Source organism: Salvelinus alpinus, chromosome 17, assembly GCF_045679555.1.
Source record: "Salvelinus alpinus chromosome 17, SLU_Salpinus.1, whole genome shotgun sequence".
Classification (NCBI taxonomy): Eukaryota; Metazoa; Chordata; class Actinopteri; order Salmoniformes; family Salmonidae; genus Salvelinus; species Salvelinus alpinus.
The window spans coordinates 33,547,190-33,609,759 of NC_092102.1; the positions used below are offsets into that span (position 1 = coordinate 33,547,190).

The following is a 62,570-nucleotide window of genomic DNA, read 5'->3' on the forward strand; positions in this document are numbered from 1 at the left end:
TACAACCACATAGAGATGAGGACACAGAGGATGCTGATTCACCAGGAGGGAGCCCGGAGGGAGCAGGAGCAGCGGAAACGATTGAGACGCCAGGGAGGAGCCAAGAAAACAGCAAATGAAGTGAAAGTCAAAATACGACAAGTGCACTGACTAATGCACCCATAAGAGGAGGAGAGGCCTCACAAGGAACAGAATGAGAAGATCTTTTCTCTAAAAATTGAAACCTTCCAGATGGAAGTTAAGTCCGGCCTGAGGAGGGAGCCTCAGGTGAAGAAAGAGGAGGAAAAGTCCTGCAAGCTGAAGAAAATGGGGATTTCCTCACAATTGACTTTTAAACTTTTGAATGGTCTCCTTTACAGACAATTGATGTTAGAACAACAAAAGAATAATGACATTGACATAACAGAAGTAACAGTGAATGCTAGTATAGAAACAACAGACTAATGCACAATCAAGATGTATGGTGGAAGCAGGAAGAGAAGAAAGGAATCGGCCGAACAATCCAAAAAGACTGACAAGGTTAGAATCTCTGTTCCACCTCAACTTATAACAGAAGCAGGAGAACTGAAGTCTATCTCAATCATAAGGATCAAACCCTTACTAGAGATGGCCCTCTGTGAATGGACACATCACCAAACAAAGGGACAAGTCGTTTGGGACCCGAAAGGATGTGACCTGACATTAATCAAAGAGAAAGACGAGAGGGTGCTCATCATGAATCAGATTGAACCAGTTGAAGGTGAAGAATTAATAGTTGAAATAACAAGAACAACAGTGACCGAAGGGAGTAGCACCACGGTCCTTAAGATTGATCCTACCCCTGCACCTGAACAGGAAGAACCTGTGACAACAACAAGGGTGGCGGCTGCTGTGACGACCACAGTAGCTACCGCTAAGATGACATCGACCTCCCTTACCAAGCAGATCACTGTACCCACAAAGCATCCTGAGACATCAGAGTCAGGAGAGTTTTTTACTGACATTTGGAACTTTCTGATAAAAGTTAATGATCTACCTCAAGATAAGAACATTGTAAAAGCGACAGAATTAGATATATCAGAATCAGAACCACTCAAGGACACCACACGAGAAGAAGTAGTGAAGAACGAGTGGTACAAATGGGCTAAGTATATGGCAAACAAACACAGAATGGACAATTGTATTTTGTGTAGAAAATCACATTTGTCTGATCTTTTAATAGTCTCTGAACTGTCATCATTTAAAAACTGTGTAAGTTGGAAAAATGACCATTATACCAATAGAAAGTATTCTATTCCCTTGTGTGACATAGAATATAGGTTTGCTCTGGGTAAGCACTAGGGGTAAAACTATGTTGAATAAGACCATGTTGGGAGACAATGATTGTGATGCCTATAACATTAGAACTGAATTAACTGTACCTCAATTAGACAGAGGTACCGTGGTTAAAGGAAAATATGAATGTTTTTACAGCCATGACACCGAAGGAATTGATGTAGGAAACTACTGTAGAATGTGATACTATTTGGGTGCTAGAGACTACAGGAGTACGTAGAAATAATGATAAAGGGTTGATAATGAATAGATAAGGGTTGTGTGGTAAAATAACTCAGGTTGCATCATCTCTTACTATGTTGAAAAATCAAGACAGAGGTATTGCTGATTGTTCTTTCCACACATCCAGAAACTAACTGTTGAATGTATTGCATAATGAATGGATTGGTCTTTGTGCCTTAGTTAGAACAATTCAACAGGTTACCATTATTAAATCACCCCATGATGACTATGTTAATCCTAGGGTTAAAAGGGCGTATGAGAAAGACCCTGAGGTATACCTTGATACAATTGGACAGCCTAGAGGTGTACCTCGAGAGATCAAGGCAAGAGATGAAGTTAAATCAGGATTTGAATCTATATTTTTGTGGTTAACACCAAATAAAAACTTAGAGTGGATTAATTATATATATTATAACCAACAGAGATTCATTAACTATACTGACTCGGCTCTAACAGCGTTGGGGAAACAGGTACAGGCTACCAGTAAAATGACTTGGCAAAATAGACAGGCTACGAGCAGAGGTTAAGGAAAGTGGGGAGCTATGTTTGCTAGGATGGCTATTATGCTGGGAGGAGGGTTATTGGCTCTGGGTATTGTATTTTGTTGTGTTTTACCCTTGGTAAAATCACTTGTGGTCCAGACAACAGTTAAACAGATGTCTGTAAGGAGAGTTGACCCTCCTGTGATAATTAGTCCTGTACCTGGGAGACCAGGTCAGTATACTGACAAAAATGGATAGCCCTGCAATGTGGTTGGTGGACTCTAGACTGCCCGTTTGGTAATCCAAATTGTCTACATGGAGTGGTGCAGGGAGGTGGTTATGCTTGCCATGATTTTCGTAAGGATGGTCTACCTGTATATGTCAATTTTCTTTTGTAACTGCATGTAGGTCTTTGATTATTTTATTTTTTCCTTATTCATTTCTTATTATACTCATTGTGTTATTTTTATTTTTCATTTTCACATAACTGAGATAACCTCAGGCAAGGCTAAGTACCTACACGCTCCTGCTTCATCAAATATGTAATATTTTATCTTTCTAATTTTTATGCCTAATTAGATCTTTTACTCTTATGAAAATTGGAGATGTTTGGTCTAGTTAGGTTTTCTTTAATGTTTCTGATTGGATCTTTTACTCCTATTCCACATTGGAGATGTTTGGTCTAGTTGGTTTATATGCTTCACCTTGTTTTTATTTTTTGTATTTTCTTGTTTATCATAGGTATTCTCATTTACTATCCCAAGGTCTTGTTTGTATCTTTATGTGGCTTTTTAGCCCCAGAGGAGGGATTTGTAGAAGTAAATGAAATATATAGGACAGCACATAGATGTATAAAATGGCTGAACATTAAAAATAGATCACAGTAATGAAAGGGAGACACATGGTCTGATGACCTGACACATGGTCTGCTGACCTGACACTAATGAAAGGGAGAGAACACATGGTCTGCTGACCTGACACTAATGATAAAGAGATTCATAGTCAGCTGCTTCTACACAGAGGTTTATAGGACAGAGTCTGCTGATTCCAATAAAGGCAAACAAAACAAAGAGTACATTGACACATTATGCTGACACACTAAAGATAGAGGGATCCATAGTCAGCTGCTTCTAAAAAGAAGGCCTATAAGGCAGAATCTGCTGATTCCAATGGGGGCAAAGTGCATTGACACATTGATGAAAGGAAGAGACACAGAATCTGCTGACACACTAGGATGGAGGGTCCGGCCACCATTGTAGTCTAGCTGAGAGCAGATGTGGGCGTTATTGGGCGTGAACAAGCGGGAAGCTTGAACTAGAGGATAGTGGTGGCGAATGACTTGAGAAGGGAGACTTCATTTGCATAAGGGATGGACATAGTGCTATGTGTGTATAAATATAGGAGCTAAGGCTCTGGGAAATGGAGGAGTGTTCCGCGGTGTGTGTTCCGCGGGGTGTGTTCCGCGGGGACATGCCAGTGGGCTGTACAGTTGTAATAAAGAGCATGATTGAATTTACAAGTTCTGATAAGCGTTGTATTTGAAATGATTTTCCACGACATCACCCAAGTTATAGACTGTTTTCTCTGGTACCGCAAGATGGCTCCTAAGATTTCTGGGGGGTTCACCAGATTTCTGATGTGGGCTCTTTTTTTGTTGTTGTGATGGTTCCTATTCTTCTTCTAGGCTTGTGTTGTGTTTGCCCCTGACTTCCGTATGACTGAGCAAAAATACATTAATGAATAACTAATCTTTACAGATGCATGAATCTACATGTCAATGTAATCAGAAGATGTTGTGCTCTTGGCTTTTTCCAGCAGAGGGGCTGAGATGATTTCAAGCATGCTAAGCCTCTGCATAAATCGACCTTTGCTTCCAATCTCAATAAGAACCAAGCTGAAATAAACTTGTTTATAAAAAAATGTATTAAAACCCTAGAATCTTAGCTGATTTCAGCACCTTCACTGAATCTGTGCTAATGCTGTATCGATATGCATTTACTCAGCACAGTGGTGTCTGGCTTTGGAAATCAGGCTTAGGGGAACGTCTGATACCTGTTTGTTTAGATATTTTCATGATGCAGCAGATACAGCATGCTGTGGTTACTTTAGGCTCAGAGGCAGCCAATGTATTCTTCAGCACAGAGGTATCAGAGGCTTATAGCAGCCATGCCAAGTAGGTAACCCAGTCATCCACTACAACTCATGGGAAGATAACACACGTGCCTTAAGAACATGCAAAGGTCCTTTTTAACAAATCCTCCACTTCTGAAGATTATGCATCCTCCAGAAATGAGGGAGGAATGTAATCTACCCATCCCCCACCCCCACTGGAAATGAGTTGCCTCAGACCAGCTCTTACACAGGGAAAGGTATACTCAAATATTGTCCCTGTTTGAAGCACTTGATTAATGTTTGGAGCATAAGTAGGGGCCACATAAAATCAATTCCTAGGCCAAAAATAGCCCCCGGCCGCATGTTTGACACCCCTGCCCTAGACTAGCTTCTTCTATATGTGTAAAAATATTGGTATTGTTTGGATAACTCTCTGGTGAATATGTTACCATCTGTCTCCCAGTTGATAAAACCTAAAACATGTTTTCTCAATAAATAACCTGACTGTTAGCTGAGCCCAGGAAGATACTTGGTAGGTATCGAACCCTCTGCAGATGGTTTAGAATTAGTCTATATCAGAGAAGGGGAATTTAAATACACAAAAGAAATGAACATTTTTATTAATCAGAAGGTTGTCCCCAGTGACCTTCAGTTTGTTCTAGCTCGTCTTGTCTTTTGTCACAGTTTATGACATCTCCCCAATGTGCCAGGGGCTTATTGAAGAGTCACTGTAGATTACGACTTGGGTCAAATGCCGCATGCAAATGAGGCACAACAACAACCAGGCGAACTGAACAGAAATGTAGAGAAAAGCAGGGCGGTGGGCGCAGGTTATTTCCTGGGATGAAAGGACAGCTAAATGACTTTACGGATTGGTATTGTGTTCTCCTGCCTTATCTGGAATGGCAAAGCAATAGTTTAACTTTTGTGGCTATGTATATGTATTGTGTTTTTTATTTCCTATTATGTATAAAATCACAGTGTGTAGTAGCAGAGGTATTTGTATGTTTGGGAAATATGTAGTCATACGGTAAGATGACAAAATCTACAAGTGCCATCTTTCTGTAACAAGGAGGGCCTTCAGGACAGGCTTGGACTGGGGGCTGCAGTGAATCAGAGCTCTGATGTGGCCGATGCTTTCTATACCTATCTGTCAGAGAGGCTCAGGGCCCTGCCCATTCACAATCCCCAAGTCAATGGATGGTTGAGTAGGACCAGGCAGGGCAGGCAGGGCCACAGCAGGCAGTCTCCCCAGACCAAGCCCCCTCTCCAGGGGCAGATCAGCGCCAGCCCAAGCCTCTCAAAGAGCTACGCAGGAGCCAAGACTCTAATTCAGGAGCACACTGGAAACTGCAGGATAACTGGACCCACTCCAAAGTGGGGAATGGGAAGCCAGGCCAATGTTTATATTTGTATTTATTAAGGATCCCTATTATCTGTTGTCAGAGCAGCAGCTACTCTTCCTGGGGTCCAAACTACTTAAGGCAAAAAATACAATAAAATAAAACAGTACATATAACATTATTACACCACTACATATTTAAAATGCAACACTTTTAATACCACGATAGATACGTGTGTGTAGAGTGTGTGTGCTGGTGTGTGTGTGTGTATGTATGGGTGTGTTCCTGTGTCTATGTGTTTCCTCACAGTCCGCATTGTTCCATCAGGAGTAGTATCAGTATTTTTCATCTTTACTGCTTGCATCAGTTACTTGATGTGGAATAGAGTTCCATGTAGTCATGGCTCTGTGTAGCACTGTGAGTTCATTCTGGACTTGGGGACTGTGAAGAGACTACTGGTGGCATGTCTTGTAGGGTATGCATAGGTGTCTGAGCTGTGTGTTAGTCGTTTAAACAGACAGCTCGTTGCTTTCAACATGTCGTCAATACCTCTCAAAAAGAGGTTGTGATGCAGTCAATCTCTCCTCTACTTTGAGCCAGGAGACATTGACATGCATGTCATTGATGTTAGCTCTTTTGTCTTTTGTTTTATTTAGGACTAGCTTATTACTTGCCACCCATTCTGAACTGACTGCAGCTCTTTGTTAAGTGTTGCAGTGATTTCACTTGCTGTGGTAGCTGATGTGTATAACGTTGAGTCATCAGCATACAGAGACATATAGACTTAACTCAGTGCCAGTGGCAGGTCATTAGTAAAGATTGAAAAAAGTAACAGGCATAGACAGCTGCCTTGGGGAATACCCGACTCTACCTGGATTATGTTGGAGAGGCTTTATGTGTGCTGGCACTAAAATACCCCCTCTGGTCACTCTCGATCCACGCTATAGCAGGGAATGTAAAGCCCTAACACATTAGTTTTTCCAGCAGCAGATTATCATTGATAATGTCATCAGCTGCACTGAAGTCTAACAAAACAGCTCCAACTATCTTCTTATTATCAATTTATTGAAGACAATCATCAGTCATTTGTGTAACTGCCGTACATGTTGAGTGCCCTTCCCTATAAGCGTGCTGAAAGTCTGTTGATCATTTGTTTACTGTGAAGTAGCATTACATCTGGTCAAACACAATTTTTCCCGAAAGTTTACTCAGGGTTGGTAGCAGGCTGATTGGTTGGCTGTTTGAGCCAGTAAAGAGTGCTTTGCTATTCTTGGGTAGCGGAATTATTTTTGCTTCCCTCGAGGCCTGAGGGCACACACTTTCCTGTAGGCTTGATTGAAGAGATGTCAAATAGGAGTGGCAATATCATCCGCTATCATCCTCAGTAAATGTCCTTCCAAGTTGTTAAACCAAAGTGGCATGTCATTATTGGTAATTTGGTCAGTTATGCATGGATGAGTAGGTTCAGCATTTGTTGTTGGCATGTCATGCCCAAGTTTGCTAATCTTGCCAATGAAAAAATAATTTAAGTTGTTGGCAATATCAGAGGGTTGTGTAATGAATGTGATAACCCCCCCAAAAAGTGTTAAACAAATCAAAATATATTTTATATTTGAGATTCTTCAAAGTAGCCACTCTTTGCCTTGATGACAGCTTTGCACACTCTTGGCATTCTCTCAACCAGCTTAGCCTGGAATGCTTTTCAGTCTTGAAGGAGTTTCCATATATGCTGAGCACTTGTTGACTGCTTTTCTTTTATTCTGCGGTCCAACCATCTCAATTGGGTTGAGGTCAGGTGATTGTGGAGGCCAGGTCATCTGATGCAGCACTCCATCACTCTCTTTCTTGGTCAAATAGCCCTTACACAGAGGTGTGTTGAGGTGATAGTGCAGGGTGAACTGCACACAGTGAGCTTCCTACTAGGGCAAACCGCCTCAGTGCTAACAGTATAACATGATTACTGTTGACAATAGCTGTTGGATTGAAAGAGGCATTTAGGGAAGTTATAGGAACTTAAATGAGGTTACTTACATTATGACTGCCTACACCCCTGGGACAATATACATTTGCAGCAGCACTATTACAACTCAGCAACACAATGGTAGGGATTATCTGAGCAGGGTTTGGGTCACTGATAAGTCATTTGTCTCAACGCGGCCTTGAAATGCGTGGACAAGGTCCAGGCACCAAGATGATTTGGATGGACTCGGTCATTCCTGTAGAGAATCTTCTGTTTACAAGAGGTGTCAAAGTTATCTATAAAAGTTATGCCAACAAAACTACAGTAGTCTTTCAGCCAGATGTGTAATGCCAGTAGCCTGCTGAATCTTTCGCAGCCATGAAGGTTTTTTATTTTTATTTAACTAGGCAAGTCAGTTAACAACAAATTCTTATTTACAATGATGGCCTACCCCGGCCAAACCCTAACCCGGATGACGCTGGGCCAATTGCGCGATGCCTTATGGGACTCCCAATCACGTCCGGTTTTGATACAGCCTGGAATCTAACCAGGGTCTGTAGTGACGCCTCTAGCACTGAGATCCAGTGACTTAGACCGCTGCGCCACTCAGGAGCGCAAAATGGTACAGGGCCTGAAATAATCATCTGCTTTTTGGAGTATTTCAGAGCTAGAATCAGTTTTTCAAATTCAGTTTCAGAAGTTACGAGCTAGCGCCGTTTGACCTCACATGGACTATGACAGCGTCAGCCCCTGCCCGCTGTCGTAGAATAGTAGGAAGTAGCTTTGTAATATCCTGTTCTCGTGCTCCAGGATAGCACAGGGTTTTTACCCCAGGACTGAGATGTTTCTCACTATAGAGCTGCCAATGATGACAGCTAGTGAAATGGCCAAGGTGGTACGGCCATTTTTTTGCCTCAAGTGGTTTAGGAGACCCCTCAAGGCCCGATGGTAGGTGGGGCCAGATGGACGCAAGCCAGACAAAGAATCCATTGAAGCTGACAAAGGGGCTGGAGTCAAATAAAATAAAATAAAATGTTATTGGTCACATACACATGGTTAGCAGATGTTAATGCGAGTGTAGCGAATGCTTGTGCTTCTAGTTCCAACAATGGAGTAATATCTAACAAGTAATCTAACAAATTCACAACAACTACCTTATACACACAAATGTAATGGGATGAATAAGAATATGTACATATAAATATATGGATGAGCGATGACCGTGCGGCATCGGCAAGATGCAGTAGATGGTATAGAATGCAGTATATACATATAAGATGAGTAATGTAGGATTATTTAAAGTGACTAGTGATACCTTTATTAAGTCCATTTATTTAAGTGGCCAGAGATTTTAGTCTGTATGTTGGCAGCAGCCTCTCTATGTTAGTGATGGCTGTTTAACAGTCTGATGGCCTTGAGATAGAAGCTGTTTTTCAGTCACTCGGTCCCAGCTTTGATGCACCTGTACTGACCTCGCCTTCTGGATGATAGCGGGGTGAACAGGCAGTGGCTCGGGTGGTTGTTGTCCTTGATGATCTTTTTGGCCTTCCTGTGACATGCTGTAGGTGTCCTGGAGGGCAGGTAATTTGCCCACGGTGATGCATTGTGCAGACCGCACTACCCTCTAGAGAACCTTGCGGTTGAGGCCGGTGCAGTTGCCGTACCAGGCAGTGATACAGCCCGACAGGATGTTCTTGATTTTGCATCTGTAAAAGTTTGTGAGTGTTTTAGGTGACATGCCAAATTTCTTCTTAGTGTCGTCTGCAAACATGATGATTGAGTTGGAAGCGTGCATGGCCACGCAGTCATGGCTGAACAAGGAGTACAGGAGAGGGCTGAGAACGCACCCTTGTGGGGCCCCAGTGTTGAGGAACAGCGGGGTGAAGATGTTGTTTCTTACCTTCACCACCTGGGGGCGGCCCGTCAGAAAGTCCAGGACCCAGTTGCACAGAGCGGGGTCGAGACACAGGGTCTCGAGCTTAATGACGAGTTTGGAGAGTACTATGGTGTTAAAATGCTGAGCTGTAGTCAATGAACAGAATTGTTACATAGGTATTCCTCTTGTCCAGATGGGATAGAGCAGTGTGCAGTGTGATGGCGATTGCATCGTCAGTGGACCTATTGGGGTGGTAAGCAAATTGAAGTGGGTCTAGGGTATCAGGTAGGGTGGAGGTGATATGATCCTTGACTAGTCTCTCAAAGCACTTCATGATGACAGAAGTGAGTGCAATGGGGCGATAGTCATTTAGTTCAGTTACCTTAGCTTTCTTGGGAACAGGAACAATGGTGGCTATCTTGAAGCATGTGGGGACAACAGACTGGGATAGGGATTGATTTAATATTGATTGAATAACATTTTTTGGTGTTCCAAGATGGCGTAGCAGTGCAGACGTGTTTGTCATTGTCCCGTGTACATTTTTTTCCCCCTGTCTTTTTTCGTCTTATTTCAATATATTCAATCTCTTTTTCCATTTTTAAATTAAATATACCTTCTGGCAACCCGCCTCACCCAATGTGATACGGATCTGCTATTTTTAGACCTTATAGCTGGAACCTCCATCAGAAGCTAGCCATCAGATGCTAACCAGCTAATTAGCTACTAGATATTTAGTCATTGTTAGCCACTGCTAGCAGCCTTTACCTTTAGCTCAGACACCAGCCGCTTTTAGCCTGGATAATACCCGCCAGTCTGCACAGCGCGATATCAACCCTGAGCATACCGGACTGCTCTTCTCCACTACATCACCAGATTCCTGCCGTAACTTCTGGACCATTACTCCATATCATCGCAGCTAGCTAGCTGCTACCGAGTGGCCCAGCCCCAAAGCTAGCCTTGAGCCAGGTCCATCTCCCGGCCTGCTCAGTGGACCCTATGATCCCTCGGCTACACAGCTGATGCCTCCCGGACTCTTCACTAACATGACTAGAAGCCACTACATCACCGGATTCCTGCCGTAAGCTCTGGACCTTTGCATCGGATCATCGCAGCTAGCTAGCTGCTACTGAGTGGCTATAGTGACTAACGCCCTTGTCCTGAAGCTAGCACCAGTTAGCCTCGAGCCAGGCGCATCTCGCCTACAAACTAAATTACTCCAGCTACAATACCTCTTTTGTCAATTGGCCTGGACCCTTTGTCGACACAGAGCCCCGCCGATCCATCACGACTGGTCTGCCGATGTAATTCCGTTCGTTGTGCCCTCAACCAGCCTTTGCCAGACGTCGGTGAAGACGCTTCTGCTACCCCCGGCCTGCTATCTGTATGTACGCCGTGTCTGCCGCTTGCTAGCGTAGTAACGACTACCTAACGGCTTCCCTGTTTCATCTATTGCTGTTCACCTATGATCACCTGGCTACATAGCTGATGCCTGCTGGACTGTTCATTAATCACGGTACTCCATTTTGTTTATTTTGTTTATCTGTCAGCCCCAGCCTCAAACTCAGGCACTGTGTGTAGTTAACTGACCCTCTCTGCCCATTCATTGCCATTTTACCTGTTGATGTTGTCTTAGCTGATTAGCTGTTGTTGTCTTACCCCGTTGTTGTCTTAGCTAGCTCTCCAAATCAACACCTGTGATTGCATTATGCCTCGCTTTATGTCTCTCTCTAATGTCAATATGCCTTGTATACTTGTTGTTTAGGGTAGTTATCATTGTTTTATTTTACTGCGGATGAGTTTTTATAGCCTTTAGCAGTACCCTCATCCTACTCCTCCTCTGTTCCTCTGGTGATGTGGAGGTTAACCCAGGCCCTGTGTGTCCCCAGACGCTCTCATTTGTTGACTTCTGTAACCGTAAAAGCCTTTGTTTCATGCATGTTAACATCAGAAGCCTCCTCCCTAAGTTTGTTTTACTCACTGCTTTAGCACACTCCGCCAACCCTGATGTCCTTGCCGTGTCTGAATCCTGGCTTAGGAAGGCCACCAAAAATTCGGAGATTTCCATCCCCAACTGCAACATTTTCCGTCAAGATAGAACTGCCAAAGGAGGAGGAGTTGCAATCTACTGCAGAGATAGCCTGCAAAGTTCTGTCATACTTTCCAGCTCTATACCCAAACAGTTCGAGCTTCTAATTAAAAAAATGTATCTCTCCAGAAATAAGTCTGGAGTCACTGTTGCCGCCTGTTATAGACCCCTCTCAGCGCCCAGCTGTGCCCTGGACACCACATGTGAATTGATTGCCCCCCCATCTATCTTCAGAGTTTGTTATGCTAGGTGACCTAAACTGGGATATGCTTAACACCCCAGCTGTCCTACAATCTAAGCTAGATGCCCTCAATCTCACACAAATTATCAAGGAACCCACCAGGTACAACCCTAAATCCGTAAAAATGGGCACCCTCATAGATATTATCCTGACCAACTTGCCCTCCAAATACACCTCTGCTGTTTTCAATCAGGATCTCAGCGATCACTGCCTCATTGCCTGCATCCGTTATGGGTCCGCAGTCAAACAACCACCCCTCATCACTGTCAAACCTTCCCTAAAACACTTCTGGGAACAGGCCTTTCTAATCAACCTGGCCCGGGTATCCTGGAATGATATTGACCTCATCCTGTCAGTAGAGGATGCCTGGTTGTTCTTTAAAAGTAATTTCCTCGCCATCTTAAATAAGCATGCCCCTTTCAAAAAAAGAACAGATATAGCCCTTGGTTCACTCCAGACCTGACTGCCCTCCCCACCAGCACAAAAAACATCCTGTGGCGTACTGCACTAGCATACATTGCTACTATGGCCTATTTATTGCCTTACCTCCTTACTCCATTTGCACACACTGTATATAGATTTTTCTATTGTAATTGACTGTACGTTTGTTTAGCCCATGTGTAACTCTGTGTTGTTGTTTTTTGTCGCACTGGTTTGCTTTATCTTGGCCAGGTCGCAGTTGTAAATGTGAACTTGTTCTCAACTGGCCTACCTGGTTATATAAAGGTAAAATAAAAAAATATGTCCCGTAAACAGTCCAGTCAGCTGGTCTGCGCATGCTCTGAGGAGGTTTAAATGTTTTACTCACGTTGGCCACGGAGATAGAGAGCCCACAGGCTTTGGTAGCGGGCCGTTTCAGTGGCACTGTATTGTCCTCAAAGCGTGCAAAGAAGTTTTTTAATTTATCTGGGAGCAAGACATTGATGTCCGCGACGGGGCTGGTTTTCTTTTGTTATCCGTAATTGACTGTAGACCCTGCCACATACGTCTCATGTTTGAGCCGTTGAATTGCAACTCTACTTTGTCTCTATACTGATGCTTTGCTTGTTTGATTGCCTTGCGAAGGGAATAGCTGCACTGTTTGTATTCGGTCATGTTTCCAGACGCCTTGCAAAGATTAAAATCGGTGGTTCGCACTTTCAGTTTTGTGCGAATGTTGCCATCAATCCACGGTTTCTGGTCAGGAAAGGTTTTAATAGTCACAGTGGGTACGACATCTCCGATGCGCTTGCTAATAAACTCACCGAATCAGCGTATACATCAACGTTATTGTCTGAGGCTATCCAGAACATAGCCCAGTCCACGTGATCGAAGCAATCTTGATGCGTGGAATCCGATTGGTCAGACCAGCGTTGTACAGACCTGAGCACAGGCGTTTCCTGTTTTAGTTTCTGTCTATAGGCTGGGAGCAAGAAAATGGAGTCATGGTCAGATTTGCCGAAGGCAGGGCTTTGTATGAAGTTAGAGTAGCAATGGTCCAGAATGCTACCAGTTCATGTCGCACATTTGATTTGCTGATAGAATTTAGGAAGTCTTGTTCTCAGGTTAGCTTTGTTAAAATCCCCAGCTACAATAAATGTAGCCTCAGGATGTATGGTTTCCAGTTTACATAGAGTCCAGTGAAGTTCTTTCAGGGCCGACGAGGTATCTGCTTGGGGGGGATATACACGGCTGTGACTATAATCAAGGAGAATTCTCTTCTCTAATATGGTCGGCATTTGATTGTAAGGAATTCTAGGTCAGGTCTTGAGTTCCTGTATGTTGTTGTGATTACACCAAGACTCGTTAATCATAAGGCGTACACCCCCGCCCTTCTTCTTACCAAAGAGATGTTTGTTTCTGTCGGCGCGATGCATGGAGAAACCGGGTGGCTGTACCGACACTGACAACATATCCCAAGTGAGCCATGTTTCCGTGAAACAGAATGTTACAATCTCTGATGTCTCTCTGGAAGTCAACTCGTGCCCTAATTTCATCCACCTTGTTGTCTAGAGATTGGACATTGGCGAGTAATATGGTCGGAAGCGGTGGATGGTGTGCTCGCCTTCTGAGTCTGACCAGTAGGCCGCTCCGTCTGCCTCTCCTGTGGCGACCGTGTTGTTTTGGGTCGGCCTCTGGGATAAGATCCCATGTCCAGGGTTGCGGTCCGAACAAAGGATCTGCTTCGGGAAAGACGTATTCCTGGTCATAATGTTGGTTAGTTGAGATCGCTTTTATATCCAATAGTTCTTCCCAGCTGCATTTAATAACACTTGAGATTTTCTGGGCTAACAATGTAAGAAACGAATAACTGCATAGTTTTCTAAGGACCTAAAGCGAGGCGACCATCTCTGTCGGTGCCATGTTTAAAATATATATATATAATAATTAAATAAAATCTTATTTTTTTTAAAGTCTCAGGCCTCCTGTGTGTCTCTCCACTCCAGTGATAATCCATGGCACAAAACCTCCAGTGATGATCCATGGCACGAAGCCTCCAGTGATAATCCATGGCACGAAGCCTCCAGTGATGATCCATGGTACGAAGCCTCCAGTGATTATCCATGGCACGAAGCGATGATCCATGGCACGAAGCCTCCAGTGATGATCCATGGCACAAAGCCTCCAGTGATGATCCATGGCACGAAGCCTCCAGTGATGATCCATGGCACGAAGCCTCCAGTGATAATCCATGGCACGAAGCCTCCAGTGATGATCCATGGCACGAAGCCTCCAGTGATGATCCATGGCATGAAGCCTCCAGTGATGATCCATGGCACGAAGCCTCCAGTGATGATCCATTGCACGAAGCCTCCAGTGAGGAGTTATGGCACGAGGCCTCCAATGAAGGCCGTCAGTTCGGAGCCTCCAGCGACGCCCTCTAGTCCCGGAGCCTCCAGCGACGCCCTCTAGTCCGGAGCCTCCAGCGACGGGCTTCAGTCCGGAGCTGCCAGAGTCTCCCTCCTGTCCGGAGCAGCCAGAGTCTCCCTCCTGTCCGGAGCAGCCAGAGTCGCCCTCCTCTCCGGAGCAGCCAGAGTCTCCCTCCTGTCCGGAGCAGCCAGAGTCGCCCTCCTGTCCGGAGCAGCCAGAGTCGCCCTCCTGTCCGGAGCAGCCAGAGTCGCCCTCCTGTCCGGAGCAGCCAGAGTCGCCCTCCTGTCCGGAGCAGCCAGTGTCGTCCTCCTGTCCGGAGCAGCCAGAGTCGCCCTCCTGTCCGGAGCAGCCAGAGTCGCCCTCCTGTCCGGAGCTGCCAGAGTCGCCCTCCTGTCCGGAGCTGCCAGAGTCGCCTTCCTGTCCGGAGCTGCCAGAGTCGCCCTCCTGTCCGGAGCAGCCAGTGTTGTCCTCCTGTCCGGAGCAGCCAGAGTCGCCCTCCTGTCCGGAGCAGCCAGAGTCGCCCTCCTGTCCGGAGCTGCCAGAGTCGCCCTCCTGTCCGGAGCTGCCAGAGTCGCCTTCCTGTCCGGAGCTGCCAGAGTCGCCCTCCTGTCCGGGGCCCGCTGCGAGGGTCCCCAGTCCGGGGTCGGCGGCAAGGGGGGGGGGGGGGGGGGGGGGGTACTGTCACGCCCTGACCTTAGAGATCCTTTTTATGTCTCTATTTTGGTTGGTCAGGGCGTGAGTTGGGGTGGGCATTCTATGTTTTGTTCTATGTTGTCCTTTTCTATGTGTTTGGCCTGGTATGGTTCCCAATCAGAGGCAGCTGCCAATCGTTGTCTCTGATTGAGAACCATACTTAGGTAGCCTGTTCCCACCTGTGTTTGTGGGTTGTTGTTTCCTGTTTTGTGTTTTTTTCACCTTACAGGACTGTTTCGTGTCGTTCACTCTCTTTGTTGTTTTTTGTCATTCAGTGTTCAGTTTATTTAATTAAATTAAGATGAACACTTACCACGCTGCGTGTTGGTCCGATGACTCCTATTCCTCATCATCAGACGAAGAGGAGAGTCGTTACACTTCCGTAATAGTGTAGTGCCCCCAAGTATACATAAAGTATTGTAACATACAGACAGACGTTAATTGATTGTTTGTAACCAAGGATGGAGTTTCATAAAAATATATAAATTGTAAACTAAAAAAAAAAGTTTAAAAAACAACATAAAAGCCACTCTGACAGTATGTAGAGTCAGGTCCAAAAAAGACGGTATATTCTATAAATACTGAGCTGCAGTGCAATCAGAAAGTATTCACACCCCTTTACTTTTTCCACAGTTTGTTGTGTTACAATCTGAATTTTAAATGGATTAAATAGAGGTGTTGTTGTCACTGGCCTCACTGTACCCCATAATCTCAAAGTGGAATTTTGTTTGTATAAAAGAAAAAAAATTATTTAAAAGCTGATATCTCTTGAGTCAGTAAGTATTCAACCCCTTTGTTATGGCCGGCCTAAATAAATTCAGAAGTAGAAATGTGCTTTAAAAAATTGCATAATACGTTGCATGGACTCATTCCATGTTCAATAATAATGGTTAACATTCTTTTTTTTATGACTACCCCAAGGTAAAGTCCCTCAATCGAGTAGTGAATTTCAAGTACAGATTCAACCACAAAGACCAGGGATGTTTTTCAGGGCTTCGCAAAGCAGTGAACCGATTGGTAGATGTGTAAAAATAAAAAAAGGACACACTGAATATCCCTTTGAGCATGTTGAAGTTATTAATTAGGCTTTGAGTGGTGTATCAATACACCCAGTCACTACGAAGGTACAGGCGTCCTTCCTAACTTAGTCGCCAGAGAGGAAGGAAGCTGCTCAAGGATTTCACCATGAGGCCAATGGTGATTTTAAAATGTTGTGATATTAGAAAGGAACCTAAATGACAGAGTGAGAAGAAGGAAGCCTGTACTGAAAATGTGGCAAAGAAATTAACTTTTTGTCCTGAATACAGAGCATTATATTTGCAGAAAATCCTACATAACACATCACTGAGTACCACTCTTCATATTTTCTAGCATGGTGGTGGCTGCATCATGTTATGGGTATGCTTGTCATTGGTAAGGCCTGGGAAGGTTTAAAAAAAATAAAAAAAAAATTAATACAGCTATAAGCACAAGCAAAATCCTAGAGGAAAACCTGGTTCAGTCATCAAGACTTGAACATGGCTGTCTAGCAATGATCAACAATCAACTTGACAGAGTTTGAACATTTCCTTAAAGAATAATGTGCAAATATTTTACAATCCAGGTGGGCAAACTCTTAGAGAATTACCCCAAAAGACTCACTCAGCTGTAATCGCCGCCTAAGGTGCTTCTACAAAGTATTCACTCAGGGGTGAAATTACTTATGGAAATGAGATATTTCTGTATTTAATTTTCAATGTTTTCACTTTGTCAATATGGGGTATTAATAAATTTTTTATTTAGGCTGTAACACAACTAAATGTGCAATAAGTCAAGGGGTATGAATACTTTCTGAATTCACTGTATATCGTATGCAAAAAAAAGGGGGAAATTATATTATTTTATACTAACACAATTGTTCAGACAAAGATTATATATTTTTATTATTCTCAAAAAGATAGGGGAAAAATATTGGCACCCCAGTTTTCAATATCTCACCTTGGGAGGATAACTGAGCCTTTTTCTAAAATGTTTTATGAAATTGGAGAAGACATTGGGAGGGTTCTTAGACCATTCCTTCCTTCCAGATCCTTGATATCCTTTGTCTGTGTCACGAACGTCGTAGAGAGGAGACCAAGGCGCAGCGTGATTTGAATACATACTTCTTTTAATAAAGAAATATACTGAACAAACGAAAATACAAAACAACAAAACGAACGTGACCGCTATAAACAATGAGTGCAGACATGCAACATCACAAAGAAAATAACCCACAAAACCAACATGGAAAATGGTAACCTAAATAGGATCCCCAATCAGAGACAACGATAAACAGCTGCCTCTGATTGGGAACCAATCAAGGCCACCATTGACCTACATATGCCTAGACTAACTACACACACCTAGACATACAGAAACCCTAGACAATACCAAAACCCCATAGATATATAAAACCCCTAGACAAGACAAAAACACACATACCACCCTCGTCACATCCTGACCTAACCAAAATAATAAAGAAAACAAAGATAACTAAGGTCAGGGCGTGACAGTCTGTGCTTATGGACGGGCTCAATTCAAACTACAGTCCGGAAACTAACATGTCCATTGTAAAATATTGCTTTTGAGGTCAATTAACCATTTCTCTGTGCCTTTTGATGTGTGCTTGGGGACAAGTTTCAGTCTCCTGGCAGAGACAACAAGGTTTTTGGCTAACATGTACTGTTTTTTGGGGTAAGGTTCATGATGCCGTTAACCTTAACAAAGGCCTCAGTACCAGTGGAAGAAAAATATCCCCATAACCATATTTTACAGTAGGTATTGGGTTATTTTCTTCATATACATCCTTATTTAGATGCTAAACCCACCACTGATGTACGTGGCTAAAGAGCTCAATTTTCCTGTCATTTGACCATAGCACCGGTTCTAATCCAGGTGCCAATGTCGTTTAACAAACTCCAGGCATTTACATTTGTAGGATGACATGAAAATAGAGCTGTTTAGCAACTCACACCAGTGGTGGGTTTAGCATCTAAATAAGGATGCATATGAAGAAAATAACAGTATTGGCAGTATTGTCCTTAAGTGCAGATGAAGGATATCAAGGATCTGGAAAGATTCTGTATGGAGGAATGGTCTCAAAATGTATTTTCCAATCTCATAAAACATTCCATGCCATTATCCTCACAAGGTGAGGTATTGAAAGGTATTGAAAACAGAGGTGCCAATAGTTAAACAAAATAATACAATTTTCAATTTTGTTGGAGCATACAAAAGGTAACTCAGTATTTGTATTATTTATTTTATACAGTCTTTTTTGCTCATCTGTACAAATAATTTTGGACCTAAGTGTACATCTCCCTGTGCGGTGGAAGCAGGGCCGTCAAGTTCCTGTGGGCTGTCAAACACATCCCCTCTGCGGGCGTAATGCGGAGAATGACGCGTCAGACCCTATCACTCTGCCTTGCCACTGACCAGCCGCTTATGTATGCTGTGTGCACCACTGGATGCCAAAACAGACACTGTGAGGTGGGATAACAGCTCCAGCTCTGAAACCCTGCCCTCTCCCATTTCCCCACAACCGGTTTGATGCTGCTGCACAGACCACGGACCACAATGCACCACTTCGAGTGCCGTGTCCTGAAAAAACCTTTCCAGGTTCACCTGTAGGTACACTGAGGAGCAGCCCCCCTTGCTGAGGCCCAAAGACAACCCTGCTTTACTCCATTCAACTGGACCATTACCGCGCCATTAGAGGAGAGACTCTACCTCCACATGGGGGTTTTAGGAGAGATTAGAACTGCTACCATACCACTGTTCTGTGGAGGGGATCAAATACCTTTCCTCTCCTTATCGCATATGCAAGGTTCACTGTGAGGATACTGGAGCACACCAATTTTAAGCTGAATGCATACTGTGCAGTATGTCAATAAAAAAACGACTACCCAAAGGTTATTGGTTGACTGTATATGCAGCGTTATTTTATTTTATTTTATTTAACCTATATTTAACTAGGCAAGTCAGTTAAGAACAAATTCTTATTGCTATGACGGCCTATCAAAAGGTAAAAGGCCTCCTGCGGGGACGGGGCTGGGATATAAAAAGAAAAGAAAAGAGAGAGACACCACAACACTACATAAAGACAGACCTAAGACAACAATATAGCATGGCAGCAACACATGACAACACAGCATGGTAGCAACACAACATGATAACAACATGGTAGCAACACAACATGGCAACAGCACAAAACATGGTACAAACATTATTGGGCACAGACAACAGGACAAAGGGCAGGAAGTTAGAGACAACAATACATCACAAAAAGCAGCCACAACTGTCAGTAAGAGTGTCCATGATTGAGTCTTTGAATGAAGAGATTGAGATAAAACTGTCCAGTTTGAGTGTTTTTTGCAGCTCGTTCCAGTCGCTAGCTGCAGCAAACTGAAAAGAGGAGCAACCCAGGGATGTGTGTGCTTTGGGGACCTTTAACAGAATGAGACGGGTATACAGAGATTCCCAGTTTACAGAGAAGTATAGAGTGCAGTGATGTGTCCTATAAGAAACATTTGTGGCAAATCTGATGGCTGAATTGTAAAGAACATCTAGCAGCTCGAGAGCACCCTTACCTGCCGATCTGTAAATTACGTCTCCGTAATCTAGCATGGGTAGGATGGTCATCTGATACAGGGTTAGTTTGGCAGCTGTGGTGAAAGAGGAGTGATTACGATAGAGGAAACCAAGTCTAGATTTAACCTTAGCCTGTAGCTTTGATATGTGCTGAGAGAAGCACAGTGTACCATCTAGCCAAGTACTTGTATGAGGTGACTACCTCAAGCTCTAAACCCTCAGAGGTAGTAATCACACCTGTGGGGAGAGGGGCATTCTTCTTACCAAACCACATTACCTATATTTTGGAGGTGTTCAGAACAAGGTTAATTGGTTTAACTGAATGTAACGGTCCTGTAGTACACTGTATGTTTCCTGAATAAGTATTCCGCTCCATTCCAGAGGACCTGCTCCCTGGAGTGGAAATGTCACTTTTTTGTTGATTCTATGTCCTCTGGCATCCTCCATGCCCCTTGGTCCCAAAAATGTGCTGCCTACATTTGCCATTGAGGGTAATATTCCCCTGCACATGATCATTATTTCAATCCTCATGAGCCTGCGGACAGGCACAGCCTCCCTGACAGCGTTTGATGCTGTTTCTCTCTATCTATCTCTCTTCTCTCTCTCTCTCTTCTCTCTCTCTCTTCTCTCTCTCTTCTCTCTCTCTCTTCTCTCTCCTCTCTCTTCTCTCTCTTCTATCGCTCTTCTCTCTCTCTTCTCTCTTCTCTCTCTCTTCTCTCTTCTCTCTCCTCTCTCTCTCTTCTCTCTCCTCTCTCTCTCTCTTCTCTCTTTCTTCTCTCTTCTATCTCTTCTCTCTCTCTTCTCTCCTCGCTCTCTTCTCTCTCTCTTCTCTCCTCGCTCTCTTCTCTCTCTCTTCTCTCTATTTTCTCTTCTCTCACTCCCTCTCTCCTCGCTCTCTTCTCTCACTTCTCTCTCTCTCTCTCCTCGCTCTCTTCTATCTCTCCTCTCTCCTCTCTCTCTCTTCTATCTCTCTTCTCTCTCTCTTCTATCTCTCCTCTATTTTTCTATTTCTCTCTTTCTCATCTCTTTCTTTCTCCCTCTCTTTTCTGTTTATCCCCATCCCTTTCTCTCCTCTCTCTCTATTTTTCTTTATTTCTCTCTATCTCCTTAATTCCCTCTCTTTTTCTCCCCTCCCCTCCCCTCTCTTCTGTTCTCTTGATGATAAAAACCTGTAGAAATACCAAGGGGGGAAATAAAGCAGCAGCAAAAAAGGCTTTTGTTGTGCATCAAAACTAAACTGTCTGTCTCTCTTGGCTCATACACACTGTCCCCTTTTGGAGAAAATGTCAGACATGTTTATTTAGGTAAGTAAGAGTGTTTGCACGTTGAGTCACACAAGGTAACTCCTCTACAATCTCCAGAGACCATCCCTTCATTTGAACATACAGTATAAGTACATGTAAATCAATGGGAGAAAAATACCACATGAGGAGGTTTAAGATCTCAGCCTCCTAGGCCTCTTTATTATATCTCATCCTGTCCATCACGTCTCAACCTGGCTGGCTGTTTGCTATAGTCAACCTCTGATCGTTTCCCTTTTGTTCTGTTTGGTTTGCAACATGAAGGGGAATGATAGAGCATATACTGGAGCAGCCTACTGTATCGTCTCAGGATTCTGGAGTCTGATAAAACAATGTAGCCCTGGAAGAGGAGAGGAAAGGAAGAAATGGGGAAGAGAGCGATGTTCTGTGGCAGATTGTTCTCTTTGATCTGGAGTGCAGTGAAAGGAGGTCATTATGTAACCGTCTTCAGCACACACATGGCTGAGTGTGTGACTGCCAAACAGAGAGAGAGAGAGAGAGAGAGAGAGAGAGAGAGAGAGAGAGAGAGAGAGAGAGAGAGAGAGAGAGAGACTTTTGACTTTTTGTCTTTCTTTATTGAAACATTCTCATTTCATTTTAAACTCACCCCCCCCTAAAATAAAAAAACAAAAATATATCCTGTACTGCATACATGTACCATACTCACCTTTCCATCTACCACATGATACAAACCACCATCACCATACACAAAACCAATACCCTCTCCTACAACCGTATATCCAAAACATCTTCCCCAGCAATACAGACAGCCCCCCCAACACACCATATCTCCTCAAACATCTCCACACATTTGATCAATTTATAGGACTCAAACTCAACCCTAAGGCGCGCAGAGACCATCCCATTAAACAGTAGTAAAGGGTCTGTTATCCCCCCACCTTTGACCCTGTTTCTCCTTGTTAGCCAAATAGCTAATTTTGCCTGAGCAAACAGAAAATTCAACAAAACACATTTTTCTTTCTCCTTACTCGAATACCTGTATCCCATTATAAACATCCCAACAGCAAAAACCACCCCCAACCTGTCACACAGACATTCCAACAGAGACATTAATGGCATTAACCTGGTGCACACAGAAAACACATGAATCACAGTTTCTTTCATTTGACAGAAAGGACACCCCTGCCCAATTCCCGGATCAACCCGTGCCAACCAGCTGTTAGTGGCCAGGGCTCCATGAAGAACCCTCCACTGGAGGTCCCCTGACCTCTTTGGTACTGGGGGTTTGTAGAGCGCCCTCCATCTAAAACCCACCATACTCTCCGCCCCACATACCCCCTGCCACTGATGTGCCTTCACTCCTGTTAGGCTTCTAATGTTCCTAACCTTAACGCAGAGGTTGTAGAGGGCTTTACCTCCCACCCCCTCAAACTCCCCCAGGCTCGGAGTGTTAAAATCTAACAAGTCCTCCAGACCCCCTTGCCAGTCTCCAGTCTCTGCCGTCACCTGCAGTGGCGGAAACATTGGTGGCCCCTCTCCCTTTGGCCTCTCAAACACCCCCCTTACCGGCTCAGACAGTGCCTCCTGGACCTCCTCCAGGAATCTCTCCAGCAGCCTAAGAGACGTTATTCCTGTTTGTTGCGCCAAAACCTCCGGGGTTTTCCACCCCTCCTCTTCCAGCAGTCTCAGGTCACCTAGCCTTTGTAAACCCCCTGCCATCAGTTGCCTCTGCAGGGTGGCCGACTGAACCGATCTCCAAGGGATGGCTGGGTTGTGGAAAATAGGCTCCTCCCACACCCACTGCCCAGGCTCCACACCCCCTTCTCGTGTGGGCCTTAGCAGCTGCCAGGCCCTCAGCACCGCAGAGTAAAACTCTGAGAGACCTGCTGTACTCAGCCTCTCCAGCTTCATGAGGAACAGCTGCCGGTCCAACCCTAATCCGCCAGCTCTCCTCAGCAGCGCGCATGCTGGTTCCCTCCAGCCAACATCAGCATGGTACAGCAGTCTCTGCACCGCCTTTAGCCGGAAAGCAGCCATCCTGCTCTCCAGTTCCACCAGGCCCTGTCCTCCTTCGTGGACGGTCATGTACAACACTGCTGCCTTCAGCCTGTGATGTCCCGACCAAAAGAAGTCCACCAGCTTGCGTTGCAGGTCTGCAAGCAGACCGGCGGGGGGGTTGAGGACAGCCAGTTTATGCCACAAGGAAGATGCCACCAGGTTGTTGATTATCAGCACCCTCCCTCTATATGACACTTGGGACAGGAGCCACCTCCACCTGGCCAGTCTTGACACCACTGCCTGTGACAGCCCCTCCCAGTTCTTGCTGACCCACCTCTCCGAGCCCAGGTACACCCCCAACACTTTAAGCCCTTCACAACCCCACTGCAAACCCCCTGGAATCAGAGGAGGAGCCCTATCCCCCCATGCCCCACATAACAGAGCTTTGCTCTTTCCCCAGTTTACCTTAGCTGATGAAGCTCCCTCGTACACCTTCAGACTGGTCTCTAGTTCCTGCATATCTTGCCCATCCCTGACCATCACAGAAACATCATCTGCATATGCTGAGACTGCTATTCCTGTCACCACCTCCATGCCTGTCCAGCACACTCCCCGCAGTCTCCTGCGTAGCAGTCCTAAAAAAGGCTCAATGGCTAGTGTGTACAGCTGCCCAGATAGAGGGCATCCTTGTCTAATGCCCCGTCTCACCCAGACAGGCCTACTGAGCGCCCCTCCCACCTTAACCATACATGACGCCCCAGCATACAACAGCTTCACACAGTTCACAAAGCTCTTCCCAAACCCAAACACAGACATCACATTAAACAGATACTCATGATCCACTCTATCAAAAGCCTTCTCTTGATCTAAAGAGACCAGTCCAAAGTTCACATTAGAACCTCTCGACAAGTCCAACATGTCCCTAATCAAGAACAAGTTGTCCGTGATTGAGCGTCCCGGTACACAATATGTCTGGTCCTTGTGTATTATAGAGTCCAGATGGGACTTCAGTCTGTTAGAGAGGACCTTGGCAAATATCTTATAGTCCGCACAGAGTAATGCCACAGGCCTCCAGTTCTTAAGTTCACACAAGTCCCCTTTTTTGGGCAGGAGCGTCAGAGCCGCCCGACGGCAGCTCATCGGCAACTCTCCTACCTCGACGCATTCACGCAACACGCAAAAGAAATCCTGTCCAATAGTTCCCCAGAATATTTTGTAAAACTCCACTGGAAGTCCATCGACCCCGGGTGCACGACCGGGGGACATCTGGGTTACGTCCTCTGCCAGTTCATGTGACAACAGAGGAATGTCCATTTCATCCCTCTGTGCCCGAGAGAGCTTAGGGAGTCCTGCGAACAAGACCTGAGCACACATAGGATCACACATTTCTGCCCTATACAATTCAGTATAAAACTCCACAGTCCGCTCCCGCATCTCCCCCACCACAGAGGTCACCCGCCCATCAGACAGCCGTAGACAATGCATACCCTTGGCTTCACTGCTCTGTCTTTCCAAACCAAAGAAGAAGGAGCTGGGAGCATCCATCTCCTTGAGCATGGAGAACCTAGCTCTTACAAGTGCTCCCTTTGCTTTAACCTGGAAAAAACTACCCAGGTCCCTACGTAATTCGGCTAAGTTAGCCTGGAGGCCTACATTGCCTTGCCCCACCATCTCTACCTCCATCTCACTAATACACCGCTCTAGTTCCCCCAATACTCTCCTAGCCTCTGAGGATGAGAGAGCTGTGTACTGTTGACAGAAAAGCCGAATTTGCACTTTCCCCACATCCCACCATTGACTCAGAGACTCATACTCCTCTCTTCGCTGCCCCCACCTTTCCCAAAAAGTCTGGAAAACTGAGCAAAAAGTGGCATCTTGTAAGAGCTTTACATTGAACTTCCTATAAGATGCCTGCCGGGGCCCTGGTGAAATAGACAGCCGAGCCATGGTTATGTGATGGTCCGAAAACCCCACTGGGAGAATGGTAGCGCCCAGCAGCCTATTGCTCTGATTCCTAGATATGTAAAAACGATCAAGTCGGGCTGCACTCACCCTAGCCCCAAAAACCTTCACCCATGTATACTGTCTTGTGTTTGGATGTTTAGTTCTCCAAACATCCACTAGGTCAAACTGATTAATGATGTCCCCTAACACTCCCACTGACACTGAATGAGGCTCTTCCCCATTTCTGTCTTTTGTAAAATCCATTGTACAGTTCCAGTCACCTCCGATCACCAGCGTCTCCTCAGGCGCTACTTGTGAGAGTTCCTGTCTAAGACTCCCAAATAGAACCCCTCTTTCTCTCCCTGTGTTAGGCGCATACACATTTATAAAAACAAAACCCATGCTGTTAATTTCTGCTTTAACAACAAGCAACCTACCCTTACACACTTCCTTTGAGGAGCAAATTTTTACAGACAGACCCGGTGCAAAAAGGACTGCCACCCCTGCACTAAGATTTGTCCCATGGCTCAACACACTTGCCCCTTTCCACCAGAGCCCCCAATCAACTTCATTCACCACATCACTATGCGTCTCCTGCAGAAATAACACATGTACTTTTTTTTGTTTTACATATTCACCCAACACACTCCTCTTTCCCGCATCTCTGGCGCCATTTATAGTCTCCATAAGAAGTGGGAGAAAAGCCAGCAGAGAAATAGACCAATAGCAAAGCTCAAAAAGCCCCAGTGTCAGAAAGAAATTAAACATTTAAACAGTGTCTGAAGGTAAACCTTTACGCACTGTTGTGACCCACTTCCTCAACCTAAACCGTTTCTTGGGTGAGAGGACACCATGCCCCTCATTTCTCATAGCATGTTGTACTGATCTTACAAACTTTCTAGGATCAGGAAAAAAAGCCTCAAGATTAACTTTTTTCCCCTTAGTCTCATTCAGGAACCTTGTCAGTTCTCTCAACGTGTACTTAGACCCCTCTGGTTGACTGGCTGTCAGCTCCGGGCCAATTGAAGAGGAGTCTGAAAAAAATAACTCCTCATCCTCTTCCTCAGACTCACTTTCCTCCTCTTCTCTATCTCCCACCCTGACCACCTGCTCTTTCTCTCTGGTTAGGGCCTCACCCACAGCAACAGGCAACATTTCCATGGTGCCTTTGTCCACACCCTTTTTCCTTTTCCGCTTGACACCCTCCTCCTCCCCCCCTAATCTCTTACACTTCCCCACTATACTCTCCTCATCCACTAGAATAACCTGACTAGACCCAGTATCATCTACACCACCCTCCATAGCATGACTAGGGCCAGCCTCAGCTACCCCACCCTCCATAGCATGACTAGGGCCAGCCTCAGCTACCCCACCATCCATAGCCTGACTAGACTCAGCCTCTGCTATACCACCATCCATATCCTGCCTAGACCCAGCACCCTTTACACCACCCTCCATAGCATAACTAGGCCCAGCCTCAGCTACCCCACCATCTCTAACCTGACTAGACCCGGCCTCTGCTTCCCCACCATCTCTAGCCTGACTAGACCCAGCCTCCACTACCCCACCATCTCTAGCCTGACTAAACTCAGCTACAGCTACCCCACCATCTCTAGCCTGACTAGGCCCAGCCTCATCTACACCACCATCTCTAACCTGACTAGGCCCAGCCTCTGCTGTCTGCATCTCCTTACCCCCTGCACTTTGACCTCGATTTCCCCCACTGGCGCTTGTACCCTCACCTTGTCTACGGCCTTTGTGTGGGCACGCAAAACTCTTGTGCCCCAAATCCCCACATTCAAAACACCGTAGACTATCTGTGCTGGCAAAACCTGCATAGAGCCCCTCCCCATGTCTCACTTTAAAGTGCACATTTAGCTGTTGCTCGTTGTTGTTCAGAAACATAAACACTTGCCTCCGGAACGAAACAACATGCTTAACGACATCTGCCTGAAACCCTGCTGACAGTACACGGAAACCGCTAGCAAACTTACCAAAACGACTCAGCTCTTTCCTAATTTGATCATCCGTAATAAACGGAGGCAAATTTGCCACTACAACTCTTGTTGAAGGGGTAGAGAGAGGTGAAATTGACACCAACACATCCCTTACAAATATTCCGCTAGCAATTAGCCTACCAACCAAATTAGCCCTTTTCATGAACACAACCACAGCTTTGTTCATTCTAGAAGCAGAATGTATAAACTCAGCTCCTACCTGTTCACCGACCGCGAGCAGAACCTCCTCCACCTTAACTCCGTTCTCAGGAACACACCTGAATCCATGCTGTATAGACAGCGTCTCCTCCGCGCTAGGCTGAGAAGCCATCGCGCACACCACAACTTCCAAACCCCAGGAAAGTTACTCTGTCCTCTTCCACCCTAACTTTGAAAAAAAACTTTGGATACCGCTAAAACAAATATTGCATTAACCCTCCACCATAGAAAATAACATGTAAAGAAAAGAATCAAGAAAGTTAGTTAGGATAGAGCTTTCCACACCAAACACTCAAACTCCAAAAACACCCAGCATGCACTGCGAGAGAGAGAGAGAGAGAGAGAGAGAGAGAGAGAGAGAGAGAGAGAGAGAGAAATAGAGAAAGAAATAGAGAGAGAAATAGAGAGAGAAAGAGAAATAGAGAGAGAAATAGAGAGAGAAATAGTGAGAGAGATGGAAAGAGAGAGAGACCGACAGTGAGGCAGAGGAAGATGGTAAGACATGAGAGGAGCAACATTTCTGCTCATATTGGCGTTGGGTCACTTTCCTTATTAAGGTTGTTTAGTGGAGCAGCTGTAACATGGCCCCTAATGAGCCTGATAATGAGACATCAGAATGCCCCTTAGTGATGGTTCAACGTTAAGTCCCACTGTCTCAATACAGCATCCCTTTCTGTGGCAGTCTTTACCAAATACTAAAATATTGTAGAATTACAGGGGAGTGCTGATCTTGTAAGTTATGAAAAATATATGGTTTCTGGCTAATAACAAAACCATACTGACTGATCATGATGATTTGTTCATCTTAATTGAGGACAATTCATTATCTTGGAGAGAGGGGGGCAAACGGTAAAGGCCAAATCATGCTATTGTATAGCAGATGGGTTTCGTAATCAATCATTCAATAATAATGAATAATTCTAAATCTGAAAATTGTGTGTCACTTTTATCCTTTGGAAATGGCCTTTCCCAAACACCATATGGTCCATAAACCTCTATCAATACAGGCTGCTAATTGGCTTGTCTAATGTACACTACAAAGGAGGACAGAGATGTACAGTACACAAGTGCTGAACTGAACCAAGCTGACACAGTAAGACTTGACATTGAGCTTCTTCTCTCGGGTTGGAAATTACATTTCCATTAATAGATCCTGACAAATCAATGTTACACTCTCACCATACAGAGAGGATAACAAAGGGAAGCTGTCTTCACTGATGGAGGAATGAAATGAGGGAGGGAAGGATCGATTGGCAGAGTGTGGTGGTGGTGGTGTATGGTGGTGTATGGTTGGGGTGGTGTATGGTGTGTACAGTGGTGGTGTACAGTGGTGTTGTGGTGTGCGGTGGTGTTTGGTAGTGTACGGTGGTGGTGGTGTACGGTTGTGTACAGTGGTGTACAGAGGTGTATGGTAGTGGTGCTGTACGGTTGTGTATGGTGGTGGTGGTGTACGGTGGTGGTGTACGGTTGTGTACAGTGGTGTACAGAGGTGTATGGTAGTGGTGCTGTACGGTTGTGTATGGTGGTGGTGGTGTACGGTGGTGGTGTATGGTTGTGTACAGTGGTGTGAGGTGGTGTGCGGCCCACCGACACTGAGACAGCCTGACAGGTTCTGTTTCTGCTCATTGGAGGACTGTTATCCAGAGTGACCGTGTTGTCTTCCTGTCTTCCAGCAGTCCACATGACACAATGAATGAGTCTCCTACATGGTTGGCTGGGGACAGGCAGAGGCACAGAGAGACCGTGTTGTCTTCCTGTCTTCCAGCAGTCCACATGACACAATGAATGAGTCTCCTACATGGTTGGCTGGGGACAGGCAGAGGCACAGAGAGACCCTCATCAGGTCAGCCTACTGAAGGTAATTCACAAGTCCTCTCAACCCCCCTGTACTGGACCTATACACACATCACTCATCACACATCCCAGTCACGTGGGGTTGGGATGGCGGTAAATCAGAGGGTTAGATCTCCATATATGTCCCCATTCGTTTGTGACCCATAGGGACCGCTTCTGTGGCCACTGCGTTTGGAAGATGACGTGCCTTGTAATCGGGTGTGTTGGGCTGTCAGCTCAGGGTGCATGATCTTGCCAGGATGACTCAAGTCTGCCCGTGAGCCGCTTCCTGCGCTTGTGCATCTACTTCAGTTGCTTGTATGATCTATTTTAGATTCTCTAGCCTAAGGATGTGTGCGCATCCTCACAGCAGATAGCCACAGAAAAAAGAGGGGTAGGGGGGATAGATAATGTTCAAATCATCTACAGGCAATCATGCAAATTCCCCGTCTGTGGTGCACTCAGGGATGTAGATAGCAGAGCAGCCCTACTTCCTCATCAGCCACAGCAAATGTTTAATTATGCAAACGAGTGAGATCTCTATCAGCCCTTTGCACACGCCAACATGTAGGCTACACATATGCCAACGAGTCATTTTAACCTTTAGAATTTCAACTGATGTATGTCTTGACCATGTCTGAGAGCGGGAGTCCATGGTGGTGCAACGATAGTAGGAGACAGGGTCAGAGGACCGGTCCTCTTTGTCTCTACTGCAGATGTCACACACTATGCAGCCTTCGCACACTGAAGCAGCCAGGCCTGGGTTTGGCTTGACCCTGAAGTGTCGTTCTGATTTAGACCCTATTCTCTGTGTCTGCTACCAATGTGGCCTGATGGCTGTGCTACCAATGTGGCCTGATGGCTGTGCCACCATGCAGGGGATTCGCCATACTCTGTGTGTCTGCCATTTGGGTTTTTACATAAAGCGGAGAAATGTGGATCTTCCTCTTCTTCCTCTCCTCTTCTCGCAGTAATCCCTGGGGAGCGGGCTTCCTTGGAAGGCTTGGTGTAGTGAGAGCACTGCGGTGACATTGTGCTGTTTCTATGGTTGGGTCTAATCTCGTGGAGGCAGGGGTCTGTTTTTTTTGTTGTTTTTTTTGTTTGAGGGGCTTTAGAGCAGCTTTGAGCCTGAGGGGCGAGAGCACAGAAATCCCAGGGATCTTCTCCCTCTCCCAGTAAGAAGATGTGGGTTACAATGAGGGGTGTTGGGCGATTTCAAAATTGCCATAACTAGAGGGGCTTTGGTTTCTAGGCTACATAGAACTGTCTAAATCCATTGCCCCCCAAAAAACGAGGCCATCAGAAAGATGCCGCTTGAATTATAAAGTCGAACAATAAATGTGTTAATCCTATACATTTTCCCACTGCACGCTTGCATCGTTGTTTGACAAAAACATCAGCTACGATAAAGAGCAAAATTAAACAATCTCTCCAGCAGCAGCAGTATCAAACGTAACCCCAGAGCTGGGAGAATGACACCTTCGGTACTCTACCTCTCATGCAATTATGCTTTGTCACCTGCATTTGTTTCAGTGGAAACCACATGTAAGAATAAATAATATGAGAGATGAGAGCTGTTTCATTCAAATCAGCCTTCCCAGAGTGATGTACATTTTCTTTGTTTAGTCTCTGGGGAGTGGAAGGAGTTTCATGGGGATGTCTGTATCGTGGTTAATTACTGCCATCTGGTGGGTGAAGATAGAATGTGTTTGCTCAAGTCAACACCATATATATTATTGAGTCAGGAATAAAGAAAGATATCATTTAGAAGCAGTCATGGAAATCCTATAAAACAGTTTTACTACGATTACCACCCGAGTCAGCGACCTCACAGGGAAAACTTATGAGCCAATTTGACCCTTTTAATGGGAAAAATCCCCCAGAGTAGCTTCTCCAAACAATTGCAAAAGACAGAACCATTAAAAGGGAGGGTGTAACCTCACCAACAGTAAGAGGATAATACAAAACAGATGTTGTGGTTGTGTGACACGCTGTTTTGGCCTTTCAGCCAAAGCCTACAGTTATACATAACACTCCTGATATGTAAAATGTAGTCTATTTCATGACTTATGTCTCTGATCCCTACTAGCAAGCATTTGAAACGAGGTTAGTTACACACCACAAATACTGTAATTACACAAATATAATATAGTTCATAACATTGTGATATAAAGGCTCAAATTAATATTCAACAACAATTTGGTTCACCAGGAAGAGTAAATTAACTTCAATTCAAATCAGTTTGTCAAAATTGGGACACAATTCTATATTCTTGCAGTTTGAATAATAAATTCTCCTGAAAAAAACCCAGCCCTCCTAGAGGACAGTGTTTGTTGAGCTCCCTCATACTCTGGCTTCCTCTGTGGCCTTTCACTTTCCACTGACTGACCACAGCTCCCCCAACGCAGTTCTCCTCTGACATTTCTAAATAAGCAGCAGCATTATGAAGTTTGCCAACACCCTGATGGTCAAATGACAGGGTTGTGATTGGACCAGCATCAGCCTCCAGACTTCACCATGGGCTGATTCTACTCGTTAATACTGTTGTGGACCAAACAGGCCTGAAACACCCTAGAAAATCCTGCCTTCAACTGCCCCATCCCACTGGCCCAATTATTCATGTGAATTCTACACATTTTTTCTCTTCTTGATGTTCAGACATGCGACTTGCTTTTGAGATTTATGTTCAACTTCCTAACATTATTTCACCGAAGAGAAGGCTTTTAAATGATGGGGGTCTCTTGTTTAGACAGAGATAGTGTTTGAGAAAGACAGAATTATCATCCCTCCCTGCCAGCACTGAGAAACAACAATCACACAACACAGCTGTAACTAGTTACTGTATGTTACCACCACACCCATGAGGCCAAATACAACTTTATTTATAAAAAGTAAACCCAGAGCTGCCTCTGTGGCTGGTTTCATGGCAATGGGCTGGGTCCTGTGCAAGATATATAAATGGACTCAAGTCTGAATCACATTGTTGGACAAGTATTGGTTACCCAAAACCAAAAAACATTCACATACTGGACTGTGATAGAGCATTTTAAAGTTTATTTAGGAGAAATCAAGTAAAAAAAACAGTGGTATATTCTTCTGGAGAAATAAGACCAAAAATTAACAAAATACAGATTAACAAACCGTCTAAGGCGATGCAGTTTCCCATGTTAAGAGACAAATGGAGGAGTTAGTTCCTGCAACTTGTTGTTTAGAGGCACAAGCAGTCAAATACCAATTAAATAACATTGGAACATTAAACCCCAACATATCACTGAGATTCAACTCGTGATAAACCCTTACAGTTCCACTGTGGTACAGAAACAAGCAGAGAACCTGCAGCAGTAATGTCACCCTGACATCATGCCAAGAGAGCCTTATTCATAGAACGACTGGTGTTCCTGCACTTATCAAACCTCAGACAACTCTGGAAAAAGATCAACTTTTTAGATAGATACAAATGCATGGTTAGAGGATCATGAATATCCAATGGCTACATATCATGAGTACATTGTTCTGTTAAAAAAAATCTATAGGATCATTACGCACGGCGCAATGATAGTCTTTCGATATCAAAGTAAAAAATAAAAACGGGAATATGAGTTTATATAGTCATTTTCAAAACAGTGTAGAATATAGGATGCAAGTACATATAATATAATTTTTTCACAAAGAGCTGACTAAAACAATCTCAATGTACTATACAATTTTCTATCAGTGTTAACTCATGTTTACTAAAGGAAATGGAAAACACTTCAGAAAGGTCATTCATCCTCAAACTGCCTCTATAAAGCACTTTCGATGTTCTGCTACTCCCCTTGATTCTGTTAATGTTTTTTAAAGTCCCATACAGTTTACACTATAGAAACACATGTAGGAGAACCTATCCCTCTTTCCTCAAAGCTTACTCTTACCAGATCTTATTTTAGACAAAACAAATATTAAGCTGGGTAGTGATGGTGGAATGTTCATGCCATCGTCTCAAGACAAGCTTGAGCAAGGCTTTCGTTCAAGGCCAGCCATGATACATGTGGGTAAAGTCATCAGCATTTTAATTTAGGGGAAATAAACATTACACTTTCCAAAGTGAAGAATGTCAAGTAGACATGCTCATTGCAAGTCAATTTAACGAAAGAAAAGTTAGTCAAAATTTGACAGAATTCAACTAAACTAAACATCAGATTGGAATAAATAAAACCACAACTAACGGCATTATGGTGAAGATAGTCAACTCTAAGACAGGACTGGTCTACAGATGTTAAATGTTGACTATTCAGTCATGCGTCTAAGCGAAAGCATCCCGTACCAACCACATAATAACAACGTAGCCTATTATACTGCATTCAGACAGCCTTGCCAGAGGCTGCGATCGGTAGATGGATGCTAGTGTATACATATTCTAATGAAAACCATATACAAAAAATATATTGAGTACGACTGTACCAGCAGTAAGTATTTCTAAAACGGTTACTGACAAAAATAAATTCTGAGGGTAAATAGAATAGAATAACAAGGCTTATTATAATAGATACCAGCTATTTGAAACATGCATCTCTGTAAGCATAATACTATAATTATTACTAACTGTATCTACGAAATAAACCAGTGAGTACTAAAAGAACAAAAAGATAAAAACAAAAAATGTAAAGTCCACAAAAGAGAAAGAAGTTAGTCCAGTTGTGAATAGTTGGAGAGAAAAAAGAGAGAAACATTGTGACCAGAGGGAGACGAGAGCCTTGATAGCATTACCACTGTTAGTATTGTTAAAACAAACAAAAACGCACTCTTACAAATGTACTGTTTGCTCCAAATGAAACAGGTATGCTGTTACCATACCTCAATCTAACACATAATAGTGCAAATCAGAGCCGGTCTTCCTTTCGAACTAAAAACACAAACACAGGGTCACATGTGGAGTTAACAGAGATGGCAGGAGGATGAAAACAGAAGAGAAGCAAAGCAGACTATGGCTTTTTGTTTGAAGCAGCAGGCAAGTTCTTTGGTTAATAAGAAAGGCATGAGGGAGTTAAGACCGAACAGTATGCCTTCTCAAAGGCCAAATGAATTGGTCATTTTGGGACTCTGTCAGGGTAAGTGTTAAAAATATATAAAATGATACACCTCAAATAAAGACAAGCTGACATCTGCGGGTCCTAGAGAGCTCCTCAAAGTGATATTTCTGCTTTCAAAATGAAGAATTTGAACACTTGGACTCAAACCAAAACTACCCTAACTAAACAAATGTATCAAATCCTCCCAGATCGGAGTGTCAGGAACCCCCCAAGGTCTGTAAAAGGCCAGCTTTGGTGTATAATACAGTATTAAAACTGGAAATTCATTGTCTTGTCTAGCGTTGTTCTGAGCTCAGGGAAGTCAAGCTTGACAATGAATGGTATAGGGAGGTCAATCGGTGCACTTGTCTGATGCCACAGACAAAGAAATGGTTGTGGTTCACCATTCAACAGTGAGGGAGGTCCGGACAGTGTTTCAGGAGTTGGCCTCCGGACTGTGGGGGTGTCCCCCCGGCCCCTTGGACTTGATCTGGAGCCAGGTCTTCCCCAGGGCCTTGGCAAAGTGGTCGTCCACCGAGCCTGTGATGGACACAGAGTTGGAGACGGGCTCGGGCTCCTTGTAGTTCTTCCCCAGGCTGCGGCGGAAGTGCTCCTCGATCACAGGGTCGACCGCAGTGTTATCTGGGATTACAGAGGAGAGGAGAATAAATCAACATTTTAAAGTGTGGCATGGTAACAAAGATACAAATTATATCAAATTTATGCACAGATTTACCACGTTAGTAAGGTAATGTGGTGATAAACATTTACCATCAGCCTTCCTCTGATCCATGGGTGGGCTGGGGCTGTGAGACTTGTGGCAGTGAGACAGGTTGCAATTGCGATTGCTTGCAGGAGCACAGGTGATCACAGAGGGACGATTCTATAAGATATAAACAAACACGTTAGCGACACACAATACGAGACTGTACGTAAGGCGCAACTGACCAACGCATGAATGTATTTCGGAATTGTCAGAATTACCTGTGGTCTGTCCACAGGGCCAGGCATGGCAGGCCTCTCTGTGCCACCCAATCCAGAGTCTATGCTGTTTTTAGTCAGAGCCAGAGGCTGGTCCATCGCATAGGAGGGGATGGAGGCGTACAAGTGGTTGCCATGGAGGCCGTTGGAGGAGGAAGTGATGCACTCCACGGGGCTGTGGCCGAGGATCCAAGGGTCGTTGCGGTTGTCTCCGCCGGCAGGCTGTCCCCTGGTTAAAGAGAGGACAAGTGGCAGATTACCCCCGACAGCCTGACACAGACCAGCAACTGCTCCAGTTATTCATAGGCCACTTTAAATCAACCCCGCCTTGAAGTCAGGAGATTGGGCCTGTCACTTAATGAGGGTGCAGGGATTCAGTGCATGGATTGTTTAAAGAGCAGTAGACAGTGTTTACTTACGACACGCGTCTCTTCGGCACATGTAACTACGCTGAACAAGAAATATAAAATGCAACATGTAACGTGTTGGTCTGATGTTTCATGAACTGAAATAAAAGATCCCAGAAATTTTCCAGACGCACAAAAAGCTTATTCCTCTCAAATTGTACAGACATTTGTTTACATCCCGGTTCGTGAGCATTTCTCCTTTGCCAAGATAATCGGTCCACCTGACAGGTGTGGCATATCAAGAAGCTGATTAAACAGCATGATCATTACACAGGTGCACCTTGTATTGGAGACAATAAAAGGCCACTCTAAAATGTGCAGTTTTGTCACACAACACAATGCCACAGATGTCTCAACTTTTGAGGGAGCATGCAATTGGCATGCTGACTGCAGGAATGTCCACCAGAGCTGTTGCCAGAGAACTGAATGTTAATTTCTCTACCATAAGAACGCCAAATTAGGGAACTTGGCTGTACGTCCACCCAGCCTCACAATCACAGATCACGTGTATGGTATTGTATGTGTGAGCCAGGCATAAGCTACGGACAATGAACGCAATTGCATTTTATCGATGGCAATTTGAATGCACAGAGATACCGTGACGAGATCCTGAGGCCCATTGACATGCCATTCATCCGCAGCCATCATCTCATGTTTCAGCATGATAATGCACAGCCCCATGTTGCAAGGATCTGTACACAATTCCAGGAAGCTGAAAATGTCCCAGTTCTTCTATGGCCTGCATACTCAGACATGTCACCCATTGAGCATGTTTGGGATGCTCTGGATTGACGTGTAAGACAGGATGTTTGAGTTCCCGCCAATATCCAGCAACTTCGTACAGCCATTGAAGAGTGGGACAACATTCCACAATCAACAGCCTGATCAACTTTATGCGAAGGATGTCGCGCTGCATGGAGGCAAATGGTGGCCACACCAGATACTAACTGGTTTTCTGATCCACGCCCCTACAGATGCATATCTGTACTCCCAGTCATGTGGAATCCATAGATTAGGGCCTAATGAATTTCAATTGACTGATTTCCTTATATGAACTGTAACTCGGTAAAATCTTTGAAATTGCTGCATGTTATGTTTCTATTTTTGTTCAGTATACATGCACACTCCTCGTGTGTACAATATTTATCTGATTTTCATGCCAGCAAATGTTTGGATACATTTGACATTAAAATATTGTAATGTAAAAAAATATTTCAAAGTACGAAACGATAGATTAAGACAGACATGTTTATACTTACAGTTGAGCAGCAAACAGTCGACTCATTTTGGTCATGTGGTTGTTGTCACAGTCAATGCAGTCATCTACCTGCTCCTCGCCATACTTCCTTTTGCTGGGGCAGATGGGGGGAGGACCGGTCCTCATGTTGGTCATTGGAGAGGGCAGCGACGGCATCCTGGATTCACCTGTGAGAGAAGATTCAGCTGTAGAGAACTCTCTCTGTTTATACTTTGCATGCAAACCAAGGTGGTCATGTCTCAATAATGTAGAACACAGACTATTCAGAACGTTTTAAACACTAAATCAGTAATACTAAGAGTTTGCCATGCTCCCCCACGTGATCTAGTTACCTGCTGTGACCATTACCTGACAAATGGGAACTAGAAAAGGTTTAGTCGATTAAACTCAAATCCACGATGGAGTTGAGCGGCAACTAGTGTGGGGGGGACTGGAGCTCCGACGTAGTTTTTAAATCAGAAACGACTGATTTCCGCACCCAAAGAATAGCCCACAATTACACACATTGTTCTGTGTAATCGCTGGATATTCTTTGGGTGCTGAAATCAGTAGCTAGTTTTTGATAAAAATCTTCAATAAATGTAACATTGGAGCTCCAGTGGTGGCCACCCACAGTAGTCGCCACTCAAATCCATTGTAAATCGCGGAATTGAGTTTAGTCGGCTAGACAAGGTTTAGCTTTACCTTGTCTGTCAAGCCTTGCAGTCACACTAGCTAGGTTTCCATCCAATTGGCGACAGATTCATGCAAATATTCAAAAAATTGCATGAATAAAATATGCTAATTTTCCTACCAGAGATGTGTTTCCATCAAATTGACTTGTTGCAGATGAAGTGATGACAGTGCACATAAAAAAGTTTTTGAAGTTAAATTGCTATGTACCGAATACAAGTTAAATGGGTTTCCATCTCATTTTAACCTTACTGATGGTTTTGTCACAAAAAAAATGCGTTATACACTGAGTATACCAAACATTAGGAACACCTTCCTAATATTGAGTTCCACCCCTACCTTTTGCCCTCAAAACCTCAATTCGTCGGGGTATGGCCTCAACAACGTGTCGAAAGTGTTCCACGGGGATGCTGTCCCATGTTGACTCCAATGATTACTACAGTTGGATAAAGTTGGCTGGATGTCCTTTGGGATGTGGACAATTCTTGATACACACAGGAAACTTTTGAGCGTGAAAAACCCAGCAGCGTCGCAGTTCTTGACAAACCGGTGACGCCTGGCACCTACTACCAAGCCACTTAAATCTATTGCCTTGCCCACTCTGAATGACACACATACACAATCCATCTCAAGACTTAAAAATCCTTCTTTAACCTGTCTCCTCCCCTTCATCTACACTGATTAAAGAGGATTTAACGAGTAACATCAATAAGGGATCATGGCTATGTCATGGAAAACAACAAGTGTTCTTAATGTTTTGTATACTTAGTTTTATATCAAATGTGCCCACTCTAGTATTGGCTCTAGTATTGGCTCAAGTATTGGCGCTCTAGCCAACAGCTTGCAGATATGGAACGCCGTGTGGGTCATCGCGTGTCAAAGAATATATACACGTCAAATAATACTATTTGACGCGTTAAATAAGCTTTTAATTTGACATGTCAAATAACACAATTCTATTATAGAATGTTGTGTGTGCTGAAATTGCACGTGCAAGCCAAGCGCCACCATTACTATCAGTAGCACTGTCAAAGCTGTACATAAGAAGTCTGCAAACAAGCACACACCATACACGAACAATGTGTTTACAATACCACGTTGGTAATAAGGCATTTGTTCGACCGCTTTAGCTTGGTACCCATCTAGCACCAACACAACTAGCCTGAAAACAATGAGCAATAGAAACTGCAGTCATTTTCATTCATCTTTTAAATGATTTAGGCATCCTTGTGAGTATGTATTAGCTAGGTAGCCACTTGTTGTTCACCTATTGAAATTGAAATTCAGTTCATGGAAATACATAAAGATCCCTTTTTCAGGACCCTGTCTTTCAAAGATAATTCAAAAAAATCCAAATAACTTCACAGATCTTCATTGTAAAAGGTTTCAACATTGTTTCCCATGCTTGTTCAATGAACCATAAACAATTAATGAACATGAACCTGTGGAACGGTCATTAAGACAATAACAGCTTACAGATGGTAGGCAATTAAGGTCACAGTTAAGAAAACTTAGGACACTAAAGAGGCCTTTCTGCTGACTCTGAAAAAGAAAGATGCCCAGGGTCCCAGCTCATCGGCGTGAACGTTCCTTAGGCATGCTGCAAGGAGGCATGAGGACTGCAGATGTGGCCAGGGCAATAAATTGCAATGGCCGTACTGTGAGACGCCTAAGACAGCGCTACAGGGAGACAGGACGGAGAGCTGATTGTTCTCGCAGTGGGAGACAACGTGTAACACCTGCACAGGATCGGTACATCCGAACAGCACACCTGCAGGACAGGTACAGGATGGCAACAACAACTGCCCGAGTTAAACCAGGAATGCACAATCCCTCCATCAGTGCTCAGACTGTCCGCAATAGGCTGAGAGTGGCTGGACTGAGGGCTTGTAGGCCTGTTGTAAGGCAGGTCCTCACCAGACATCACCGGCAACAACGTCGCCTATGGGCACAAACCCACTGTCGCTGGACCAGACAGGACTGGCAAAAAGTGCTCTTCACTGACGAGTCGTGGTTTTGTCTCACCAGGGGTAATGGTTGGATTCGCGTTTATCGTCAAAGGAATGAGCGTTACACCGAGGCCTGTACTCTGGAGCGGGATCGATTTGGAGGTGGAGGGTCCGTCATGGTCTGGGGCGGTGTGTCACAGCATCATCGGACTGAGCTTGTGTCATTGCAGGCAATCTCAACGCTGTGCGTTACAGGGAAGAAATCCTCCTCCCTCATGTGGTACCCTTCCTGCAGGCTCATCCTGACATGACCCTCCAGCACGACAATGCCACAAGCCATACTGCTCGTTCTGTGCGTGATTTCCTTCAAGACAGGAATGTCAGTGTTCTGCCATGGCCAGCGAATAGCCTGGATCTCAGGACGTTTCTTTTTTAGCTACTTAACCCTGTTACCCAAAGCTAACGTTATAAGCAGCCAGCTAGCTTCATCTGTCTAGTGAGGCTCAACCAGACCAGGTTGTGTTGTGAAGCTAGCCACAATAAGGATTAGGCACAACAGTGGAATTTGAGGTTTACCTTCAAAATAAAAGTAGCTCTTTGAAAGAGACGCAGAAGGTTACAATTGGTGGAATTGTAACATATTTAGACTACCGTAGATAATGTTAAACAAGGTTGGAATGTGAAGCAATGAAATGGGGTATCAGTCTACTCGGTGACACCCACAGAACACAACTGTGAAGAGTTTACGCAAATATTAGCTTTGTAGCTCTAATCGGGGGACTGTGACTGTGTGAAACCACCTCCCCAGTCAGCCTATTGTGTGTATTGACATTCATTTTGCACTGTACAGCTTTACCCAAGATATTTTTTCCCAAGGTCCTCCTCAGAGTTATCAGACTCCAAAACATCCACGCAGTTTTGTTTTTCCTCGGGAATAGTGTTCAATGCATATAGTAGGTTGACAATAAATGTGGTTCTAATCACAGTTGTTTCAGATTCCCGCAATAAGAGCCAAGACGCTAATGTTATCTGGGTGTCAGAGTAGACTGATACCCCGTGTCATTGATCCACAATCCATAGGTAAGACTGTACAGTGAAATAAGTATGCCCCCCAATGCAATGCTAAAGTGTAATACATCCAGTGTAATTTCAACAGATTTGTCAAATTTAACAAATTGTCTTTTACTGATTTTATATAACATTCCAACCTCGTTTAGCATGATCTATTCAATTATGGCATAATTCGACTATTTTTTATTCATTTGCATCACTGTCAATGACATACTTTTATTTTGAAGGCTAACCGCAAAGTCCACTATTGTGGCAAATCCTTATTATGGCTAGCTTCACATAGATGGGTCCGACCACCATTAATCAAATAAAAACTGTCTTGTAAATTATGTTTTTTTTTTTTTATTATGACAACTAGCTATATAGTTAGCTGGCTAACTATAGCTACTTAAACAGATGATGTCGTGTTGCTATGTGTTTGGGGAAGAACATTGTTTTCACCCATCAGCTAGCTAGCTTTTTTTTATGACCAGCACGGTAGGTGCGCGAGACAACTTTACCTATATTTTCTATAGCATACCTATCGATGAATCCTTGTGACATATGAAATACGAGTGATAGTTATTATACATTGATTACACTACGTTAAAAAAAATATGAAATTATTATGTGACGTGCAGTCATATTCAGATCCTGATTGGTCAATAAGCTTATCTGGCACGTCAAATAGTGTTATTTGAAACGTCAAACAACAATTTGACGTGTATCTTTTTTTGACACGCAAAGACCCAAATGCGTTCCATACGCTGATACAGTGCGGGTATAGCCTACATGAGATTATTGTGGACAAAAGAACGACATTATTTTAATTTGTCAAATGGCTGCCAAGCATTGATCATGTCACCACAATAAGACCCTCTCCTTTATTGGAAAGGAGAATAAAGATTATCACCTTACACTTTCACCATCCATTGAAGTTGAGAATGTTGTTAACTGACTTGCCTAGTTAAATAAAAGGTTAAATAAAAGTTAATCAGAACTTATTTTATCTGTATCCTAATAAACAGCATGTTTTCCCGAGATGTAGGACCACACAACATGCCATCGCGTGACTCCAAGTTTACTTCGATATGATGGTTAATATATCAACATTTTCACTTTTACACCGCCATTTCTCACATAATAAATTTTACAGACAATAAGATCCCACCTTGTCATGCGTATTTTGTTTAACCGACAAATTTGCTGTTTCCATCATCAGGCCTGTCTTTACATGTTTTATCCGACATGTACTTTACTCGAATAAGAAGGTTGGATGGAAACCTGGTTAGAATTTTTTTGTGGTTACAAAACTAATCAACACATTCAATTGTGCTTTTAATGCTAGTTAACTAAACACACGGTATGGTTTGTTATGGTGATAATGGATTGATCAACAAATAATGGGGGAAGCCATAGCATAGATAGCTGGCTAACGTTAGCTAGCAGTGGTGTAAAGTAGCCTACTGAAGTACTAAATACTTTAAAGTACTAAGTTACTTAAGTAGTTTTTTGGGATATCTGTACTTACATTTTTCACAAATTTTACTTCACTACATTCCTAAAGAAAATAATGTACTTTTTAACTGCATACATTTTCCTGACATCCAAAAGTACTCGTTACATGTTGAATGCTCAGCAGGACAGGAAAATTGTACAATTCACGCACTTCAAGAGAACATCCCTGGTCATCCCTACTGCCTCTGATCTGGCGGACTCGCTAAACACAAATGCTTCCTTTGTAAATAATGTCTGAGTGTTCGAGTGTGCCCCGGCTATCCGTAAATTAAAAAATAAATTAAAAGAGTGCCGTCTGGTATGCTTAATATAATGAACGTTGACTACTGTAGTCAGTTTGCCTCTATTGGCCTATTTATTGCCTTACCTCCTTACTTCATTTGCACACACTGTATAGATTTTTCTATTGTGTTATTGACTACGATATTTTATCCCATGTGTAACTGTGTTGTTTTTTTCGCATTGCTTTGCTTTGTCTTGGCTAGGTCGCAGTTGTAAATGAGAACTTGTTCTCAACTGGCCTACCTGGTTAAATAAAGGTGAAATAATAAAATAAAGTTAACGTTAGTGACTTACCATCAGCTAGGTTTAGGCCAATAACAGATGTAGCTAGCTATTGAAAATGAGTCTCTTACCTTCGTAGTGTAGTCTCCCGATATTGTTGTTCATTTTGTCCAGGAACTGATAGTTCAACAGGTCCATTCTCGTGAAAACCATTTACGCGTACTGGCTACTTGCTAACATCAAAGTTAGCAGCTAGCTAGCCAGCTAGCCAGTAAGTGTCCGTCCTAGAATAGAATATAAAATATTAGCTAGTAGCTAACTAACGTTAACCAACTAGCTAGCTAGGTAAAGATAACGTTCGATTATACGCGTTGTTGTACCAAATACACAACTTTAGCTAGCTAACGTTATAGCTAATAGTTTAGCAACCTCTATGAACTAGCTAGCCAATGCATCCATGTCAAATGGCCCTCTTCGCCTGTAAACATTGGATAACTGGCTAGGCTAGCTAGCTAACTACCGTGGTAGTAAGCTACTAAGAAGCTAAACTAGTGCAAGCAGCTAAAGTTAGCTAAAAAGCTAACTCACTTTTTCAAAGTTGGTAAAAACCAAAAAATACAAACTTACAATGTGTTCGAGGTCCAGATCAGATGGCCGATAGTCAAAACGAACTGTAGATAGATGTTCTGAAAATCAGTTGGCTGGCTCCATCAGTATTATATTTTTTTCCGCAAACAGTTTTCAGACAAAAGGGACGTTGCGCCACATCTCATACTCAGCCTAGCTACACAGTGACGCTGCTAACCAAGCTAGTTAGCTAGCCAACTAACCCTGGTGACTATCTTCTCTCCCACGACCCCATTCAATTTACTACAAGGTTCTGTGCGTCAGGCCCGACTGAACCAAGTATTACACAAAGGGAGGACTTTGACAAATATAATATTTTTCACTTGAAGCAAATATTTTTTTCCCCTGAGAGATGTTTGGTTTTTGTATTTAGATTAGTCATAAACCTAGTGATTCTTGAGTTTCGACATCTGGGGGGGAGCTGTTTTAAAACATTGTGTAATTTTCTATGTTGAGTGTTTACAGGGAGTTCCCATAATTGTTTGGTGTTTCAAACATTTCGCCCTGCAATGGAAAATGTTAAAAACCTCTGCTTTACCTTTATTTGTTTGTTTGAAATAATCTTTATTAAAGCAATTTTTTACATTTTACAAACATAATAGGTTCAACCATATAAATACAAATCTGTTTTCACATCAATACATGGGTTCATTATTTGGCTACTTAACATGATTTACATATTTAATAGTGTCCATGGAAGTTTTTGTAGGTCAACTTGTTTTTTTGGACCCGGCCTAGACTCCCCAAGCACATAGGAAGGATCATACTCTATGGAAGGATAGGACCTTGAGAGGAACCAGACTCAGAGGGGTCTGCACTATGGATGGTATGCAACTCATTATCTAAACCTGTTATAATCCTATGGGAATGGGATCCTCGCTACAAAATAAACGCCAGGTGAAATATGATACCATAGGCCTATGGGTCATTAGGCCTAATGATATTGTATGTTTAACTAGAGATATTGCATAACGATGACTGGATTTTGTCTTAATGAGCGTGCTTATAATGAAGACATTAATTTAGCGACAACACCTAGCGACCTTGTCAAGAGGTTCGGACCTCTTGGCGTAATTGTTGACAGTCGCTGGACCTGGTTTTGAGTCCCGTTTAGGGATACCCCACAAATTCGCTGTTGGTGTCAGAGGTGGGATAGCGCCTGTGAGGCCATCGGAGAGGCGTGTTCACGTGAGGGAATTGGTATAGAGACTTTTGGGGACACGCAGTCCTGAAGGAAAGGGGTAATGTAGCGACTTTGTCAAGAGGTTCGTAACCTCTTGGCATAACTGTTAAGGTTTTGGCTTGACAGTTGCTGGACGCGTGTTCGAGTCCCGGTCGGGGCTACCCCCTGAATTTGCTACAATATATTATATAATGTGTTTGTAGGTTATGTGTTCATTGGGCTGGGATGATCATAATCATTTACTAGTGTTGTTTGCAGAAGTCTCTACCCTCACATCAACCAATGTGGTCCTCCTACTCATTAAGACTTGTGTCCTTCCTTTCTGGATAAATTAGGTCTGACCACAATCTCTACAATTATCACCCTACCTGAGAGAATAGCAGATTTCTAATGCCAGTTTCCATGGAGATACATTTTCTGCCACTTGTTACAATGCATTCTACACTTGGTGCAGCGTATAGCTTAGAGCTGTGGAGGAGCAGCATGACATTTAATGACATTGCCTGAGGGAAAGAGCACCTCTGAGGCCAATGTGTTATGTGTGAGAACATGATTCATGCCCTACTATAATAGTGACATAAAATACAGTACAGCGTCATCATTATTCTAGTATTTTCCTTCGTATTTCACAGTACATCATTTGTCTGACAATGGCTTTTAAGGACGTTATCAAACACTCAAGACAGAGCAGGGAATTCATTATGATATCTCAAGTGAACAAGAAGCCTACATACAAATTGGCAGTAGACGCAGTGACATACAGCATTTAACCCATGTTAAGGTTTTGCATTTAATGTCTTAGGTCTATATTTTCTAGTGAATTCGTTGATCAATTCCAAGAGTAATGCATTTTCTAAATATTGACACCACAATACGTACAATTGCTAAAATGGGTTAACAGCTAATACAGCAATACCATACACATTTTTTATTGGAATCTAAGTCTTTTTAATTTGTGTATGCGAACCATTTGTATTTTTTATAAACTTTTGTCAAATACTATTAAAAATACTCCCCCAAATATTAAACAGTGCTGCAGTATATTGTATACTATTTGACTATACTAATTCATATTATTTTACACCATCAAAGCCATAGAAAAGACTGATGATCATTAGCCTATCTGAAAAAAAAAGAATTAGAGAGCATGGTATTATGCGAATTAATCTAATGGCAGCAAGAGCAAAGCTCTGCAATCATACATTCTGCAGACCTCTACACACCCACATTAAAAACCATGCTAGTCATGTGCAATAGTAAAGATAGGTAAATATTTCCAAAAATACTGTGTTTAAAACACCTCTAGTGGGAAATCCACATGGATGATTCAGAATGGCTGCATGGGATCTTTCCTCAGCTAAATTAGCTGCTTAACGGGGATGGGGAGGAATCCATCACATGGCAACATGAAGGAGGGGGTTAACACTACAGCATGCGCTGGTGTCCCAGAGGACTGTTGCTGCCACTTGCCTGCCTCTCCTTCTGCAAGCCACACTGACAGCAGACCAAACAGCCATTTTCTCTCTCCATCCTCATAGCTGTATTAGGCACAGGCAACTGCGGACACAGAGATAACATAAGAAGAGAGAGGGTCAGGCTGTGTTGGAGGTTTCCTCTATATTACTACCTCGTGCATTTCCATTAGAAACCTCTCTTCCCCCCCCTTTTTTTTGCAGTGGTATGAAAAGACATGATGCCTGTGAGGCAGTACAGAATGGGGGAGGGGTAGAGGAGGCAGACACGACACAATACGAATGAGTGGGAGTAGGGAGGAGAGGAGGAGAGAAGAGGGAGGGAGAGAGTGAGCATTTCTTGCAGACGTTCAGGCTAGCAGAGAGGCATGCGATTGGCTGAGGGGGAGAATAGCGTCACGGCCACAGTGAGGGGAGCTCTGAGGATGCACGGCTGAGCTGGGAGGAAACATTACATTCACTGGGAGTTTGCATGGAGAAGAGCTGAGCCTTCAACCAGCTGCACCCTGGGAAGTGGCGCCTTCTGCAAATTAATCGGTCCCTCAGGTGACATCATTTGGCCTCTACCATTCTCCTAAGGACTCTTCACATCCAGCCCTCATTGATTCGTCTGTTCTGTCTGCTCTAACAGCCCTCCATCTTCTTCAGCCATGAACTACCTGCGCCGGCGCCTCTCTGACAGCACCTTCATCTCCAACCTGCCCAATGGCTACATGACGGACCTCCAGAGGCCTGACCCTGCTCAGCCTCCTCCCCCAGCTACAACAGGCCCAGCCACGGCTGGGACCACGCCGCCCGCCACCTCCCCTACCCCCTCCCCTGCCCCAGAGAGGAAACCCCAGCTGTCCCAGTCCAGTGGGGCAGGCTTCTTCAGCTCCATCACCAACGTAGTCAAGCAGACTGCGGCCTCGGCAGGACTGGTGGAGCAGACCACGGTCACGACGCCCAAGAAGTTTAAGATCCTCCTGGTCATCGACGAACCACAACAGGAATGGTGAGGCAACATGCTGTGTCTTGCTGTAAAATGGTGTAATGTAATTATGTGAATTATTGTGTTGATGTATGTGTTGTTTGTGTTCTGTAACATCGGAGCGGCTCTTGGCCAGATCACTGTTGTGAAACTGATATTCTGCTCAGGTTCCTTCTTGAAAAGAGGAGCTCTCAGATGGACCTGGCTTGTGGTAAAGAAAAGGTTAAAACAACCTGTCAGCCAACAAGTATGGCATCCAACTCTGCTTATAAGATTTGAACAGGTTACTGCTGTGGATGGTCTGATGCCAGTGCAGGTCGCTCTAATGACAAAACACAGATGCAGCTAATCAGGAGGAAACGAGGAAACAAAGTCCACTGACTCGCCATGTTAATGACATTACAGCATCAGGGAGTCTTTTTATGGCGTGCCTCACCCAAATACGGTGGTTTCCTGCAGTAATTGACAGGCATTCAGGGGTTTATGCCCTTTTTGACAAGATTCAAATTTCAAAATGACAGATTGGCCTTGCAGCAGGAGGAAAATTCTATATATTTTGAGGATGTTTGACTTGGTATTCCAAGAAACCCATGTGAATTCTGCTGCTATTTTTAATATTAGGTCAGTTTCTTGCAACCACCTGTGAGCATGCGCCAGACTTAAACCCATTTAATTGATTAGTCTGATCAACCCAATGTACTCTAACACGGCTTTGCATCATTGTTGAGAAAGGCAATTTCATGAATATTCAACAGCCAGTGAGAGCATGGGAAAATGCATGTGTGTTTTCTCTATTGAGTAAATACTGCAGTGCTTTCCAGTCATCAGTGAGGTTTCCTTTCCCTTCCCGCTCAATGATAGGATCCCTGGTCACATGACCATCTGTCCACAATTACAGAGAGTCAATCCACAGAATTTATCTTTGGCCAATCATGCAAAGACAACACATGGCATCATTGTAGGAATAGGTGATACATAGGCTAGTAGTAGCAATAGAAATGGAGCTAAAAGGGATGTTATGTGTGTGCTCTGCGTTACAATGCTAGTTCAGACGGACACCTCTCTTTAATGCTGTGTGTTGAGGAGGCAGGCAGAAGAGAAGGCAGATCATGACATGAATCCAAAGAGCGGATGGCATATATTAAAGATCTAATGCAGCTGTTTTTTTGTGTCAATATCAAATCATTTCTGGACAACAATTAAGTACCTTACTGTAATAGTTTTGCATTAAAATGGTCAAAAAGAAACAGAAATTGCTTCTTAGCAAAAATAACTGTTTCTCAAGCGAGAATTTTGCTAGGATGGTCTGGGAGTGGTCTGAGTAAGGAGTGGGAGTGATATGTAATCAGAAAACTAGCTGTTATTGGCAGAGAGGTTTGGAACTCTCTTTGTTATTGGTCTATATAAACTTATACTGCCTGGTGATGTCACCAGTCAGGCCAAAACTCCACCCATGCAAACCCTGCTGATTTAGAAGTATGTTTCATCAGCTGTTGTACAATATGATACTAAACACAGGAAAACTGAATTCTGCACTGGGCCTTTAAAGGGATTGCACAGCAGCACTGACAGGTAGCTATTGCCTCTCCTAAGAGCTACTTTAAATCAAGCCTCTTTTTCCAATGTTCTGTAAAATGTATAGCAACTGCAGTGTTGTGAGTGAGAGGGTTTGCTTATTATATACTATATGTTGGCAAGGCGGATTTATGCAGTAAGGAATTCTACAGAACCTTTCAGTGACAGACACAAACTTACATAACTGTCTGCACAGCATCCCACGCCAGACATCCTTCTTCATATCGCATATCCTGCTTTGAAGAGGTAATTGCGAGATATATCGTAGATAGTAGGCCTACATTATCACATAGCAGAGTCCTGAAGAAGGTAGCATGAAGATCGATGTTTTTAGATTTTGTGATTCTTGCTATGTGTTTTGTCTTGTGAATTCAAATTAACTAGATATATTTGCTTGAACATGGTTCCTTAGCATCAGCTGATTTTCCTCAGACATGTGTAGCTATATACAGTGGTCTATATACAGTAGGCTATGTGCAGTAGGCTATATACAGTGGTCTATATATAGTGGTCTATATGCAGATGGAAACTGTAGCCTGAGGGACACATCTGCATTTGGATGACATGTTGCTTTCTGGAGAGTGGCTATTCCAGGAGTCCTGTGTGTATGCATGATTCATCTCACCATGCAAAATGGCTGCTATCACAATAACAAAGGCAGAGTGGACAGATTCCGTTTATTGGCATATGGCATACTGCAGATGCATTTATGATATTGATGTGTATGTTGAATCATTGCAAGCTCCTTTTAACAATAATGACCACTATGCTTGCACTGCGGATATAGCCTATAGCCTAAGTAATGCTAGATATTTGAATACACGTCACATTGTATCACGGCTGAGGGAGCCCATTAAGGTAATAGAAACCCAGATAAATCCTAATAAGATCATACTCATGTCATTTTTAAATGATGCCATGTCTTTTGGCTCCACATAACAGCAGACAGTCAACAACCTGAGAAGAAATGTAATCATTGTATTCTTATGGGATATGGGAATGCATCTATAATCATTAAATGTACCTCGATTGTTTTCTGTCTAATACCACATAGAGTAAAGCGAATCATGACCGGACTATCTGCACTGACTCCATTTTGCACTGACTCTATGCACACTCACAGGACTATCCACACACTCACACATACTTACACTAACATACACACATACACTTACATACACACACACATAACCCACACACATATACACACGCATACAGATGACACACACACACACACACTTTCACACATTCACTCATCATATACACTGCTGCTAATTTGTTTTTTTACTATTATTATTATTATTATTATTATCTATCCTGATGCCTAGTCACTTTACCCCTGCATTCATATACAGTACCTACCTCAAATACCTCATACCCTGACACATTGGTATGGTATTGGTACTCCCTGTATATAGCACCATTCTTGATGTTTTTATTTATCTTGTGTCTTTACTCAATTACTTTGAACACTGCATCGTTGGGAAAGAGCTTGTAAGTAAGCATTTCCCTGTAAGGTCTACATCTGTTGTATTCACCGCATGTGACAAATAGCATTTGATTTGACATCAAAAGCCTGGAATTGATCAAAAAGTCAACAGTTATGGAAACATTGAAGACATCTGAGTAAATGACGTTACCTTTCACAAATCATCTGTAGAGCCATCAGCTGAAGGATCTCTCCAGCGAAGCATTTCATTGTTAGTCTACACTTGTTATTTATTAAGCGTGTGATGAATAATACAATTTGATTTGATTGATTTTGATTTGATTTGAAGCCTCTCCTGGCATCGTTAGCTGTTTCCCTGTTTCATGTTTCCACCACTTAGCCACTAGAGAGACCTGCCACTAGCTCCCAATGCCTGCCTCAGGCTCAGCATCACGTCTACATTTCATGTGTCTACAATAACAGTGAGTCCGTTCTGAGGCCCTCTCAACTTTTATACTCTTTGGGATTGGTGACAACAGCAATGTGTTAAACAATAGGAGAGCTAGCTAGGGGACGTTTGCCACTGTCTGATTGCCCCATTGATTGTGTAATTTCTCGTTACTCTTTGGCCTTTTAGCTTGCGGTTGTATTTCATAAGGATGAGCTGTTTATGACTGTAGGTTTTTACTTTGGTGTCGACATTAGCTTGTCTTTCAGCTCCCAATAAAATATCTGTATTAGCATGTCTGGTGGTGATTCATTGTTAATTAAGTTTACTGATGTCACCATGAAGAGCATAGGCCCAATTACAGATATGGATGTGATGAATACGTAATCACTTAATTGTCTTTGAGTCTAGAATTCTGGAATACAGGATATTCTGTTTGAACAAGAACAGTATTTAACCCATAAAATTATCAGATATCTACTTCAGACAATATATTACAACTTTAGTGTCTACTGCATCTCCTCCATTTTCAGATCTGATCATTTTTAGTCTGTAGGCCAACCTCATGTGATATCAGCTCTGAACTCTTGGCTAAAGGGGGTTTGAGGGTTGTGTTTCAGTGTGGGATGGGCGGTTTCTGGGTCAGAAATGTTGTGCCCTGTGCAAGAGATAAAGACAGAGGCTGACAAGCTGCAGTATAGTAACCTTAGGACAGAGACTGAAATGGAATCTGACAGGAATACTTCATACTCACACAACAGAAGGCTAAACTAGGCTATGACCACTGGTTTCAGGCCTAAACACAAACCTGCTGCTGATTATTGCATGGTAGCAATGCGCTAACATCTTTCACAGTTTATGTCCTTATTATTATAGTTATGAATGTTGTTGCTGACAGTCCTTGTTTCTTGGCATTATCACTTCAGGGATTTAAGAAACCTTTCCTCCCCTTCTCTCCTACTCAACTATCTTAATAAGACTGTTGATTAGTTGTTGCTATGGAGAGCTAGACAAATTAACTTGCTAGAAACCAAACAGAGATGAAAACAGAATGTTCTGAAAATGTGATAAACTGGAGAATAGCACACTAGTATAATGACCAAAGCTTGCCTCAATGACAGTGATTGTGCCAAATCATCCCTCCATTAGTGTGATTATATATTTAGCTAATCTAATGAAAATGGATTTAGAAGTAATTGCTCTAAGAATGGGTAAAATAATTCACAGTGTCAGGTTCTCTGTGAAAATGACATTTGTCTCTCTATCGCGTAGCAACTGTGATATTCTAGCTTTTTGTGAAAACATCATGGCTTCTGTAGTCATATGAAAGGGCATTTTTTTAGCATAATGACACTCTCCCACTGTGTACCACATATATCATGCTGTCCTTGTAGGAGAGATCATGGCTCTAGGACTGACCCCAGGCCTGTATATCAGATCGACCGTCTGACACTGCTGCCTTCAAATGCCTCTTATGCTAGCTTTACATTTACATTAACTCCTCTTTCCATGTACGCCATGAAGTGTACAATTCCCTTGTCCAAATATGTATATCTGCATCTGGCTTCTATACATTTAGCATGACTCCGTGAACGACTGTGTATGAAGGCAGTACCGTGGTGTCAGAGGTTGTCGAGCTGGAGTTGATCTGTCTTAAGATGCACTACAGCCAAGGGCCTAAGACAACGCATTATCTGTTATTAAAGTGTTATCTAGGGAACAGTCTTCCTTTGTGAAACCCTGACAGAAATGGGACAGCACTCACTCACAGAATGGCTGCTCAGTGCAATATCATCCTGCCTCAGAAGGAAACATCAAACAAAGCAGCACTTCTATTCCCTAGCTGCTCTTTGCCTGCTACCTGTTGGAAGTGGCATGGCAATTTCCCCTCGACTGACAGACTTTCAAATAGCTTTAAGATTGCATACTCTCTAGTGGTTCTGTATTGACTTTGTGCGTTGTAGGAATGAAGCATGTAGGCGAGATCACCGTTACCATTATACTGGAAGTATCACAAATATGGCATAGTGAAGACGCCTCTTCAGATCTTATTGATATACTAGCATGGTGAGATGAGTTGGACTACTGCTTGAGCTTCTCTGTTTCAGAGGTTTGGAGATAACGTAGAATAAAAGTAAATTCCTGAAGTCAGAAATAAACACCGATATATCGGAGATTATAAACTGGGTGGTTCGAGCCCTGAATGCTGATTGGCTGAAAGCCGGGATATATCAGATCGTTTACCATGGGTATGATAAAAAACATATTTTTACTGGTCTAATTACGTTGGTAACCAGTTTGTAATAGCAATATGGCAACTCAGGGGTTTAAAGTATATGGTCAATATACCACGGCTAAGTGCTGTATCTAGGCACCCCGCGTTGGATCGTACATAAGATCAGCCCTTAGCCGTGGTATATTGTCCATATACCACACCCACTCAGACCTTATTGCTTAATTAGAGTGGGAATCAGGAATAGAAATTTCCCCTAACCTTTGATTAAGGATCAGATGGTTACGGTTAGGATTGGGTCTGTCTTGTGATAGGAATACTGTGCTATACATCAAAAGGTGGACAAGGACAGATGGAACTGTCTCACTTATCAGACAAGTGTCAGAGGTTTGCCATTACTCATTCACTCAGTGTCGTAAAGTGGATGTCACATACTGACTAGGAAAATGAAGACAAAATAGGCCTGTTAGTCAGATTTGCTTTGCAAAATTATCATAATTAAGTTTGCCTTTGTTTGACATATTAATCTAAATCAACTAATCAACAAAGGCAGTTAGTCCCAGCCGCTCTGTCGTCCTGCCCAGCCCTCTCTCTCTCTCTCTCTCTCACACTCATAATCCTTAAAAGTCTATCTAATTAACATAACAAAAAAATCCCCATTAAAAATCTGTCAATTTAAGACAGAGATATGTTTTTTTGCATGGGCTGCGTCTCAATCCACCGTATGCCCCTATGTCGGCCTTCCGCATTTGGGGTGGAAAGTGGCAGAGCTACAGCGCTGTTTGTAAGACCAGGATACATCCTGAAAATTGGTATTTTCACGAAAACATCTGTAGTGTTCGAACTCATATGACCACTCAATCAAAAGATGATACTTTCACGAACGCGATGGTGCTTCTCCGTTTTGCTCTACGACCCCCACAAGCTCAACAAGACCCGTCTGAAGCCGGTACCACCGATGTGTGTAGTTTTGTACCAACAAAAAAAAGGGGTTAAATATGTGTCCAAAAAAGATAACATATCCTGAGCTTTCCTATACTGTATCTCCTAGATATAGGAAAGAGACTTCAAAACCGTATTCCTTATGATTTATTTTTTGACTGTCTATTTTGCCATTTCTGAATGTGTTATTCAATGTGTTTCTATGAGCCTTAGTAGTAAAGGCCACATTCAATATTTAATCAAATCAATATTTATTTTTTAATTAACTACAGAGGTCCTAAAATTGTAAATATAATAGCTAAATGATCCATGGTATGACCATCTTAAAATAATTCCATATGTTAGCTTAGTAGCTGCTACTCCCCACCGACTCACTCACTCTGTCTTTTCTGTCCCGTCTTGGACTTGGGCATAGATCATTTGAGTATTAGAGCTATTACAGGACATTGGTATGCACCATTGTTTTTTTTCCTCACAAACGCTTCTTCACATGATATGTTCCTTAATAGACACATTATGGTCCGACACAAGTGGCATGTGCTTCATTCAATGCAGGAAGGTGTTATTCGCATGTGCAGTGGTCAGGGTGCAGAGCAAAAAAGCAAAGATCAATCAGTTGATTGTAGGTTTAATAATCTCTGCGTCAATGCATAGGCCTATGTAAAGTAACCAACTGCGGTTTGAACCTGGGCCTCCTGGTCACAATAAAACTGTGTTAACTTGCTGTGCTAAATCCAAAGCATTAGCTAGGGAAACGAATGCAGGTATTCAGGAGTCAGCGAAGGTTACTCATCACGTGAGTGTGATTCTGAACCACCTCCGCTCTACACATACATTCAGTACATCCTCCACAAGTTGGAACTGAATCAGGGAGACAGTCGTGATACCCATTCTTTACACCAACACTGACCTATCTAAAATTTCAGGCATTGTGGTTCTGTCTCTGAGTCATGTCTTTGGCTGCCCCACATATATCCATGTATCATAACACAGATAATCTACAGGCTTTTCATTTCCTGTGTCTCTGCTGCTGTGACTCATATTCAGATGATTGTTTTCCTCCACAGCCACAGATAAATCCCAGACTCAAATTAGATCAGCAATAAATTATTCAGCCAGTCCTCACTAGGGTGTGTTTGACATACGGTACTGACGTGAAACAAACAAGTAGAAGATATATCAAATCATTTTTCCCATTGTATTTTTCTTCTGCTAGTAGACTTCGCTGCACACTGCTATGTGTCATTTCAATAGAAAGTGGAAAATATGCTGGTCATTGAAACCTTGTATGGCTCTACTGTAGGCCTAATTGCAGCACATTTTGATTACTTTGGCCATTGAACTACAGCAACATTTTAGAGAAGGTTTGTCATAGGACTGTTTGGGTTTTTAGACCTCCATAGAGAACAGCTATTTTGTAATATTTAGTGGAGGAATATCCCATTGAAATCTGTACACTTCTCTACAGCACGGTTCCAGTTGAAGTTTTGGCCACTGAAAAGCTTGACATAATTCATTGGCTAAGAGCAACACCATGGGAACACTGAGGAGAGGAGAGGCAATGCTTTCAACAGTCCCCTGACACATAGTTTGTTTCAGGTCACTAAGTTTGTCTCCATTGATTAACCTCCCTTCCCCTCGCTCATCACTTTAAGAGCATGGCGAAGGTCTCCTGTGTTTGTCCGTGGTTCAATTCAATAAATGCACTGTGTGTGGGTTCAATAATGGCCAGCCTGCCTGTCTGCAGGGAATGAGTGCCAGTACCTCTGTATAGACATAGCTCGATGCTAAGCTGATATTAACACTGGATGCGCTCAGTAGACTAAGATCCACCAGACTAAAATCCACCAAACAAACACTTTTTTCTTGGACAAAGACCATAGCTATTGAACCAGATCATTTCATCCATTTTATGGAATTGTAAAATGTATCTCGTTCCGAGGGCTTTTGACTACAATGCACCATTCAGTAACGATCCACTAGATGGAAGCAAACGCTGCAACACGGGGGACTACTTACATTTCATAAAGGACAAAAACAAATCAAAACATAAAATGATAAGTAGTGGATATGTCACTACCATGACTTTATCACTTTAACAATTCTCCATGACATATTTATCTGAGGGGAATATGTCACAAGACAGAATGTTTGGGTAATGGTGTGGTGTGTATTTAAAGTCTTTGCTCCATAAAATCCATATTGATGCATTTTAAAGTTAATGAAGTGTCTTATTCAATATTTGTGATTGTAAATTGATGGAAGGCGTTCACAGAGAAACGTGATCACAAGGACTCAACACTGATAGATCCTTCTGCTATTATCTCATCATGTCCTCTAAAGGTTCATCAATTATCTTCCCTGTTGCTTAGGGCCAAACTCTTCAGAGGGAAGAAAGTTCACAGAGATTATGACATCAAAGTCGAACAGGTAAGCCTCATTTGGCAAACTGCATCGATTTACTTTTGGCACCTGTCTCAGATAGAGTTGTCTACATAGAAACGTTTATTCCATTCCAGCCAATACATATATAGCTCCACCCACCAGCCTCCTCTGATCTGTGCCGTATTCATGACTATTGATATACATTCAGTTAATCAGATAGATCTGTATGTTTTTCTACCATGCAGGCTGAGTTCAGTGAGATCAACGTCATAGCTCACTCCAACGGGTCCTGTAATGTGGACATGCAGGTTCTGAGGAACGGTACCAGGGTGGCCAGGTGAGACACGTGCAGATGCGCGCGCACACACACACACACCACACACAACACACCCACAAGCAAAACAGTATTATCTGAAATCATTGGCACTTCACCAGTGCCCTTAGAGACAATTTTTCATAAGCAACACACTCAATACTCGGAAACGTGCCACATGGAAAATGTGCCATGGTTCACTTTACATGTGAAGGTCAACCCAGTTTTAATTTCTCTCTGAAGCATCTGTGTATTTATGTTTTACAGGTCATTCAAGCCTGACTTTGTCCTCATCCGCCAACACGCCTTCAGTATGACCCAGAATGAGGACTTCCGTAACATGATCATTGGTCTGCAGTATGGGGGCATCCCCAGTATCAACTCCCTGGAGTCCATCTACAACCTGTGTGACAAGCCCTGGGCGGTAGGCAGACAGAAGGCTGGCTGCGTGCAATGCATGAGACTTGTTTATTTGTGTCTTAAGTCAGTGGCATAACTTCACTAATGGATGTCTGTTTGTCTCTAGTTTGCACAGCTAATAAGCACCTACAGGAAACTTGGTACAGAGAAGTTCCCTCTGATCGAACAGACCTTCTATCCCAACTACAAGGAGATGGTAAGAACGTAATCATGTCTTCTGAAATGTAGCCATTAATGTGGACTTCTTTTTCTTCATTGTATCATGAAACCAGACATAAAACAATACTGTTTGACGGTTTATCACTCAGGTTACCATGCCAACGTTTCCTGTAGTTGTGAAAATTGGACACGCTCACTCAGGAGTAGGAAAGGTAATAATGTTATTAAGGCTTAATATTGTTATTCTGTAGACTGTGGGGCTGCTAGTGGAAGGTGGTGTGTGTTGTGTCCAGGTGAAGGTGGATAACCACAGTAAGTTCCAGGACATAGTCAGTGTGGTGGCTCTCACCCAGACCTACACCACCACAGAGCCCCTCATCGACTCCAAATACGACATCAGAATTCAGAAGATTGGCAATGACTACAAGGCTTACATGTAGGTACTATTCCCCATTTTGTATTCATGATTATTCCTCTGTTGTAAGCAAATGTAAACATATGAAAACCTTTAAATGTTCCACATTTAGCATAAGGATCTGCCTTTTTTTCAAATAATCCAGAAGTGTAATCGAATGAATCCAAGACTATTGAATTTGTGAATCCTTGAATTAACAATCAACAGGGACTTTAATATGTATACCATTTGTATAACGTCTCATATGTTATAGGAGGACCTCAATCTCTGGCAACTGGAAGAGCAACACAGGCTCAGCCATGTTGGAACAAGTGGCCATGACTGACAGGTATGAGTCCTTAACAGCAGTACAGCACCACTGACAATGCTTCCTTTCTAAAAGGACAAGACAAGAGAATGTCAGAAAATGGCCTGTCTCGTTACCAAAGTCAATTATCATTCATGTAGCTCATTATGAAACAATGTAAATGTCTGTATTGATACAAGTTAGCACTCTGTACTGTGTTCTCTCTGAATGATACAAAATTGATAAAGCCATTTGAGTAATTACACTCCTACATGCAAATGATCTCTATTAAATAGCATCGCACTTGTCCTTGACTGTGACACTATGTAAGACCACTTAGTGTCAGATCTGTACTCCTTGGCCTGTGTTCAGGTACAAGCTGTGGGTTGACACCTGCTCAGAGATCTTCGGAGGGTTGGATATCTGTGCTGTCAAAGCCATTCATGGAAAGGACGCGAAAGATTACATCACTGAGGTAGGTGTTCCCTAGTAAGTGTAAAATATTTCACAGCGCCTGAAATATTGCAGGAATTTTTATGATTCATTATTCAGCTCCTCTCAACACACTGAGGCAGTTCGCTTATTAAATATTTTGAAATATTCAACATCTTTGTTAACCAATGTATTGATGTATTCCATATCCTTGTTAGGTCGCTATCTGGTTGTTATGGGAACAGCAGCCTAGACATGTTTCACAGATGGCACAACTGTTGAGAACATAGTTCCGAACCATTCAGTTAAACCTTCACTTTAACCAAATGTGACACACAATCTACTGTCCTTCCTTCATAACCTACTCCACGTCCATTTTCTCTTCCTCTGGTAATATTACCATCTTCTGTGTGTCAGGTGGTGGGGTCGTCCATGTCACTGGTAGGAGAGCATCAGGCAGAGGACAGGCAGCTCATCACTGACATGGTGGTAGCCAAGATGAACCAGGCAGTAGGACGGACACCCGCTGGGTCCTCTAACAGACCAACCACCATGCAGCCATCACAGGTATGGTGAAGTAGGCTACATACAACACTGTATGGGAATATGATCAGTCATAGTCTCACAGATAGTCTTTTAGAAAATCCTGTTTGAGAGCCTTCACGTGTATTAGAGTTCAGTGTATAACGTCCATATTACTGTGTCTTAGTAACTAGTGTATAGCTAGATTTGTTTATAGCCTTTGTGTATTGCCAGATTTGTATAAAACCAACATTGGATCCATATTCTTGATTGAAAAGTACATTCTTTAAAGCAGTATGAAAACAGAACTGTGTCATAAGGACATTTAACTGTAGTGTCTCTGGGAGTATCACTTAGTTTTATGTGTTTGCAGAGTGGTGGCCAGAAGGACCTGGTGGTTGATCCCAAGACTGGCGCTACACGCCCTCCTCAAGGTTGTCTGCAGTACATTCTCGACTGTAATGGCGTTGCAGTGGGGCCAAAACCCGTCCAGGCCAACTAATTAGCCCGCCAGAGAGGAAGTGTATGTAATATTGAAATGACGATGACGTACATTAGCTGAACACAAAGCAGAGAGGAGGGGAGGGGGTTGGGGAGTGGAGAGACGGTAGACGGACTGAGATCTGGCTGGTGTTAGTTTGGTCCAGAGTGTACTGCTGGCCTGGACTGTGTTTTTCCTCTACGCAGTGTCAAGATATACTGTCCACTTGTTTCCCTGTTGATTTAGTGTGCTTGTAACGGTCGCCTCTGTTTCTCTGTAGCCGTGGTTTTCTTTGGGGCTGTTGTTGACGGTGTAATAAGCAGATTGTGCCTACACTGAGTCCAGTGCTACTGTGTGCCACGTGTTTGATTCAGTCATTATTCATAATTTGACCTCCCTCTAAACCCCCCTGTTTATTTCTCAATTTTGGTGTGTACTTTTAGATATGGTCAAACTGGTTTATCGTGCAGTTTGACGTTTGTGTATATGTCAATATGTAAATGTGGGTGCGTATGACTCTATTGGTGATTATTTTCATACTAATATAATAGGTATTTCTTTTTGGTTTTGCATGAATGATACGAAGGAAGGTAACTGTATGTTTTAAATGTCAGATGATCAATCAGGATGTTTCTTTAGTGACATCACTGGTATAGTTCCAAACTACTGTCCCTGTGATTTATGCATTGTGAATGTGTCATAATATGGAATACATATTGTATAAGTTCTACATAAACAACCAAGTGTTAGTGCCAAGAAAGCTGATGAGCACACCAATATATACAGCCAGATCACTTCTAAGTAGACCTTCATTGATTAAAAGGAGGTTCGAGACATGAAACGTAGTTGCTGTTCCTTTGTCCATTATTAGCAGATAGACTACCCATACTTCGCACAGTGAATGTTGAAATACAACCGACTCCTAGCAAGACAGTTCTTTGACAGTTTTATAAACTGTCTCTATGCACAGAACACAGCCATAGATGTCTTCATGTGTATGAGGACAAACATATTAGATAACTTACAAAATTACAATAGACTACTCTAGCTTTTTGAGAGAAATAATAAATATTAGACTTTTGTTATCACTCAGCACTTATAATCACAGTCCCCCACTGTAAATATATGGGATTGGTTTGTGGCAGCTGCAGTTGGATCAGGAGAGAGGAGAGCTTATGGTAGAGTTAGAGAGTAACTGTGATAGTAGAATGCTCTCATTAAGATTTGTTAACAGAATGACTCTAGACGTGTGTCCATTATCTAATAAGATTACAGTAATAACCATTTCCTCTTAGGCCTATGATGCATGTATTTGTGATATTTCAGGAAGTGAAGTAGTCCAATTAGTCTTGTCACTTTCAATTATGTTATCAAGTAGAAAAACTAAATTGTGCTTCAGTAAAATAGTCAAGGTTTTACATAATATATTTAAATTACTAGGTATAAGGTTTCTGATACCACCATACACATACCATCCATGCTTAATATCAATGACCGTAGTGCCGTTGCCATGACGATGGTGATGCTGCTCTGTATTGCAGTGATGATATGCGTGGAGTTATGCTTATGTTACTGCCATTTAAAGATTCTTTGACATATTTGCCTTATCATACTCATACTGAGTTAATGGAGAGTGCAATATATATGTTTTTAACTTTATATTCTTTATATTTTTAGTACCAGATCTTCTAGCATAATTTATTCACAGAGCTATATTCACAAGTGGGATACAAACATTTTCCCATAGCTAACACTGTTGTAAATTAAAAACACTTGCATTAAGTAGTAGTTATTAGAAGCCATGCATGTGTCCTATTTGGTGAAATGGTCGTACAACTAAGAATACATCTACATCAAGATAATTGTAAATGTGTGTCCCATTGTAAAACACTTTGTAAACTAACAGAATTGTACAAACAAACTATGTTTGGCAAGCTCAGTGTGCAAGTTCTTTTCCTAGGTGTATGAAATAACGTTGTGTCTGTGCAGATAGCCTAACCCAGAGAGTAACCCTGTAAAAGCCTTGCCTGTGGCTTTATGGTTTTGTGTTTTGATTTGTGGAGTAAAATGCCATGACATATCTACAAAAGTGAAGATAGAGCGGCAGCACCAAGGTCCTTAATAGTTGCATAGTGACATATTTGTTGTGTAACTGATTGATTAAAGGAGTTATTGTCGGGGGAAATTCAAAATCAGCCATCCTGCCCAGGTGAAAATCCTTTGCTGGTTCAGTTTTTCAAACCTGCTGGGTTGCAGCTATTTGGGACCAGGGTTGCTACTACCTGTTAAGTGTGCACTCTTGGAACTAGTGTTGAACTGTTTGAAAAGATCCAGTACAGATAACAAGACATTGTAGAAACATACCCCACACTGATATTTTCCCCCTGTCACTGGCAATAAAGCTTCCTTTGCAATATATGTTCAGTCTGTGTTGCCGTATTTGTTATGGTTGTATAAAAAAACTAGGCCTATATCAATGAGCAAATCAGCCTATATTGTGTCACTATGTACAGTGTATATATAGTGGAAAGGGAGACTCCTTTAAAATGTCAGTTTATAGAAAGATATGTGGAGCAAGAAGACCAACAAACACAGGTGAAGAAAGGCCTACTAATGGTAGTCAAAGTATGTATTTTTCATATCATATTATTAAAGTTTGGAAAACCAAATAAATGAGCAAACATATTGGTTGGTCAAAACCCCTCCATCTATACCCTCATGAAGCATGTTCACCCCACATTGCATTGCTTCTAATGCATGACAGATATCTGCATTATTGTAATATCGTATCCTCCCTGCTTTGTGTTTTTTTATTTTGCAACTTTTACCTCCTCCATTGACCAGTGTTGATTTTAGACTGTTTACTGTTATTGTCACATGGTTTTAGGGACAAAATTACCCATACAAATGTGAAAAGGGTACAGAAATTAGGGGGCTGTCTGGAACCCCAAGGATCCCTATCACAAAGTCCCAGGCCTGCTCCAAAGTCATCTCCTAAAGCTTCTGCTAAAGACTCAAGCCAGAGGCCTACCTCAACCACACAGCAGCCCCATCCCCAGTCAGCGAGTCAGGCCAAGCCCAGACCAGGAGGACTGGATGCTCAACAACCACTACCACCTCCAGCACAACCAAGACAGCTCAACTCAGCACCTCAGGTCCAACCCAAGTCCCAGGCTCCTCCACAGGCCTCAGTCCAACCCTAGCCTGAGCCACAGGCCCAACCCCAAAATGAATCACCGACTCAGGCACAAGTGAAGGCCACCAGTCCTGAGAAGAACCAGCCTCCAGTGTTAGAACAGCCAACAGTAGAGGAAAAGGCACAGGCACATCCACTGGTGAAGTAAGAGCACATTGGCAGCAACACTTTGAAAATACCTAGTTTTGACATAATTACAAGGTTAAACCAAACATCATAGCCAGTATCTAATAACTATAATACTCTACAGTCAATTAGAGTACAAAAAAAATGTTCAGTAAATCTCAGTCCCTGACCAATGCCTTTGGCCTGAAGGAAACATCGTTCTTTCGCACAGCCAGTGAAGACGTGGCCAAGGCCGAGACCATATGCAACTTGAGGAAGTCTTTTGCAGGTCTGTTCTCTGACTAGACACAGTGCAGGTTGACTAATCCTGAAACAGAGGGAATGAAAAGTGGTGTACCGAAACCAGTCTCTGTTTCACCTCCTTCCTGTTTATCTAGATACAGACGTATATGCTATTTCATTATAGGAATATTGAGTGTGCTCAGAGGTCAGGTAAAACAACATAGTGATGCAGGCTAAGACTACAATCTATGACATGCTTATATTTGTCCTGAGATGTACACTACCGTTCAAAAGTTTGGGGTCACTT

At 43.0% G+C, this 62,570-nt stretch overlaps 2 protein-coding genes across 4 annotated transcripts; one reads left to right on the forward strand and one right to left on the reverse strand.

The window, feature by feature from the left end:
* Nucleotides 1-32,077: 32,077 nt before the first annotated feature.
* On the reverse strand, nucleotides 32,078-43,351 carry LOC139542803 (transcription cofactor vestigial-like protein 4). 2 transcript variants are annotated; one of them, XM_071348642.1, is made up of 6 exons: nucleotides 43,055-43,351; nucleotides 42,559-42,711; nucleotides 36,736-36,901; nucleotides 35,073-35,298; nucleotides 34,860-34,971; nucleotides 32,078-34,730 (listed from the first exon to the last, which is right to left on the reverse strand). In XM_071348642.1, the coding sequence occupies exons 2-6, from the start codon at nucleotides 42,638-42,640 to the stop codon at nucleotides 34,525-34,527; spliced, it is 792 nt and encodes a 263-aa protein (XP_071204743.1). In that variant the 5' UTR covers nucleotides 42,641-42,711; nucleotides 43,055-43,351; the 3' UTR covers nucleotides 32,078-34,524. The 2 variants fall into 2 exon arrangements, with proteins under 2 accessions (XP_071204743.1, XP_071204741.1); XM_071348640.1 differs by having other exon boundaries at nucleotides 36,736-36,919; nucleotides 43,055-43,279.
* Nucleotides 43,352-46,118: 2,767 nt separating this feature from the next.
* Nucleotides 46,119-60,726, forward strand: LOC139542804 (synapsin-2-like). Of its 2 annotated transcripts, XM_071348644.1 has the most exons (12): nucleotides 46,119-46,255; nucleotides 46,341-46,703; nucleotides 55,679-55,736; nucleotides 55,937-56,028; nucleotides 56,272-56,428; nucleotides 56,531-56,620; nucleotides 56,733-56,795; nucleotides 56,877-57,019; nucleotides 57,252-57,326; nucleotides 57,657-57,759; nucleotides 58,134-58,283; nucleotides 58,612-60,726. In XM_071348644.1, the coding sequence occupies exons 2-12, from the start codon at nucleotides 46,360-46,362 to the stop codon at nucleotides 58,738-58,740; spliced, it is 1,404 nt and encodes a 467-aa protein (XP_071204745.1). In that variant the 5' UTR covers nucleotides 46,119-46,255; nucleotides 46,341-46,359; the 3' UTR covers nucleotides 58,741-60,726. The 2 variants fall into 2 exon arrangements, with proteins under 2 accessions (XP_071204745.1, XP_071204744.1); XM_071348643.1 differs by having other exon boundaries at nucleotides 46,163-46,703.
* Nucleotides 60,727-62,570: the final 1,844 nt, after the last annotated feature.

What these genes read in the sequence shown, in the direction of transcription:
- LOC139542803 (XM_071348640.1), bottom strand. Translation starts at nt 42,640, where the DNA reads ATGGTTTTCACGAGAATGGACCTGTTGAACTATCAGTTCCTGGACAAA. An exon ending in CGACTGTTTGCTGCTCAACT is followed by an intron (nt 35,299 to 36,735) that starts GTAAGTATAAAC and finishes CTCTTTAACCAG; the next exon opens with GGGACAGCCTGCCGGCGGAG. An exon ending in GCCCTGTGGACAGACCACAG is followed by an intron (nt 34,972 to 35,072) that starts GTAATTCTGACA and finishes TATATCTTATAG; the next exon opens with AATCGTCCCTCTGTGATCAC.
- LOC139542804 (XM_071348644.1), top strand. Translation starts at nt 46,360, where the DNA reads ATGAACTACCTGCGCCGGCGCCTCTCTGACAGCACCTTCATCTCCAAC. An exon ending in ATGACATCAAAGTCGAACAG is followed by an intron (nt 55,737 to 55,936) that starts GTAAGCCTCATT and finishes TCTACCATGCAG; the next exon opens with GCTGAGTTCAGTGAGATCAA. An exon ending in CGAAAGATTACATCACTGAG is followed by an intron (nt 57,760 to 58,133) that starts GTAGGTGTTCCC and finishes TCTGTGTGTCAG; the next exon opens with GTGGTGGGGTCGTCCATGTC.